We start from the raw sequence: 65987 nt of genomic DNA, 5'->3' as shown, positions 1-65987 counted from the left end.
GCTAGTACATATGTGCTATTTTTTTTTTATGCGCTGTAACATGTATGTGATAATTTGTGATTTGTTTTCTTATCTACTTAAAAGCCAGATGCTTTATTTGCTTTAATGTGCTTTAACATATTTGCATTTTTTTAAAAGCTGTTTTACTTATGTTGAGCTTATTTACATTTGTTTGTCGGAAAAAAGCTTTAACTGTGTTATAGTTTACCCCTTTTTCCCCGTTAAATAAATCTTCTTATATCTAAATCTTCTCTGATATTTTATCATAGTCACCGAGTTACAGTGGCGCGAGACCAGTCAAAGAACCCATTATCCTTTTCACCTCCATACACTTGAAGCAACACACAATCTAAATGATATTTATGTTTTCTCATTTTATACCTGAAAAGTATGCTTGTCCGCGGACACACAGAATGAAAAATGCACTTGTCCGCCGGCAAAAAATCACGAGTCGGATAAGTTGGACATAGGAATCCCACATCCCTGCAGGGGGGTAGATCAAAGAACTTCGAGCATCAGCAGTCCATAAAAAAGCACAGACGAACACCGTTTTCGTTTGGTTAGTTTTAATCCATTCAAGTTCGTATTTATCCAGCACTGTTTCCTATACCAGATAGGAATTAAACCGCAAATTTAAGCCCACCTCATAATCAATACAATTTTAAAGCTATAAAAATCAATTTCAAACTTTGATACTGTTAAACATTGTCAAAGAGATATCTATGGAACTAATACATTTAATAAGTAAGGTCTTACTGCAATTTCTGGTACTTTAAAACAGTTGGAAACATAAAACATGTTCATTTTGAAGACTTTTTTTGAGTACATTCTAATGAATTCTAGCCACATAATGTGACATTTCGATTGAAATTTTTAGTACACAAAACATTTTATCAATACAGGATATTATGACTGTCAAAAGTTTTACGCTAACATTGCATACTCATATAAAAACATGAAAAAGACAAGGAAATTAACTACATACATCGTCTTTCTGTCAGCCATGTTGGCACTGAGTTAGGGTCGCTGAACAGAGTTAGGATTATCCGGGTACATGGCGTGAAGCTGGAGGAGAAGTTGAGCACACAATGTTCTGATGTAGTTGTAATATTTTATTGTCCAAAAAGGGCCGTAACCCCAAAAGAAATAATCGATTGGGATGGGTTTAGCCGCTGCCAAAGTTATAATTGTACTTCTGACAATCTTAAGATCTTTAATTTATTCCTAATCACATCATTAATTTGCATGCAACTGTTCCATGTGTTTGTTTAATAAAGTTTCATTTTGTACAGGTGACATGACATTTATAATAGACAATTCTCTGCTATATCCTAGCTGTTAATGACTGGCATTGAGGTACAAAATAGATGCCATAAATCAGAAAATTAATCAACCAAAACCCACCCCACCAGACGTCTCAATGCTTTGACAATTTAAACACTGTATGCCTTCCGAATTGTCGACATCTGGGGCATAATAATAACCAAGCTGAAAATGAAATTCACATTTAATTCGACTGTAATAGTTTTGATGCCATCAGATGAATCCTCCGTGTTAAATTAATTGATATACGTAATAACTGACCGCTGATACTATCAACGGACAAATTATCACGGCTAATGACAAATTAATTGTTTCTAACCTTATAAAGGAGGGTTTCAAAACTAAAGTTTGGTTTGTAGTTCTTTTTAGAAAGTATAAACGAATGATAACTGATATACATCGAAATGGACATGTGCTTTTTATTTACTTGAGTCTTTATTATGTTATGAATTCCAGGTGTGCAGTGCTGTACGTTGTACTCTACATTTTGATTTATATGTCTGTTTAATTAGCATATAAAATTCTGTCACATCAATGAGAACAATCGCAGCGAAAGCTTTTAAAATCTAAATGGCACAGCATTATTTGTAGTTGTATTTTCTCTGACTTTGTACGAAACACAATTAAAAAATTACTTTCAGCAGTCTATGTAGATAAAACACTGATATCAGAGGAACATTTAGTGACTGATGTCTGCCAGTTTTGTCCTGGCGTTTTGTCACTCCCTCCAAAATGATATAGGACTGTGCTTTCGTTGCCTCGTTTGTCGCTTCTGCCACAATCGTTAGATGTGTTTGTTATTGTTGTTCCGTAGCAGGGAATTTGTTTTCATCATCTTGCCTGTGGTCCTACGACTTACTTTTAAGTAGGGTAAAATAACAGGGTAAGCTGACACTTAATTGTTGTGTGTTTAGACGGGTATAAACCGGATTGGGACTATCGATGCTTGGATTGCAATAAGTCCCAATGTGGTTTATACCCATCGAAACGGACAAAGATAGCACTCAATTCTTATATTTACATTTTCTACACTAGCTCGCAGCTACAATTAGTGGCTAACCTAACCCTATGAGTATCTGAAAGACAAGATAATTGCCAGGATATTAATATTTTCAATATCTATATAGAAAGGCCAAAGAGACCCGTCCATGTTAAATTGTAATTAGCCGTACTGCTGTTCCTGATTCTTTTAATACATCCTAAAAGATTATTTTGAACGATGACATTTGTTTTTCAATACTTTTTTTGTAATTGATCTAATCTTTCGGAAAGGGCCGTCCTTTATGTTATTGCACCAATATTGTTAATATGTATATAAACGTTTTCAATATTAAACATATAGTCTTAGGACTGTTATAACTGTGATTCATTACGGGTTTCTTCATAGATTTTATTTATAGCATGTCTTATTAACACTGGATCTGTATGGTCCGTATAGATAAGTGACTTTGTGGCCATAGTCATCCTACATATTATGGCTAGACAGTAGAAGAAGAGGACCATGCTTGTCTTATATACGACCGAGTGTTTAATGATGTATAACTGATATGGTAATTAATATTTTCCTGGGAGGGAAATCTGTAAAATATGTAAAGAAAATTACTCCACCACGTTGCTCCAGTCCCAAAGGCTTCCCTTGTTCCAGGTTTAAAACACCCATACTCAGGACTCTGATTAGAAAAATAGTAAATTTTAGTTGCAGGAGCGGGGGCTGGGAGTTCAAAGTGATAAGATACTTTGATGTATTAAAACTCTAACATATTAATCATTAGATTTCCAAACGTCTTTACTCTATGGTTTGATGAAAATGAAATATTGCTAACATAATTATGTTATTAATGAATTTACTTAAAGGATCTAAAACGACATGTATAGTTTGTATTTATCACATAATAAGGCATCTTATTAGATACAGGGGCCTCCGTAGTAGAGTGGTTAAGGTCGCTGACCTTGAATTACTGGCCCCTCACCGATGTGGGCTTTGAATTCTTCATGCGAGGAAGCCATCCAGCTGGCTTACGGAAGGTCGATGGTTCTACCCGTGTGCCCGTCCGTGATGAAATAATGCACGGAGGGGAACCTGTGGTCTTCCACAACCATCAAAGCTGGAAAGTCGCCGTATTACCTAAATTGTGTCGGTGCGACGTTAAACCCAACAAAATAAACAACTGAACTAACGAAACAAACTAAACTTATCTAACTTATTAGATTCATGGGACTATATACTGCTTATCATGTTAACACTTTCAAAATTACAAATGCCTGTTCATGTACAATACAGTAAAGACATACTTTTTCATGAGATACATTTATATTATACATGTCATGAAAGGGTTTCATCGAAATCGTATGGCTATATACATGGTATTGAAGTCTGGTTAAAATATTGAGAAATGTGGATGGTAACAAAAAACAAAATATACGGGATGACGATGAACGTCCTACAACCCTAAAAGCTGATCAGAAGAAAAAGTGGCCGACCTAATTAAACAGGTATCTTATGAATGTCCTTGTAACTGCAATATTATTCAGAGTTTAGACAGTGCAGTAAAAGAAATGTCCTGATATTTATCATGGACACATTTCAGAACATTGTCTTCCAAATCAGTGTTTCTACGTACATAATATAAGTCATCGAGCAATTTAATACACTTGTGTATTAGCAGTTTTCGAAGTAGAGTTCTCAGTCTCTCAAATTTAATCAATTCTATAACAAACGCATTCTTGAAAATTGATTTCAAAAATAATTAAATTGTTTACTCACTCTGCGTAAAAAATAGTTACATTTTAATAAATTTAACATTGGTAATATTAGCGATCCGTATAAAGACCCTTGCAGTATAAATATATTATTGGTAAGAATTGTACACATAAACTTTGCGTTTGATAGTGTGTTCTGTCCGTCCAACTCTACCGAAATTAATCAATCTTTGTCGTATTCATATTTTTTTTATTCATCTTTGATCAGTGTTGGTCCATTCTATGTATTTTTAAGTGCAAGTCGATCTGCCTTAGAAAGAAATACATTATTTGCTCAGCGCGATACTATTGTAACTTGTTCTTTATATATAGTTACGAGACCTTGAGATGTAGTGGTGATGTTGTTTGTGGCCGAACATTCGTCTAAAGATCAACGGTCCTAAATATCTTTAAAAAGGTAAATGAAACGGTTTTAAGTTTCTTTTCCGAAAATGAAAGAAGGGTAAAAATAAAGTTATATGAAACATAAGACTTAGTTAGCTTTAAATTATTTTCAGCAATACTTACATTTTATTGTCATATTACGATATATTACATATTATATATACTAATATATCAAACAAACTCTAAAGGCTGAAACTTGTACAACAGATTATTTGTCCTCTTTTCTTCATACACCTGTCACTGACCTTGCTTGCGCTGTATATAGTCTTTAAACGCACATATGGTTGCAACAAAACTTCTTATACCATTCATTAAACAGTTATAAAGAAGTTTTTGTAACGAACTATAATGTTAAGTGCAAACAGTATTAATTACTCCATAGACTGTGATAGTTCATTTATATATTAATCCCTGTTACTTAGTTATTCGTACGAGTATGTTAAGATACTGTGACACACACAGAAGTAGGACGTAGTACTACAAACATTCCTTGCTAACCAGGGCACTTTAAAGATATGCTATACCCATCTTCGCTAAAATATTAAATATTAATTTTTAGAATAAAATTACTGACAAATATAATTTAACTCGTTAAATCATATAAACTAACTCATGATGTAAAACTGTAATCATAATTTAATGTTACCTAGCAACAGTCGTTTGTTAAAAAAAACCTTCCAGTTTTAAAGGTGGATAATCAGATTTTGGCCATGTAACGGATTTGTTCGAAACTTTAGCATCTGATCATTTACACTCATTTATGTTCACTTAACACTTAATACAAATTAGATTTTCACTGGAGGTATTTTTAAAATTTCATTTTCCTATCCTGGTTGCCCAACCAAGATAGAGTTATTTTATCATAAGTATAAATTTGATAAACATACTTTGCCTAAGGAAATGTATAAATATTTGACATATTGTAATATATTTGTAAAATATTTGCATTAAAAATTATGTATTTAGATGGAATTCATTAGAAACGCAAGTTTGAAAAATTATTATTACCTCCCTTTGCCTATCTTGGTTGCGCAACCAAGATAGATTGGAAATAAATGAATTCAGAAGCTACACACAGCTTTAAAACTTGCATTTTGGTTCAGATTGTTCAATAGTTGATATGTCTATCAAATGCAAATGTAGACATTGTATCGAAATAAAAAGATAATACCCAGCTTTTTATATACTTTCATATTAAAGGGGAGTAATTACAAAATTTTATAAAAATAATAAAATATACATTTCAAATAGGAATCTAACTCTATGTAATCGGTCTTTTTGTTCCTTAAATAATTCTCTACCAGAATATACAAAAAGTAAAAAAAGTCATTAAATGTTGATTAAATGTGATTGACCACCTTTAAGTAATATGATTACATATTCCTATTGTGTTTGCTTACATATGTTTGTATTTTACTAACACATAGGTGTTTATTCTATGTTTAAGTAAATACTATTTAATAGTTGTTCATTATTTGGGCATAATATATCCTTAAAGGGAAAGATCTCTGCCTTTATAGTCATTATACATATTGCATATTAGCCTACATAGTGCGATTCTTGTGGGTGTGTGAATTTTTTTATCAGAAAGGGGTCAGTTTACCGAACGAAAACTCTGACAGGTCAACTTTTAATCGTGACTGAGATAAATTGCAGAGTATAAAATATAAACAGTATTTATTGCAGCCTTAGTTTTACACAAGATGTTACATTGACAATAATTTTGTTAATTTTCAAAGGCTTTTGGACATTTAAAAACTCCGACGGAAAATGGCTTGTGAGTAAAAGCAAACATATCTGTATCTATTTAAACCGTTATGTACTAGTACATGGTTAAAATGAGAAGCATTGTATTTCATCAGCACACAATCATATTTTTAATGAAAATGGTTTGTAAATGTAGTAAATAATTTATTTAAATTGAACCCGCTCTAACGTCTCAAACTCGACTTTGCTCGCACGGTAACATACTTATTGGAAGTGTATTCAGACAAGTGAATGTTGAAGAAATAAATTGTGGTTAATCCGTTTTTTAAATTTGAGTATGAAATACGAGTGTGACAAAGTGGTTGGTGGGGGTGGGGTGGGGTGGTTTCTCAAAGCTTACTCACGAAACAATATATAGAAGAAACATATTTTAAAGTATAGGAGTTGAATCTATATGTGCAAAATATACATTCTAACATAAAACTGCTGTTTTTGAGTGTAAACTTGATTTAACAGAGAGATTCTCACCCTCACGCACTATAACAAACCTATTACATATGCGCCTTCAGGGATAAAGCATACGTATCACTCCCCCGCCCTCACCCTCTCCCTCACGAATAATTCAAAAGGAAATGGCATCAACGTGAACAAACGTTGACATTCACGCGCATTTATTGGATATTTAATTAAGTTGATGAACAATGTATTCACATTTTCAAAAGTTTTTTACATATTTTATGCTAGATTTTAGCGTCAGCCCATTTTTGTTTTGTGATAAAACGTCTGCAGAATGCCTCGGGATACGTTGGTACCCTCGCCCTACCGGTCTCGTTCACAAACCAATCCCTCAGGATTCTGCATATGTTATTACACGAAAAAACATGCGTGATCCCTGCAATATAACTTTATTTCAGGGCGAGGGCGATATATTTTATTGATCTTCGATTGTATGTTAGTGGTGGGGATATACTTTTGCACGGATATTCCAAGTGCTCTGCAAACACAGATTGAGTCGCCGCCAAGCGACAACTGCACAGACGAGGGCTCTGCAAACAGCACGTGCTGTATTGATTGCCTTGGACTAGGAGCTACCCAATACAATTTATTATACACAGTGTACTCATGGACGTAAGTATTTTGTAGTGTAAGAATATTGCGAGTAGCATTACGTAGTTAGAACAAAAAGAACTACTTTAGATTATTTCTGATGATTCTATTTTTTTTGCAAACAGACACTTGACTCTTTTAAACTACATCAATACAATATAGATCAATTCTCTTTCTGGGAGATTATTTTTTAACACTGGGCAGTATTTCTTCTTCTGATCGATGGAATCTCTAAGAAGTCAAACACAATAAAAGTGAAAATACACTTTTGCTTAACGGATTTTTTCATACTCCTCAGTATAAGTAAACAAAAAGGAGATATTTTCTTGCCATCCCTAGAGTCGCCGTTTGGTCAGTTTTTCTGTGAACTACTTTAAACCGAAGCTTTGAGCAGGTAGCAAAAACTTGTGAAATAATTATACTCTAATCGACTAGAAGTATACGTCTTTCTAGACATAAAATATAAATATTTCTTACATATATTTGCTTATATCGTCACCTCTGCAGAAAGTAGTTAATTGCACTGACATAAAGAAGCAGGTAACCATGTTTGGCTGATGTTACGATTTATATATCGTAAATGTTTACATGTAGCTCTGGCTGTGTTTGTTTTATTTATTTTAGTATATCAAATAATGGTATGGTACAACACAAATTAAGAATTTCAAATATCACATATACAATGACTAGGAATTAAAACAAATTGAAAGACAACTAAAAATCATTACTAACATAAAATACCAATAATTGCAAAATGTACCAGGACATGTATTCATATACCCATGATGTCACAAAAAAGGGGAGTGCGAATCCCCTGATTTCCATTGTGGTCCTGGATGAATGATGACATGTCCTAGCAGGGCACAACAACTTTGTAGTAATGGTGGTAACTTGAGTAAATTTATCGGTAGTTTAAAATGAGTATCACAGCAAAGGAATCACTGTATAAATAAAAAAAATGACAAATGTATCTACAAGCTATGTAAAATATGCTTTTAACTGAAACCTGGAACTGATGCATGTTTTCAGAATTCTTAACATCATGTGGCAATTTATTCCACAAAGAACAACCATTGTGCTGTGTGCTTCCAGGAAATCTACAATTACCTTTTAATTCTTATACAGGTGGTCATCTGATGTTTTCTCCTTTCCTACTTTTTGTAAAAAATCTGAAAATATTATTATACACATTTAGTTATTTTCATCAACTACATTTTGTTGTTCTGTTATGGAACTATTTGGTTGTTTTTTTTTCTGCAGAAGCTCTGTGATGATACTTCCGGTTGGTTTTGTTATTGACCGCATGGGCAACAGACGTAAGTACTTATATCTCATTGATATTACGGACAATAAGAAAAGAATAATGGTTTGAACTTTACTGTAGTTCAGTCCAAATATGTATTTTGTAAGAAGGAAGTGTACAAATAAAACTTTCAAAAGGATTATGTTTTACAACGTTTAATAAATCTTTGTCCTGTCTATTCTGTCGGCAAAAGGAAGCATTTTGATTTTACATGATATATTACTTATAACTATTATGTAATGGTAATTGAATTATATAATATATAGTTGTTTTTAAAAGTCATCCAAATAAAGAACTACAAATCAATATGTAAAAGATCATTTTGACATATATTAAGTCATTCATAAAATTCTTTTTTCTATATGACTTTAGTTTCTGCTGTTTTATTTACCGCCATTGCTACCAGCGGTTCTCTCTTGTTTGCGATTGGTTCAGTTCCTGGCATTCGGAATACTTCAATCATGTTTCCTTTAATGATGATTGGTCGACTGTTCATTGGGGCGGGCACTGGTTCCTCCAGAAGTAAGTTCTATCTTGGCTGTCATTGACTCAGTTACAAAATGGTATTCGGAATACTTCAGTCTTGCTTTCTCCAATGATGATTGGTCGGTTGTTAAATGGGGCGGGCACTGGTTCCTCTAGTCATATTGCTTCTCGTGTCAGAGACTACATATGTATCGCATTTTTCTTGTTCTATAGGAACGGCGCGATCTGCGATGCAAAAAATGGGGTTTTTCGCTTGGACTCGTTACAGTTTTGTATAAGTCATTACTCTCAGTCAAGTGCGTAACAGTTCATGACCTATTTCAAATCTTATTACTCCGCACTCAGCGGTACACTGTTTACATGTTTTAGAAATGATTTGTAATTCTTGTTAAAGGTGTCACTAAATAACTAAGTGAAGACAGCTTAATAAAATTTTCCATTTTTTAAAGTTGTTCGAGACCGTGTGATAGCAAGTTGGTTTCCGGATAGACTTGCTCTAGCGTTTGGCATTGCTGTGTCTACCATGGGCCTTGGGAGTGTCCTAACCTTTTTGTTAACATCAAATATAGCAAGATGGATAGGCTTAGGACCGACGCTTTTTGTTGGTGAGTTAAATTGAATGAAGTATTCAGTTCCTTCAATCTTTAGAATAATAAAAGAAACGAGGACAGAGGAAAAGGTTGTTTTAGTTGATTTAGCAGTGGTACGATAAATAGTTGGACAGTTATATTGTAAATACCTAATGGTTTTTGGGTGAAAAACGAAACGAAAATGTGTGTGATGAGACCTTTCTACTGATGTATTAGTCTATGTACGCAGCAAGTGTGTTTTGATTGCCACTCTTGTGTCCTTATACAACATATCTACCATAATTGTAGACGCCTAATTTAAGTTCGAGTACATATGAATATCCGCCCTGCTTCGGAGCTGTGTTACTTTAGCGGCATGTTTATTATTTCAGGTGCTGGTGTATGTAGCACATGTTTTATATCAGCATTGTGTCTTGCTTATCTCGACTGGTATGGGACAAAGCATCACAGTGATACTAAAGTCACAATTAGACAAATTTCAGCAGCGGTATGTGTGCAACCAGTTTTCAAAAAACTGATGAAAGGTCATTAGTTTTCACGTTGCACTTGTCATTGTTTAACACTTTAATACAAAACAAGTTAGAGGACTAAAATAAGCTGATCGGTTGATTTCCATATAAGTATTCCTTTCCGTAATTCGTTAAGGAGAATCGTAAAATTTCTTTAAATGCAATATCATGTTAAGCTAAGATGTTTTACAATAAAGATTTGTTTCTGAAAGCAAATGTTTAAAAGAGATCGATTTCGTGAACTAAACGGCCATGACAAATCGAAATTTAAGTTAACGTAAGTTTTCAGATATTAATTTACTTCTTTTGTTAACTCCACACGCTCATATATTTCATATTCAAATGGGAACAAGTGAGATGCTTTTTACGGAAACATGTGAACTAGTCTTATTTATTTCACTGATATTTTATTTCAGAATATAACAACAATTCAAAAGTTGCCACGTTCATTTTGGTTGATTAGTATCATGATAGCTACATACTACAGTTTTCAACTACCGTTTACTGCTAACGGAAGGTAAGACATGCAACACGTCGTAAATGCATATTTCATGTCTGTTACAATCTGTGAAGTAAGGAAAATGACTATATTAATTTATTCAAATAGTTTTTTGCTTATTAACTTGTTTGGTTAAAATTGGGTTTATTCTAGATTTTTCATGAAGAACAAACTCATTCATGCTATAGAATGTCCCGATATGATTTTTGGGACAAGATTACCCGAGTTAGAAGTATACTTCTGAAAATCATAAAATTCTTATTTGATCATACGTTAGTTAAAGCGCTACAAAAGTAGTTTCATTCATTAACATCGCGGATGAATTATCACTGATTAAATGAAGTAGTAAAAGTGGAGAGCAGGAACTCAACATTTAGCCTATGGTTGCGACTGCATTCAAGCTGACCAGCTAGATTATATATGCAAAGTAGTCCAGCCTATGGTCGTATCACTGACTGCATTCTACCTGACCATTTAGATAATGTAAGTCCTGATTCATGTGAAGTCGCATAGAGAACAATCTAGGTCTTAAATGTATGTAATTCATTTTTTGCTTATGTTTTCGTTATAGCATCATTTGGTAACATGGAAATATTTTGGCATTCAAATTATTACAAATGAATCCAAGTTTCAAATATAACAATGTATCAGAGCGATACTTGTAATCATAAGGCGGATGTAGATATTATTGTGAGGTTGATATTTGATATTCTTTATTTCTAATGTTATGTACGTTTTGTTTTCTTTGAGGTAAGATATGTGCTCTGAAATATTTATTTAACTGGATTTTGTGACATGATATAAATTATCAGCATAACTGATATTGCTGTACCCGTAAAGTGTCCAGGCATGATCATGGAATATTGAAACTTAAAAGACAGAACTAACAAAAACGCACCCACCAGTCCTCTCAGACCTTGATTATAGCATGTCTTAAGAAGTTAAGCCGACTGAAAATTGTGTTGGGCGACCTCTTTTCCTAGAACGAATAACTACAAAATATAGGCTACTCTCTTTCTTACAGCAAGTTTATACGTGAGAAGTTTGGGTACGTGAGAACCGACTCTTCATACATAAATGGCGTCGTCTATGACGTGTCCGTAGTCATTTCTCCATTCGTCGGTCTTCTGCTTGTAAGTTAGCAAATAATTTCATCTTTTAAATAAGGAGCCTGTTTTAATGAATGTTACTTGAATTGTAGTTCTATTATTCTATTATTGTCACAGTCTTCTTGAACTATATAGATGGAAGATATCTCTGAATAAACTTGGAACTCGGTATAAAGGCTGTTAATGTGAATGCTTAAATAAATGAACGATAGAACAAACAAATAGATGTATTAATGACCATATCTGAATTGCATCTGGCTGCTATCAATTTAAAATGTAATAACATTTTATAATTACAAAACTCATTCTAGAGCTACATTCTACTGCATGTTATGCAAGGTTGATAGCCAGCACTGGTACATAATTGCAATGTTATCAACCATATTATCTGCTGCAGGATAAAATTGGGAACCGCGGTTGGGTAGCATTCCTAGCAGCCATGTTAACCATCCCCATGGGACCGATACTTCTGTATACAGACTTACCTCCACTTCCGGTCTATATATGGATAGGTGTCATGTTTACAGCTACTGTTGTAAGTTCGTAATATATTATATTTTGAACAAAGTCAGCTATAAGTTTATTTTAAACATAATTATCCTCAGTGATTTATGTACACATCATAGTTTGAACAAAAGAAACAGTAAATGATAAGTATGAAAGACTTGCAGAATTATTCTTCTTCGCGGACGAAAAACGTTCAAATGTTTTGAGCTCAGAACTGTAGTGGGACTAGACAATATTGTCTTGGAAAAATAACAAAATGCAAAGAAAACCCCCAAATAAGCAAAAATGTGATGAAAACCTTGCAGTTAATGTATTTTTAAAGTAAGATGAAAAATAGAAGGAGGAGATAGAAAGAAGCATTGAAAAATGTCTCATGGGAACTGTCATATAAAACTAAACGTAATCTCTGGCTGTCAGATATGTAGGTTAGTACATGAGAAAATCTAAACAATGTTTTCCTAATCAGAAAGGTTTGGGTTACCAAATAAACCTAATCAAAATCAATATCGAATAACAGCAAAAATCTAAAAGCTCGTCTACACTATTCAAGAAAACTTGCACAAGATATAAATCACAGCAACTTGTATAGTGTAGACAGTACATTGTGTCCCCCATTAGTGTCTTTTTGAGTGGCAGTTTCCAGATAATTTTAAACTCATCCTATTTTTCTTGGATGGTAGTGCTGTCAAATGCTTTGATAAAGGGTTTTTGATGAGGAGCACCTGCCCAGTTTGGTATTTTGTTTACATTTTTTCATTAAATGTGTATTGAGATCTAATAAAACCATCATTGCATGTTTGGCTTTGATAATTTAACAATAAACATGGCAGTGTGGACAGCAGAAAAAATGATGTTTTAATTGAATGACATTCTCAAAAGCCAAGTTTATATAATTCAGTAATAAAATTATATCTAGTACTCCAGTGGAAGAGTAACATCAGCCAGTTCGGTGTTCTCAAAAAGTGTTTTTACATTATCAACCATGTTTCTCACAAGGTTACATATTAACAAAATATGACTGTTTTATCATATTTCCTGAAATAATATCTTTTAAGTAGCTTTGTTCCTCAACTGGATATGTATCACTTCAACTAGATTTTTTCTCAATCAATGTTTTCACCAATGCTTCTTTTTTTTTAAATGTCTAAATATTTGATTTTTATAAACAGGTTGTACTGGTATCATTTCGGTCATCTTTTTTATTTACCTGTCATAATTTCCCTCCATTTAAAATGAATGTGTCTTCCAAGTTCAAGAAATATTGCAAAGCACTAATTGCTTATACAAGATATAAATTATCTAGTGATTTATGGGCCCTACAAGATTTTCTTGTAGTGTGTAGACGGGATTTAAGAAAATGTTACGACAGGCAATAGGAAATGAACACTCAAAGAAATAGTGAAGGTTTCAAGATGATAGTAAATGGACTCCAACTAGTTCGAAGTTTTCTGTGACCTGACACCAAAGTAATAAACTGACGGAGTGCGTTGCTTCTGTTGAAATTGATTTTAAACGAAGGCAAACTTTTAGAGTTGCGGATGACTGGTGTCAGTAGGTTCCACTCAGTCAGTGTTTGTATCGTTTGTCTAAGAGAGCTTCCCAAGTTACTTCTCGTTATAGATTTTCCAAAGAAAAAGTCTCGGAGGCGGTGCGTGTACATTGGTTTTTACTTTGTAATTGATCAAATTGATTGATTACTTAATACATTTAATTCACACCACGTCAGCGTATACGAGGATAGATCTTTTGAAAGAAGCGCATTTTTTCATTTGCAAGTAAGTCGATATGAAAGTGCCATCATTTAAAGGAAGCTTCTGAGATGTTTATGGTCAAATATCGCTAGTATGTGCTTGTTGAACATTTGGAGGGGAGAGTAATGTTGGCGATTCTGTTGTCTTGAGATTAGCAGGGATTCTGATTTACAGGTATTAAAAGTGACTAGCCTTTTCTCTGCCCATGAAGATATTGTTTGAAACTGTTCAAGTTGATTTTAAACGAAGATAAGATCTGCGGCTCTAATGGACTGCTCACCAATTACATAGAGACTTGTGTCGTCCAAGAACAGATTAATACAGGATTTTTTTTTTTAGGTTTAAGCTGCATTTATTGGCATGATCAGGAAAGTGCACTTTTTGACATGATATATTGTTCTTTCTGTTTTTCTTAAAGACATCACGAAACAACACTATTACGCACTTTTAGTGAGAAACAACGCAAGAAAACACTTTTAAAAGTGTTTTAAGTGTTTAGGATCGGTGTTTTAAGTGTTTAGGATCAGTTTTTATGTGTTTAAGATCAGTGTTTTAGTGTTCAGGCAAAGTAAAATGTTGTGCCGGTAATGTACATTTCCCAAATAACAAATAGTATCTTTATGTTCATTGAACATATGTTGGTAGAAACAAGCATTCAGCATACATTATGTATTGTTCATACTAGCATAAATTGTATTTGTTCATAATAAAAAGATCTATAACTGATTATGATTATATCCACCATAGGTTGCTTTATGGTCTGCTATTCCTCATGTTGTCCCCCATTCATCAGTAGGGACAGCCAATGGAATCGCATCTTGCATGCTCGATTTAACAGTTGGAAGTACCAATCTTGCCGTTGGTCGATTATTGTCAAAAGGAGAAAGGTACGGTAGTGTATGATAGCTATTTCCAACTTCAATCATCAAGTTAAGAAGTACCTTATTGCAAAACTATATTTTGATAAGACAAGATTGTTGAAAATATTGTCAATTCTCGTTAGAAATTGCACACGCTGCTTAAAAGTTCACAGTTAATGTATTTAGTAATTAATGCTAAATGATGGTACTAGGCAGTTATATGATATGTTTCGAAAATACACATTCTCTGCTATTTCTTACAGCTCAGAAAACGGGGTAAATGACAACTGGGCTTACGTTTTCCTCCTAATGTTCGGGTTCGCTACCGTGTGTGCTGTTTGTGGTGTATTTGTTAACACCATTTGCAAAGGAAAGGTACGGATCTTTTTTGCTCGTATTTTGCTAAACCTGATTATATTTAGTTGTCATTACATGTATACATAAAACTAAGTATCACTTAGTAAGGGCTAAATTGGCGGTTGTTATTAGTGAAAACGTGATATACTATATCCCTGTAAATACATTTCGTTATTATCGTAAATGTTCTTTCTCCGCACATCCATCCTAAAGTCTAGTAGTCCGTGTTGAGACGAATTTTAAAATATTAGATGATGGTTTAGCTCTGTTGATCAGTGATGAATCCCTAAAAAGATATGAAAATGAAAATGGTATTTAAACAAACAATTGATAAGTAATGAATTCCATTATTGATTACTAACGAATTTTATTAGGATACATTAAGTATGAAAAACACTGCGACGTATTCACATGTTTTTTAACACATTCATTTATTGTAAGAAACTACTTCTTGCAGACAAATAAAGTAAACAGAAAACATCTTGTTGTACGTGAAAAAAGCAAGGATATGGTGGAAAAACCAAAGGAAGTCGAAGAACAACATTCTGAAGATGTTTATTCTATATTCAAAGACATAATCATTGAAAATGAGTCATCGGATATGTGGCGAAAATATTCGAGCAGGTCAAAATCACCACACGGAGACGAAACTGCTAAAGAACAAAAATATTTCCGTATAGACCTTGACAGTGACAGTGGTATAGATATAACGATAACGTTAACGGAAAAGGAAAGTGCTATTGCAGACGAAAATAAGTTAAATCATTACATAAAATTGTTAGATGAGGTGTACAAACACGTAACAACTATCTCTGTCGAAAATGGTTATACTGACCGGAATGAAATTCACAGATCAATATGAAAGAAAAAACACGTATCAAACATACATCACTAGAGTTATCATAAATAAAAATAGTCGAGCCTCCTTCGACTAAGAGTCTTTTTTTAAAAAAAACAAAAAAAAAAAACTTAAAAATATGTCAGTCGACATATGTTACATTTTCTGTTTCAGTATATATGTAACTTATTCCCTAAGGACGTTTATATTGTCATTGACAAGTTCCTCGGTAAACATCATTGTAACTAAAGTTACAGCACACAGCTATGATTATCACACAGCAAGTTACATTACAAGTCTTTTTGGCTTTAATTACTGATGGACTGAATACAGTGTTTTCTGATTTTACTTGTTCATGAAAGCTTAAAGTAATGTTTGAACACCCTAACTTGGTGGGAGAAATTATCAAAACCTGTTTTAAAGAAGTAGTACATATAATACAGTTATGAACTCTACATTTTCGGAAAAAATATTCAAATAGTCAAGTGTATGCGACTGTTTATTGAACCATAAATTACATTTCCTTAATAATAGAAAGTCTACTACTTAAGGCCCATTCTTGGCCAGTTGAAAAATATCTAGTTACATAAAAGGTTGTGTTTGTGACTTACGACTTTATAAGATATATGTATATGTGCTGTTGGATACAAAACCTATTCTGCCGAAAGGTCGTAATGGCATATAGGGCTTTTTAGAACTATATGAATATATGATGATCGGTAACTGCAATATGGTTAGGAACAATTTAGGTGAGTAATCTGTAAAACGATATTAATGAACAGTTTTTTTTTCTTCAGTTTTCTCAAAAGTAGAATTTTACAGTTTACGTCCTTTTATTTGTAGGGCACTGTGTTATTGAAATAAACTTATTGAAGGACAATCTGGGGAGCAAGTGTCAATCTTCCCATCTTTGATCTTTTCATAATGATACTAGGTTTTCCTTAGGAATACTTTAAAGCCTCGCGTTAGCGCTTCTTTGCCCTAAGATTCCTAGCAAGATTTTCTTCAAATACTTGTTTTAGACATGTCTTAATAGCTGTTTGATCCTTCTGTTAAGTGTCTATATATTTCATTGTTTTAACAATGTTGACTTGTCTTTTATAATCCAAACTGAATTATTTTATACATATTTGATTTTGAGACTTAGTTACACTAATATCTGTTGTTCAAAGTGACCCCGGTCTAAAATTATTTTCACACACCCAGAAAATGATATATATTGACCGAACAATGACCCTGGAATATTGGTTTTTACTTTTCGTGGTGTTTACATATTATGATATTTTAATGAATCAGCTACTTGACAATTTTTTAAACAGAGCGGCATTCTAGACGATTATTTATTAGGCAGTTGGTATTGGCCAAACCCAAATGTTCTCGCCGGAACCGCCTAGATTTGCATACTCATATAACTACAACTTATGTTGTAGTCGCCAAATGCGTTATGAAGTTCTAATTTTGAGGTGTTTCTTTACACAATTTATGAAGAATATCGCCGAGTTTTTAAGTTAAATATTGTTATACCTACTTTCCTCTTCAATTTGTACCACGTTACAATATCTATCCTTGTTGGATACAATATATTGCAAAACAAAAAGATTAAAAAAAGCCGCACCAGCATGAATAGCAACATCAATAAACGTTTGACGCGATGTTTCTATATACGTCACAAAGATAGAATCATGTAATTGTTACTTTTAAGTGAGAAAATAAACATAGAGTAAAAATATTAACATATTGCCGTATACAGTACGAGATATACCTGGACGAGTACCCATTCGAAAAAAACATACAGTACTCGCCTGTCGCCTCTTCCTATATGTTTTTATCAAATGGGTACTCGTCTAAGTATAAGGGTGATTCAATAAATTCTGTCACTGTCTTCCATAGAAACCATTGTACATAACAACACTGGAATTTCACATAGAAGTGAATGGATTTTTACTCAACATGCCTGTGAAATATCGATTTAATCCAATAGCAGTTGACTAAACACTCATATATAGTGGCTATATTTCAATGCTTTAATGAAATGTGAGTACAAATAGAAATCAGGCCTTACATTAGAGCCCGGGTTTCTTTGCGGGTATCTCCGAAAGATATATTTTTTTTGTGTCGTGTCCATGGTAGTTATGTAGTGGCCTTAAAAACAGTTTTGTCTTCGGATTGAAAACTTCAAGGAGGTCTAAATAGTCTCCAAGGCCGTAATCGTCTTAGCAGACCTGTTGTTGCAAACAAATAAAGACATGGTTGTCGATAGAGGTATGGTAGAACATGGTCGATATACTATTTCCCAGGGCTCACACTATAAGCATTGCTGAAGGGACCGTCCATCATATTCTGGCTGACCGTTTGACATTAAAGAAGCTTTGTGCTAGATGAGCCCCCTATTTGTTACATTAGACCAAAAGTCCAAGCGTATAGATTGCAAAAAGAAACTACTGAAAAACATAAAAATTGTGATCACAAGCAAATTTCAGAATTGCACACTGGGGACGACGCTTTGGTTACCTTCACCGGAATTTATTACTGACTAAAATAAGTTTTTACTAGAGTTTTCATATATTTTATCACAATATCTTTTCACGTGGGCTTTTACAGCAGTAAGGCGTGATGTTGATAACTTGGAAATATTTGCAGTGGTACAATTAAGAGCTTGAATTAGCGATAATACGAGCTTTATATGGTTGTTTTTGTAATTTTGGAATCAAGAACATGGTTGGAAGTTTAATTGGCTGGTCATCTTTATGAACTTTCAAATTAGAAACTTTATTGATGTGATCAGTGACCAAAAGCTGCTCAACAGAAGTTCTCAATGTATAGGCTTTAGTACTATTTAGTTTGTTTCGCAAAACATTAATATAATGTAGGCATCAAAAGATGATATACTGTTGGCCACCTTGACTGCTGGAACAAAAACTTACTTAGAATGAAATTCTTGGATTTCCCTTTTCAGATGTCTTAATGTAAACTTGAGTTTAGGTGGAAGTAGGTACTCATTTGTTTTATAAAATTTTATACGAGAATCGACAATGTTAAAAATATTACGTTCCCAAGACGATAATGCATTTGGATCAGCATTCTTACGACGGCACCATTTAACACAAAAAGTTTCAATGGATTCTGCAATCTGACCACGACATGCGTCGAAATCAATATTTGAAAGAATTCTGTATTAAGGTCCTTTAAAGAATAAATTACGAATACGTTAGTCTTTGATAATATCAAAATTACCAGTGATGACATGACCTGCATCTGAACAACTCTAACATATTTGATCTCGTTAATTTGAGCATGATTATTTTATTGTCCTTCATGATTAACCTATCAACTATAGTTCCAGTAAGCCTGAATTTGTGGTGGCACTGATTTTTGCACGATGGGGCACCTGGGGTCTTCCTCCACCATAACAGCTGGAGGTCGCCATATGACCTATAAGGGTGTCGGTGAGACGTTAAACCCAAGGAAAACAAAAAGAAAAATAAACAAAAAAACATAATTTTCCATTTTTCGCATGAGATAATCATGCGGAATCTCGACAGAGTTCTAGTTCTAGTCGGTACTCCCGAACAATCAATTAAGATTATGACTGACAGGCGCTTGACGGGGAAACAGTGTTAATCTATAAAGGTTAGGTGCAGATGTTAGAAGATTAAGATAAAAATAGAGTGCAAAGGTTAAAAAACTAAAAACAGTAAGTTATGAGCTAAGGAATGACCGTCACCTGCCTTTGGTTAAAGCTATTGAGGCTGGGACTAGACTGAGTATGACCAGGGAGAAGTTCCAGTAACGTAGAAGGAGTTCAGGTGATACTGAGTTCGAGACTGGGGTATGAGGAAGTTCTAATTTCTAGTGGGTATGAGGTTATCATGGTCAGCATAAACAAGCTGGTGTTTAATTTTATTAAGGAATATGAGAGAGTTATTGACCCTTCGATGTTCTAGAGTTTTCCAGTGGAGATTGTTTATCATTTATGTTACACTGCTGGTGAAATCATAATTATTACAAACATACCTGGCCGCAGCTCTCTGGACACTTTCGATCTTATAGGCAAGATTATTTGCCAGGGGTGCCAAACAACTGAGCAGTACTCAACTTGTGGTCTCGCGTATATAGTGTAAGCAGTTTCTTTGACCTTTCTGTTTGATGTTTTCAACTTTTGATGTTTCTTTTGATAAATCTGAGTGAATTGTTAGCTTTTGCTGCGATGTTGTTTATGTGCTGGGTCCAGTTTAAATCCTTTGAAATAGTCACCCCTAGATATTTAGCTGAGTAAGTGGTTTTAAGTGTGGTGTTATGCAGTGTGTAGGGGGAAATAACAGGTTTTTTTCTTCCTTGTGATCCTTAGGACCTCACATTTATCTGGGTTAAACTCCATAGCCCAGTCTCGTTCCCAGCTTTCAAGTATATGTAGGTCTGTCTGTAGGTTCTGAGCGTCTGTTTCGGAGCTAATTGTCAAGTATACAGTACTATGATGTCGTATATGCAAATAGTCGTGCCTTACTTTTGATGGATTCAAGCAAGTCATTAATATAGGCAAGGAACCGATTCCGTTTCTCTAGCCACTGCCAATTTTATTTACGGCATATAGCAAATTGTCCGGATATGATACGGGATGAAAAATACTTTATCCGACCAATCGTACTTCCGGGATAAACACAACGTAACACTTTTTTTCCATACAACTTTTATGTTCAAAATAGGGATAAAATGGTAACACTTCAGCGGCAAAGTCATGAACCCTTTCATATGTAAACTTCTGTAGGAACATTATCCCTTGCTACATTTTGGTAAATGTTGAAATTGGATCTGTCGATGAATTACAGTGGTTTCGTCAAATCACCGGTTCGTCATACTTAATTTATATAGTAAGTGAGAAGTGGTTTCGTCATAAAGACTTTATATAGTTAATAGCATAATAGGTCAATACAATGGAAGATGATCGCACCTATTTAATGGCAGTTAATCTCGATGATTGCGTTAAAGTAATTCGCACATACTTAATCGATAATGTTACTCAAATTGCAAATGAGTTATTAAAAATTATTGTGTATTAAAAACGAGTTCTTGATAAATATTACGTTTCTGAAATAGACGACTCGATCTATACTTCATTTCATGAAAAAATATGAATGATTAGCGAACAATATAAAGCTGATTTTGATCTGCACTGGTCGCGAATGCAGGTACATACTTGCGATTAAGATGTTGATAATTAAGGGATGCTGTAAGAAATATGTACAATTTTGGTAATATGAATTATCGGACTTGTATTAAATTACATTAAAAATTTGGCAAACAGATATATTACATATCTAAAATATGAATGTTATAAATGTACCAATGGAAATAAATTGTGTCTATCTTCACATTTACTCTTATAATTTTGTATTTGTAGAGTAAGTATTTGTTTGCCATAATACTTATTTTACACAACTTCAATTACGGCCTTTAATTAACGCAAACTATACGTTGTTTTTAGCTTATGAACATCGTTAGCTTGTATGTTTAATTATCCCCGCGTAAGTTTTGTGAACATCGTTAGCTTGTATGTGTAATTATCCTCGCTTATTAGCTTGTATTTGGTTATGGTTTGTCATCAGTTTGGTTATGGAAGCTGGAACTTACAGGGTTGTCATGATATGTATAAAAGTGCATTGTGTATTGACTGTGATATTAATTGCTTCTTTTTCTTTTTCAGAGTTTACATGGCATATGCATTATAATGTATAAAATTGTAATGTGTATTGAATGTGCTATTGATTGCTTTTTTTTCTTTTTCAGAGTTGACATGTGTATTATAATGTATAAAATTGTATTTTGTATTTAATGTGCTTCTTATTTTCATTGTTGAATGTGTGTCTTTTGTGATGATGTAAATAAATGTAAAAATATAAAACGGTTTGTTTTTCTTCTGCAAATACATTTTGATGATATATTAATTTCTAATTAGAAACATCTACGAAATGTCGGGAATTTAATGAGCAGAATGTGCCACAATTAGCACCTCACTGACATTCTAGAAATGCAAGGAATTTAGCACATTTTAAGTACCGTATAATAATCATCGATCATCAGTTAAGCTTTGGGGACAGTTACGCTAACTTCTTAAGATAAGAATTTTAATTCTTCTACTATAAATATACATTTTGTATATCTAAATTTTACTTTTTATAGTATTTGTTTTGTTTTTTTCTTATCAAATTCATATTTTCAAAATAAATTTAAAATGTTTTAATTCTCAATAGAAATTCTTGATTTTTTATTAATTCAAATTTAACATTTTGAAAAATAAATTGTCTTGCGTCGAACTTAACATTTGTAACCAGTAATAAATACATAAGTTTCGTCCATAAGAATTAGTTTAACAAAAACTAAATCTCTATATATCTTAAACATCGATAGGCAATTATATCATTTATTTTTCTTTTCATTTTCTGTATAAATAATTAGCTTTGAAATTATCTTTACAAAATTAACAACTTGTTTGCCACACAAAGTACATCAACAATAAAACGACCAACAAACAATCATTATTACACTATAACAATAAGTATGACGAAACCACTTCTCACTTACTATATAAATTAAGTATGACGAACCGGTGGTTTGACGAAACCACTACCATCCCTGTCGATTGTGACACTTTTCGGACGGAGCCGTATTTTGTCCTTAATTTTTAGGTGTGTTGTTTTATCGAATGAGTTCTGGGGAAGTAGACAAGTTGGCATTTCAAGCCACATTGGGTGTTAACTGATTTACAAAAGAAATTTGTTGAAAGAAGTTGTTTCTTACCAGTACAGCTGTGTAGCCCACTTTGACAGAAAATGATCTCCTTAGCCAATATCAGCATGGCTTCAGGTCAAAGCATAGCTGTGAAACACAACTTATAATAAGTTTCACACAAGAGGTATTCGACAATCTTGAGAATGGCCAACAGACTGAAGTCATCGTCATGGACTTCAGTAAAGCATTTGACAAGGTTGACCAACATAAATTGATTCATAAGCTCGATACCCTGGGAGTCCACCCATTAGCATCCCAGTGGATCAAGTCATTTCTCAAGGACCATTCACAAAGAGTAGTTGTGGATGACTTCACCTCAGATGAACTTCCTGTTCTTTCCGGGGTTCCACAAGGATCTGTCCTTGGCCCTTGTCTCTTCCTAGCCTACATAAATGACCTTCATGAGTCCATCAAAAGTAAGTCACGACTTTTTGCAGATGACACTTTTGTCTATCTGACGGTTAAATCCTCCCTTGATTCTTAATCCCTACAAAATGATCTTCATTCCCTAGAAGCCTGGGAAAAGGACTGGTCATTGGAGTTCAATCCAGATAAGTGTGAGGTGTTGAGGAAAAACTCAAAAGAAAAAATCCTATCATCTACAATTATACACTCCATAGTATATCACTAAAAACTACAGAAGCTGCTAAATACCTAGGCATTACACTAAGTAAAGATCTCAGTTGGTCAAAACATTGATAACATCACATCGAAAGCAAATAATTCACTTAGATTCATCAAAAGAAATGTCAAAACAAACAACAGAAAAGCAAAAGAAAGAGCTTACAACACCTATGTCCGCCCACAGCTTGAATACTGTTCCACTGGCAGCCTTGGCAAAAATCCCTCACATACAAAATTGAACGATTACAACGATCTGCAGCTCGATACATATGTAACAACTATGGTCAAACAAGCAGTGTCACCCAAATGCTTAATGATCTCAACTGGCAGTCCCTTGGACAGTGCTGATTAAAAATTCCCTTATTATATCTTTTAATCCCCCGCCGTGGCGGAGGGATTATAGGAATGGTCTGTCTGTCCTTCCGTCCGTCTTTCCGTCCTTCCGTCCGTAACAAAATCGTGTCCGGTCCATATCTCCTAAACCCCTTGCAGGATTTTCATGAAACTTGGGTCAAATGATCAGGGATTATAGGAATGGTCTGCGTCCGTCCGTCCGTCCGTCTTTCCGTTCGTCCTTCCGTCTTTCCATCCTTCCGTCCGTAACAAAATCGTGTCCGGTCCATATCTCCTAAACCCCTTGAAGGATTTTCATGAAACTTGGGTCAAATGATCACCTCATCAAGACGATGTGCAGAACCCATGAGTCAGCCTTATCGGTTCAAGGTCAAGGTCACAACTCAAGGTCAAAGGTTTGAGCCATTTTATGTCCGCTCTATATCTCCTAAACCCCTTGAAGGAATTTTATAAAACTTGGGTCAAATGATCACCTCATCGAGACGTTGTGCAGAGCCCATGAGTCAGCCATGCCGGCTCATGGTCAAGGTCACAACTCAAGGTCAAAGGTTTGAGCCTTCCATTTTGTGTCCGCTCTATATCTCTTAAAACCCTTGAAGGAATTTTATAAAACTTGGGTCAAATGATCACCTCATCAAGACGATGTGCAGAACCCATGAGTCAGTCATGCCTGCTCAAGGTCAAGGTCACAACTTAGGGTCAAAGGTTTGAACCTTCCATTTTGTGTCCGCTCTATATCTCCTAAACCCCTTGAAGGATTTTCATCAAACTTGGGTCAAAAGATCACCTCATCAAGACGATGTGCAGAACTTATGAGTCAGCCATGTCGGCTCAAGGTCAAAGTCACAACTGAAGGTCAAAGGTTTGAGCCTTCCATTTCGTGTTCGCTCTATATCTCCTAAACCCCTTGAAGGAATTTTATAAAACTTGGGTCAAATGATTACCTCATCAGAACGATATGCAGAAATTATGGGTCAACCATGCCAGCTCAAGGTCAAGGTCACAACTAAGGGTCGAAGGTTTGAGCCTTCCATTTGGTGTCCACTCTGTATCTCCTTAACCCCTTGAAGGATTTTCATCAAACTTGGGTCAAATGATCACCTCATCAAGAACTCATGAGTCAGCCATGTCAACTCAAGGTCAAGGTCACAACTGAAGGTCAAAGGTTTCAGCTCTGTATCTCCTAAACCCCTTGAAGGATTTTCATGAAACTTTGGTCAAATGATCACCTCATCAAGACATTGTGCAGAATTCATGAGTCAGCCATGTCAGTTCAAGGTCAAGGTCACAGCTAAAATCAAAGGTTTTACCCTTTCACTATCCATAGCAGTGGCGGGGGATTTAGCTGTCTTTCAGACTGCCTTGTTTAAAATAAGGTACAGACTGTCTTATTGCAGTTGACCATCCATAACCACCTCACACCTACAAGGAACCTGAACTACTTGATCTCACAATCTCACACGCAATACTATTCAAACTCCTTTTTTCCAAGAACAATTCGTTCCTGGAATGGTCTCCCCCTACATATACAGTCCAGCCCCAGTTTAATTCTATTCACTGAGAGGCTGGCAACTGTAACCTTCTAATCTATATCTATGTTTTAATCTTAGTAATGGTAGTTCTTTTTAACTTTGCACCTAATGAGCTTGCTCATCTTTTAACAGTCTGTTCCAGACAAGTGCCTCCCAGTTATAATCAGAATTGATTGTTGGGCAGTACACAGTAAATGTAGATGTAGATAGCAGATCTATCTGTCAGAGAAGGCAGTGGCTAGAGAACCGGAATCGGTTCCCTAGACAGCAAACTTATTCGTCCGGAACCGGTTCTGTAGCCAAAGTGCCGTGCATAGGCTAGGGAATGGGAATTTTATTTCTATGCATAAAGCTGTCGAAATTCACTTTGTTTCTTTTGGTAAGTATCGTGGATGTTATTATTTATCCCCCCGCCAAAGGCGAAGGGGATATTAGAAATGCTCTCCGTGCGTGCGTGCGTCCGCAACGATCTTTGTCCGGAGCATAACTCCAAAAGTACTGGAGGGATTTCCTTCAAACTTCATACACTGATAGAACACATTGGGAGGAAGTGCAGTGTGCAAGAACAATAACTCTACCTTGCCTATTTTTTGAGTTATTTCCCTTTATCTTATTTTCTTAAAAAATTTTGTCCGGAGCATAACTCCAAAAGTACTGGAGGGATTTTCTTCAAACTTCATACACTGATAGAACACATTGGGAGGAAGTGCATGTGCAAGAACAATAACTCTACCTTGCCTATTTTTTGAGTTATTCCCCTTTATCTTATTTTCTTAAAAAAATTTGTCCGGAGCATAACTCCAGAAGTACTGGAGGCATTTTCTTCAAACTTCATACACTGATAGAACACATTGGGAGGAAGTGCAGTGTGCAAGAACAATAACTCTACCATGCCTTTTTTTTTAGTTATTCCCCTTTATCTTATTTTCTTTAAAAATGTTGTCCGTAGTATAACTCCAAAAGTACTGGAGGGATTTTCTTCAAACTTCATACACTGATAGAACACATTGGGAGGAAGTGCAATGTGCAAGAACAATAACTCTACCTTGCCTATTTTTTTAGTTATTCCCCTTTATCATATTTTCTTAAAATATTTTGTCTGGAGCATATCTTCTTCATGCATGGAGGGACTTTGATATATCTTGGCACAAATGTTCATCACCACGAGGCGGAGTGTCATGCGCAAGAACCAGGTCACCTAGGTCTAAGGTCAAGGTCACACTTAGAGGTCAAAGGATACAAGAATGAAAACCTTGTCCGGAGCATTTCCTCTTCTTGCATAGAGGGATTTTGATATAACTTGGCACAAATGTTCACCACCACGAGACGGAGTGTCATGCACAAGATCCAGGTCCCTAGGTCTAAGGTCAAGGTCACACTTAGAGGCCAAAGGTCAGATACAAGAATGACTTTGTCCAAAGCATTTCTTCTTCATGCATGGAGGGATTTTGATGTAACTTGGCACAATTATGCACCATCATGAGACGAAGTGTCATGTGCAGTTCCCTTCTTAAGAATTACTTCCCTTTGTTGTTACTTTAACTAGCTTTTATTGTAACTTTTTCATTACTAGTCCTAGGGAAAAATCGAGACCACTTTTCTGTAGTACAACATGCATGCTGCATCCAATTTTGTGATGTACTTTACTTATATTGTAACATTTTTATAATTGACCGTAGGGAAAAAACAAGACCACTTTTCTGTGGTACAACATAGATGTTACTTTCCAATTTTAGGTGTAATTTAAGGTATCTCTACCTGGTAAGGAGTTTTTTGTGGACTTAGAAAAACAAAAGACTTATAATGGTAACTAAACAACCAGAAAATTAAAATTCCATTTGCAAATACAGCTGCTAGAGTAAAGAAATTTGCTGTGACGGGCATATATTGTGACATTCTGGCACTCTTGCTCCCTGTTAGCTTTCCATTCCTTCTTTTTACAGTAGCCATATAGAAAAAACATCATAGCTATACTGTTCATGAAAATTAATAAAATTTAGCAGTAAACCACCTTACCACTGACTTATTCTTTCTTCCACTCTTTAAAACCCCTGATATGGACCACAGCTAAATGGTCCTTCAAAGCTTTCCCCAAAATTAATACTTTCAGACACTAACTTGCCAGGAGCTTTAGCCTTCAATTATGATATGCCCGGCGGGGGGATTAGCCATGTCTAACATAGCTCTTGTCTTAATCAGTTTTACCATTTCAGCAAGCCATGCCCTTGCATTTATTTGCGTTTACTGTGTCTCCAAAAGTGTACTCACCGCATACTGTCTGCCATATTAGAATGATATAAACTAGTATGAATGAAAGTGGAAATCGTTGTCGGCATCGGAACAAGCCTAAATAAACTTACAATAAAAGAAAAAATTAAAACAAATTAAGTAATTTCTGTTAATTAGTATTGATCAAATGTTTTTTTTTCAATTTGCTAATCTGACACTTGCAAACTTAAATCCAGTAAAAATAACTGATGCACCTTAAATGCCGAGGTGTTACAAACTAGTATTTATAGTGATAAAAAAATCCGCTGGAAGCTTTAATGACACATCCGTAAACATCTAATGAGGCATGTACAAAACAATTCAATTTACATTTATATAATTAAACATATTACATTTAAAACGGCAAAGTAGTTTTCACGCATTCATTCATACTAGTTTATATCATTCCAATATGGCGGGGAGTACACTTTTGGAGACGCAGTAAACGCAGATTAATGCAAGGGCATGGTAAAATTAATTAAGATAATAATATGCATGATACTTACTAAAAGAAACAAAGTAAATTTCGGCATCTTTATGCATAGAAATAAAATTCTGGTTCTCTAGCCTATGCACGCTACTTCGGCTACAGAAACGGTTCCGGACGAATAAGTTCTCTGTCTTGGGAACCGATTCTGGTTCTCTAGCCACTGCCATCAGAGAAATAACTCGTTGGAAGTGCATAGCAGACACCTAGCCTGCATTCTGGCTGCCCAATAACTTGATGCCCAGGTTTTTTTTCTAGGTGTCCATTAATTAATTTGAGATCTTTACTTAGTGTAATGCCCAGGTATTTAGCAGCTTCTGTAGTTTTTAGTGATATACTATGGAGTGTATAGTTGTAGATGATAGGTGCATCAAATTAATTAAATGTGTGATTTTTGTTTGCCTAAAATTAAAAACATGTGTAGCAAAGTGAATGTTTTAACATAATTGAAACTTCATTTACACAAGTTAGATAAATATTCGAAGATACAGCATGTGATTTTTAATGAATTTTAATGCTATATTATGTTGAAAGAAATGTTGAAAATGGTTAATGACATTTTAAATTTAATTAAAAACACAATGACATTTTAATTAAAAACACAAACTTACTTTTATGGTCATGTTTGATAAAACTTAGACATGTCATAAGCTTGTTAAAAGAGAAATTTCTAACATTTATCATTACTTTCTGTACACGATATCCTCTAATCAAATGCATCATTTCATTTTTGCCATTGTCTTTGAATATTTGTTTGTCAAAATTAGTCTCAACACATGTACCACACAACAACAACACTGGAATGTTTTTAAACAATGACATTAACTTCCTCCGTCTATAATCAACAGCATTTTTAGCTCGACTATTCGAAGAATAGTCTAGCTATTCTACTCACCCTGGCGTTGGCGTCGGCGTCACACCTTGGTTAAGTTTTTGCATGCAAGTACATACAGCTATCATTTAAAGGCATATAGCTTTGAAACTTATTTATTCTTTTTCTAGGTCAATTACCAACCTCACTGGGTCAAGTTCCATAACTCTAACATGTATTTTGAGCAAATTATGCCCCCTTTTGGACTTAGAAAATTCTGGTTGAAGTTTTACATGCAAGTTACTATCTCCAAAACTAATGCAGATATTGAATTGAAACTTCACATGTGTCTTCGGGGTTATAAAACTAGTTGACAGCACCAAGTCCCATAACTCTGACCTTCATTTTGGCCAAATTATGCCCCCTTTCAGACTTAGAAAATTTTGGTTAAAGTTTTGCGTGCAAGTACATACAGCTATTACTAAAAGGCATATAGATTTGAAACTTATTTTTAGCTCACCTGTCACAAAGTGACAAGGTGAGCTTTTGTGATCGCGCGGTGTCCGTCGTCCGTCGTCCGTCCGTGCGTCCGTGCGTCCGTGCGTCCGTGCGTCCGTAAACTTTTGCTTGTGACCACTCTAGAGGTCACATTTTTCATGGGATCTTTATGAAAGTTGGTCAGAATGTTCATCTTGATGATATCTAGGTCAAGTTCGAAACTGGGTCACGTGCCTTCAAAAACTAGGTCAGTAGTTCTAAAAATAGAAAAACCTTGTGACCTCTCTAGAGGCCATATATTTCATAAGATCTTCATGAAAATTGGTCAGAATGTTCACCTTGATGATATCTAGGTCAAGTTCGAAACTGGGTCACGTGGGTTCAAAAACTAGGTCAGTAGGTCTAAAAATAGAAAAACCTTGTGACCTCTCTAGAGGCCATATTTTTCATGAGATCTTCATGAATATTGGTCAGAATGTTTACCTTGATGATATCTAGGTCAAGTTCGAAACTGGGTCACGTAGGGTCAAAAACTAGGTCATTGTGTCTAAAAAAGAAAAAACCTTGTGACCTCTTAGAGGCGATATTTTTCATGGGATCTTCATGAAAATTGGTCAGAATGTTCACCTTGATGATATCTAGGTCAAGTTCGAAACTGGGTCACGTGGGGTTAAAAACTAGGTCAGTAGATCTAAAAATAGAAAAACCTTGTGACCTCTCTAGAGGCCATATTTCTCAATGGATCTTCATGAAAATTGGTCAGAATGTTCACCTTGATGATATCTAGGTCAAGTTTGAAACTGGGTCATGTGGGGTCAAAAACTAGGTCATTAGGTCTAAAAATAGAAAAACCTTGTGACCTCTCTAGAGGCATATTTCTCAATGGATCTTCATGAAAATTGGTCAGAATGTTCACCTTGATGATATCTAGGTCAAGTTTGAAACTGGGTCATGTGGGGTCAAAAACTAGGTCAGTAGATCTAAAATAGAAAAACCTTGTGACCTCTCTAGAGGACCATATTTCTCAATGGATCTTCATGAAAATTGGTCAGAACGTTCATCTTGATGATATCTAGGTCAAATTCGAAACTGGGTCACGTGGGGTTAAAAACTAGGTCAGTAGATCTAAAAATAGAAAAAACCTTGTGACTCTCTAGAGGCCATATTTTTCATGAGAACTTCATGAATATTGGTCAGAATGTTCACCTTGATGATATCTAGGTCAAGTTCGAAACTGGGTCATGTGGGGTCAAAAACTAGGTCATTAGGTCTAAAAATAGAAAAACCTTGTGACCTCTCTAGAGGCCATATTTCTCAATGGATCTTCATGAAAATTGGTCAGAATGTTCACCTTGATGATATCTAGGTCAAGTTCGAAACTTGGTCATGTGGGGTCAAAAACTAGGTCAGTAGATCTAAAAATAGAAAAACCTTGTGACCTCTCTAGAGGCCATATTTCTCATGGATCTTCATGAAAATTGGTGAGAATGTTCACCTTGATGATATCTAGGTCAAGTTCGAAACTGGGTCACGTGCAGTCAAAAACTAGGTCAGTAGATCTAAAAATAGAAAAAACCTTATGACCTCTCTAGAGGCGATATTTTTCAATGGATCTTCATGAAAATTGGTCAGAGTATTTACCTTGAAGATATCTAGGTCAAGTTCGAAACTGGGTCACGTGGGGTTAAAAAACTAGGTCAGTAGATCTAAAAATAGAAAAACCTTGTGACCTCTCTAGAGGCCATATTTTTCATGGGATCTTCATGAATATTGGTCAGAATGTTCACCTTGATTATATCTAAGCCAGGTTTGAAACTGGGTCATGTGGGATCAAAAACTAGGTCAGTAGGTCTAAAAATAGAAAAAACCTTGTGACCTCTCTAGAGGCCATATTTCTCAACGGATCTTCATGAAAATTGGTCAGAATGTTCAGCTTGATGATATCTAGGTCAGGTTCGTAACTGGGTCATGTGCGGTCAAAAACTAGGTCAGTAGGTCAAAAAATAGAAAAACCTTGTGACCTCTCTAGAGGCCATATTTTTCACGAGATCTTCATGAAAATTGGTGAGAATGTTCACCTTGATGATATCTAGGTCAAGTTTAAAAGTGGGTCACGTGCCTTCAAAAACTAGGTCATTAGGTCAAATAATAGAAAAACCTTGTGACCTCTCTAGAGGCTATATTTTTCAATGGATCTTCGTGAAAATTGGTCAGAATTTTTTATCTTGATGATATCTAGGTCACATGTGCTCAAAACTAGGTCACTATGTCAAATAATAGAAATAACGACGTCATACTCAGTTCAACACTGGGTCATGTGGGGATAGGTGAGCGATTCAGGACCATCATGGTCCTCTTGTTTCTTTTTCTAGATCAATTACCTACCTCACTGGGTCAAGTCCCATAACTCTGACATGTCTTTTGAGCAAATTATGCCCCCTTTTGGACTTAGAAAATCCTGGTTAAAGTTTTACATGCAAGTAACTATCTCCAAAACTACTACAGATATTAAATTGAAACTTCACATGTGTCTTCGGGGTTATAAAACTAGTTGATAGCACCAAGTCCCATAACTCTGACATGTAATTTGGGCAAATTGTGCCCCCTTTTGGACTTAGAAAATCCTGGTTAAAGTTTTGCGTACAAGTACATACAGCTATTACCAAAAGGCATATAGCTTTGAAACTTATTTATTCTTTTTCTAGGTCAATTACCAACCTCACTGGGTCAAGTTCCATAACTCTTAACATGTATTTTGAGCAAATTATGCCCCCTTTTGGACTTAGAAAATTCTGGTTAAAGTTTTACATGCAAGTTACTATCCCCAAAACTAATGCAGATATTGAATTGAAACTTAACATGTTTCTTCAGGGTTATAAAACTAGTTGATAACATCAAGTCCCATAACTCTGATATGTATTTTGGTCAAATTATGTCCCCTTTCGAACTTAAAACTCTTTTGATATTTAACATTTTGGGTAATAATTTCCTGCTTCTGTGACAATATTTCGAATAGTCGAGCTTGGCTGTCTTATGGACAGCTCTTGTTAGCTCACCTGAGCAATGCTCAGGTGACTTTTTCTGATCGCTTAATGTCCGGCGTCTGTCGTCTGTCAACATTTAGCTTGTGTATGCGATAGAGGCTGTATTTTTCAACTGATCTTCATGAAATGTGGTCAGATTACCTTGACAAAATCGAGTTTGAAAATGGGTCATCTGGGATCAAAAACTAGGTCACTAGGTCAAATCAAAGAAAAACCTTGTGTATGCGATAGAGGCTGTATTTTTCAATAAATCTTCATGAATTTTGGTCAGAATGATTACCTTGATGAAATCTAGGCAAATTCGGAAAGGGGTCATCTGGGGTCAAAAACTAGGTCACTAGGTCAAATCAAAGAAAAACCTTGTGTATGCGATAGAGGCTGTATTTTTCAATTAATCTCCATGAATTTTGGTCAGAATGATTACCTTGATGAAATCTAGGTAGAGTTCCAAAAGGGGTCATCTGGGATCAAAAACTAGGTCACATCAAAGAAAAACCTTGTGTATGTGATAGAGGCTGTATTTTTCAACCAAGCTTCATGAAATTAAGTCAGAATGATTACCTTGATGAAATCTAGGCAGAGTTCGAAAATGGGTCATCTGGGCTCAAAAACTAGGTCACTAGGTCAAATCAAAGAAAAACCTTGTGTATGCGATAGCGGCTGTATTTTTCAATTAATCTTCATGAATTTTAGTCAGAATGATAACCTTGATGAAATCTAGGCTGAGTTCGAAAATGGGTCATATGGGGTCAAAAACTAGGTCACTAGGTCAAATCAAAGAAAAACCTTGTGTATGTGCCTTGTGTATGCGATAGAGGCTGTATTTTTCAATGAATCTTCATGAATTTTGGTCAGAATGATTACCTTGATGAAATCTAGGCCGATTTCGAAAATGGGTAATCTGGGATCAAAAACTAGGTCACTAGGTCAAATCAAAGAAAAACCTTGTGTATGCGATAGAGGCTATATTTTTCAATTAATCTTCATGAATTTTGGTCAGAATGATTACCTTGATAAAATCTAGGCCGAGTTCGGAAACGGGTCATCTAGAGTCTAAAACTAGGTCTCTAGGTCAAATCAAAGAAAAACCTTGTGTATGCGATAGAGGCTGTATTTTGAATTAATCTTCATGAATTTTGGTCAGAATGATTGCCTTGATAAAATCTAGGTCAAATTTGAATATGGGTCATCTGGGATCAAAAATTAGGTCACTAGGTCAAATCAAAGGGAAAGCTTGTATATGCGATAGAGGCTGTATTTTTCAATTGATCTTTAAGAAATTAAGTCAAAATGATAACCTTATTGAAATCTAGGCCGAATTTGAAAATGGGTCATCTTGGGTCAAAAAGTAGGTCACTAGGTCAAATCAAAGAAAAACCATGTGTATGCGATAGAGGCTGTATTTTTCAATTGATCTTCATGAAATTTGGTTAGAATGATTGCATTGATGAAATATAGGTCAAGTTTGAATATGGATCATCTGGGATCAAAAATTAGGTCACTAGGTCAAATCAAAGAAACTTGTGTATGCGATAGAGGCTATATTTTTCAATTGATCTTCTGAAATTTAGTCAAAATGATGCCTTGATGAAATCTAGGTCGAAATTTGAAATGGGTCATCTTGGGTCAAAAAAAGGTCACTAGGTCACAAAAAAAACCATGTGTATGCGATAGAGGCTGTATTTTTCAATTGATCTTCATGAAATTTGGTTAGAATGATTGCATTGATGAAATATAGGTCAAGTTTGAATATGGGTCATCTGGGTCAAAAATTAGGTCACTAGGTCAAATCAAAGAAAAACTTTGTGTATGCGATAGAGGCTATATTTTTCAATTGATCTTCCTGAAATTTAGTCAGAATGATTGCCTTGATGAAATCTAGGTCAAATTTGAATATGGGTCATCTTGGGTCAAAAAAAAGGTCACTAGGTCAAATCAAAGAAAATCTGTGTATGCGATAGAGGCTGTATTTTTCAATTGTTATCCCCCGCCGATGAAATCGGGAGGGGGGTATTGAAATGGCGTTGTCCGTCCGTCAGTCCGTCAGTCAGTCCCTCCGTCCGTCCGTCCGCAGCCATTTCTCAGTAACTACTTGTTAGAGTTTCATGAAACTTAAAATAAACATGAACCAACATACTGCGATGATGCCCATCAAGTTTTTTTTTTTGATTGGTCAATTTTCCTCAGAGTTATTGCCCTTTTCCTCAGAGTTATTGCCCTTGATTTAATAAAAAATGTCTGTCTGCAGCCATTTCTCAGTAACTAACAGGTAGAATTTCATCAAATTTGAAATAGACATGAACCAAGATACTGCGCTGATGCCCGTCAAGTTTTTTTTTTGATAGGTCAATTTCCCTCAGAGTTATTGCCCTTGATTTAATGAAAAATGTCCGTCTGCAGCCATTTCTCAGTAACTAGCAGGTAGAATTTCATCAAACTTGAAATAGACATGAACCAAGATACTGCGACGATGCCCTTCAAGTTTTTTTTCGATTGGTCAATTTTCCATTTAGTTATTGCCCTTTAATTGTTTAAAAATCCACAGATCGGTACATAACAAACCAACCAATTGGAAGAATTTCATTAAACTTCTTCCATTCTTTTCCATGCACATTTATTATAAACATGTGATGTTGTGTACCTACACCTGGTCACCACCTTACATTGGTCACCCCCCTCCCTCTCCCCCCCCCCCCCCCCTTTTTTTTTTTTTTTTTTTTTTTTTTTTTCTACCAATATTTATAATCATCATGTAAACTTTTGTATCCCTCCCCCCCCCCCCCCCCCCCCACACACACCAAAACAAACCATTCATTTTCTTTTAATTTGATTTGACTAATGAAATTATTTGCTTCTTGGTAACATTCTTAACTTTTTGCAGGATATATTTTTTTGCCGTTCCTCAACTCTGACCCTTTCGGCGGGGGATTCCAATTCATCGAATTTGCTTGTTCTTCATGAAATTTGGTCAAAATGATTGCCTTGATAAAATCTACATCAAGTTTGATTATGTGTCATCTTGGGTCAAAAAGTAGGTCACTAGGTCAAATCAAAGAAAACACTTCTGTATGCATTAGAGGCTGTATTTTTCAACTGATCTTCATGAAATTTGGTCAGAATGATTGCCTTGATGAAGTCTAGGTCAAGTTCGAATGTGGTTCATCTGGGTAAAAAGTAGGTCACTAGGTTAAATCAAAGAAAAACCTTGTGTATGCGATAGAGGCTAAATTTTTTTAACTGATCTTCATGCAGTTTTGTCAGAATGATAGCCTTGATGAAATCTAGGTCAAGTTCGAATATGGGTTATCTGTGTTTAAAAACTAGGTCACTAGGTCAAATCAAGGGAAAACCTTGTGTATGCAATAGGGGCTGCATTTTACACTGGATTTTCATAAAATCTGGTCAGAATGGTTGCCTTGATGAAATCTAGGTCAAGTTGGAATATGGGTAGTCTGGGGTCAAAAACTAGGTCACTAGGTCAAAGCAAAGAAAAACCTTGTGTATGCGATAGAGGCTGTATTTTTCATTTCTTCATGAAATTTGGTCAGAATGATTGCCTTGATGAAATCTAGGTCAAGTTTGAATATGGATCATCTGGGATCAAAAACTAGGTCACTAGGTCAAATCAAAGAAAATACTTATTTATACTCAAGATTTTTGCTCCAATTTTAATGATAATTGGTCAGAATATTTTTTTCCATGAAATCACTAGGTGAAACATGTTTACACTGTTATGGTGTGTTATGGTGTGTTTCTCAGTTGAGCGACCAAGGGCCATCTTGGCCCTCTTGTTTAAGCACAGATATTGATCAGATATAGTTTAGCAACTCATTATGTAAAGTATAATACAATACTTTCATTGAAAAATACTTAATTTGTAAACAAACTGATTACCAGATGCCTAGAAAACCCCTAGAGGATAGGCTAGGTGGCCAATTACTGGACTGCTTAAGCGCAGGCTGGGCGTCTGGTTACCAGACCACTGTGGTATACACTGCCTAACTCTTTTGCACCAGACTGTTTCATTTGAACCAGAATGGTACAATTTACTCGTAAAAGACTTGTACATAGGCTTAATGAACCATGTTTGACACCAATAACAAATTGCGGTTAAACACATGTGTTCTTAACACGTACTCATTGTTTTGTTGTGAATAGTTAATTCTGAGTATGTTCTTCATGCTCAGACCAGATATACAAGCTACCTTGATTTTTGTCACACAATGAGAAGAACAGTGGACAGTTTGGAGCTGTCAGGAAAAAAAAGAGTTATTTGCATCAGTTTAAAGTAAATTTTCAACTTTCAATACCTTATTGTGATTTGTTCAAGTCAGTAACTTATTTTCATATATTTACAGTGTAAAGAGAAGTCCAGCCATGACGTAATGAGATACATTCACATTTTAAATTAACCATCAGTTTAATGATGGACATTGAAAGGGCTCCTCGAGCTGAACTTCTCAAGACTATAGAACAACAGAAAGAACTTATCCAACGTCGTGAGCAGAGACTTAGAGGTAAATAATTACACTTCAATTTGTAGTGCTTAGACTTTTAGCTGTAGCTTCTAAAAGAAAAAAACTTCATTTGTTAAAAAAATTTTTTTTTGTTATAGGCAGCACTTTAATTTATAAGTGAGAGGCTAAAAGATGGCATGGCATAGCGTTTGAAACACAGTTTAAAATGAAAAATGAGAATTTCTTTTATTAAAATCAAGTTTTTTACAGATGGAGTTTGTTGTTTGTCTGTGAAAGAGAACTCTATGCAATACTGACTAATGCCCAGTTGTATAATTAATGCTTTTTATGCTACCCCAACTAGAAAAGTCAGCAAATATTACATGAGTGAAGTTGTGCATGTAGGGTTTTGTTTGGGTTTCAGTAAGACCTACTAGGTAAGACCAGTGTTAGGGCTCTTCACTTAAAAAAATGGACTAAAAGTTTTGTGTCCATCATATCTAAAAAAGTATTTGACCAAGAGCAGTGAAACTACATTGGAATTTAATTCTGCATGTGAAGTTGTGCACTTTTGGTTTTGTTTGGTACTACACTAGGTAATACTTGCGGTCGTTGAAAAAGTCGAAAATACTGTAAAAGCGCATATTTTCGCTGAATCAGATTTCGCGAATTTGAAATTTTGAGTGTGTTTGCGATGTTTAATATTCGTGAAAAGGTAAAAATGGTATCATACTTGAATTTGAATTATACTAATGGTTTACGCAAGGATTAATTTTCGCAAGATGTAGGGCCTCGTGAAAATCAAACCCTCGCGAAATTTCTGCTTTTACAGTATGCATTAAGAGACTAAAGCTTTGACCTAGAGTCATGACATTAAGCTCTTTGTTTTCTGCCCTTGTAATATCTTACTCAGGACCTAAACTTTGGAACTCACTACCTTATGATATCAGAAATTCTGAAAACTTAAACATGTTTAAGAGTAACTACTTAAAATGGTGGTTCTCTGGTGGGCAACAAACTGCTATAGTCCCATAAATCTTTAGTATTCATTCAGTTCGCTTCAAACTATTGATCATGTTTGTGACATATCTTTGCTGTGTTATTGTTAACCTTTATATTTGATTTTTCATTGTATATATTCTTAACATTGTCTTGTAACTGTACATATGTAAATATCATGGAGGCTCACAGGGAAGACTGGGCATGCCCAACTGTGTTGCCTCTTGAAATAAAGTCATTATTATTATTATTATTATTATTATTATCATCCTATAGACATAACTTTTCCTGTCATGTTTTCTTTGCATTGAAGATAAACTAAAGTTTTATTAAGTGTTGCATTCCTAACACAATTTTTATCACTATACAGTGGAAGTAAGTCAAAGTGGAGCTACCTGTTCTTATGGTTGCACATTTACTTTAATATACTCCAAAACTCTGCCACTTCTACCCATTCTTATTGAGAGGTTAAACATTGTTGACAAAGTAACTACTGTACTTGCTGTTGCAAGGCAATGTAGTGGTTCTATAATAAGTTTGACTATGAAACCAAGGGTCATGAATTCATTCCCCTGCTCCTTCAAATAAAACTTACTGACATTCAGGTTATAGTCCCATGTATAGGTACTTTACACTTGGCATGCTCAAGAACCAAAGAAGCTTTTAGAGTGCAAACATCTTTTATATCTTGCATTATCCTCCTGCTAAAAGGTTCTTACAATCTTCTGTGGGAGTTGCTAATACGTGTTACCAGTTGCTTGTATAGGTAAGCTTACAAACACACACTCTGAAGCTGCAATACCTGTTCTGTTGTCTATAGACTGGGTCATTTTAACACTGTAGATTGTATGTAATATTTTTTATTATTTCAGATGTTATCACTGCCTATAAGGGAGTATGTAAGGAGAAGGAGGCTCTAGAGTCCAGTATCAAGGTATTGTCACAGGCAAAGTCAAGGGGACAGCTTGATGTCCCTCACAGCAAAGGTCCATCATCAGATACTGCCAGTGATAGGGGTCAAGAATCTGATAGGGAGACTGAAGATGGTAGTGCGGGAGATCAGGAATTTGTAGATCCCCTAAATGCATCAAACTCACAGGTGTGTTTTGATTTTGTACCAGTTATTGTCTTCAGACTGGTGACAGAACAGTATTCCATATCTAAAAGAAACAGAAGTCCTGGCTTAATGCCAGTCATTCCTATAAGTATAACCCTAAATAAATCCTGGATCCTGAATATTGATATGTACATTTAAATATCATAGATAAATGGCAACCCTGTCTTTGTATTGATAAAACCAGTGGTGTAACTATTTTGTAAAGATTGAAAAGAATTTAAAAAAATACCTCACATTGAAACCTGAAATAATTCCAAATGATAGTTTAGAATTAGCTTGAAATGTGGATATCTCCAGTCATATACATATATCTAGAAAATACATAGTATTACAGAGTACAGACCTTCACGCTTTATCGATAGGATGAAAATTAATGCACATTTTCAGCTGTAAAAAAGACCTTTAAATATACATTGTAGAAATATTTCTGTACTTGAAAATGTCATCAAATTTGTGATTTTCCCATAGGTGAAATTCTGTAGAGCTCTTCTGATAATAACATGGAATACAGTGACTGATATATTATGTTAGAAGCAGGCCATCTAAAATTCCTTTCACCTCTATGCATTGCAATGTGTAATTTCCTTAAGCTGATTTTCTGTTGGACTCATATTATTATTTTGATATTGTCACATTGGATATAAAATAGTGCCAAATTGCAATATTAATGATGCAATATATGTATATTTTAATCAATTTTAAGAATGCTGTTGGAAGAGATGATGCCAGTTCCAATGCAGTAGATGAGTTGCAACAGCAAGTTGAAACACTGTCTAATTCTCTACTTACTCTTACACAAGAAAAATCCAAGTCAGAGGCCAACTATATAGCAGAGAAGAAAGTTATTAAGGTAACAATTATAATTTTATAATTAAAAGTTAGAGGTCATGCTTTCTTGCATGCCAGACAGGAGTTTCTGATGTTTTCACTGGTGCTTTAAAAATCCATCTTACACTCCAGGGTATTTCACTGCAGGACTGGTGATAAACTAAAAACAGAACTATTATGTTGTTTTGTCTTTGTAACAGCATGATGTACTTCCTGTTTACAGATGTTTATTTTCTGCACTTTAAGTCGAACTTTAAGTTTTCATCCGATCTTCACCAAACTTGCTGACAATGTTTGTGGGCATAATATCTCGGCCATGTTTGTTAACCACCCAAATCGCCCCAGGCACTCTTGGATTATGGCCCTTGAATTACTTGAAAAACTGCAAATTTAGCCTTGTCCGCTCTCTTAAGTTGAATAGTTTTCATCCGATCTTCACCAAACTTGCTGACAATGTTTGTGGGCATAATATCTCTGCCATGTTTGATAAGCACCCAAATTGCCCAGGCACTCTATGATTTTGGCCCTTGAATTAGGCCAAGTTCGATGATGGGTGTATTTTGTGACAGTCTGGCACTCTTGTTGTCGTATAGTGTGCAAGAAAAAAATAATTAGTTATATCAATATTCAGAGGGCCAAGTACCTAGTAAATGGTTACCCCTCGGAGAGCTGGATATTACCATTTACACCTACAACTAGTGAAAGAATTTTGGAATTTAAGAACATGCTATGAGGGTCATTCCATATATGATGTAACCATTGCTGTAAATTCTTTATAATTTTAGATAAATATATGTTCAAATGAATACAAGTTATTTGTCCTATGATTGTTCCAGTTGCAAGAGCATTTCTTAAATTTTCTTTTGCCTAGCTAGAAAATAATTCTAGCTGCATGATATTAAAATGCTGCTGTTGGTACCCTATATAATGTGTAGACAGCTTGTTAATGATCTTCAGCAAGCTTGTTTCTCAGTTATTACTTCATGGAAGCTGAATGAAACTTCATACATGCCTTACCAACTGAATGTTATAAGTTCCATAAGACTTTTTTTCATTTTGATGAAATGATGTCTTTTTGTAGTTAATAGGCGTATCATTAGTTTCTTTTGCAATTTCTTTCTTTTGATAGCAGAATCATATAAGGAAAAGGTGCAAAGTAAAAACTTCAGGATGACAAAATGAAATCATGCTTTGAAAAAGGATGGAAAAAATAGTAGTCTAGGAAGTTGTTGTGTTGTTCTAACTGGTTTGGTCATTTTGTAGTCTGTTTTTCTTTGCTGGTGAAGGGCTTAAAAGAGGCCCCATGCAAAGCCAAATCATTTGTGTATTTATCGTCCCTGGATCTTATTTTTGTATTTTTTTTGTGGCAGACAAAAATGATATGTTTAATACTAGCTATCATACTACACTTCATATTCAGTCTTAAAAAAACAATATTACCCAGCATTCTCCACTGGATATTCAGTCCTTTCAGTACGATATTAGCAAACAATTATTAGTATTAGTATTTATTCCTAAAAATGATATGAGCCTCATCACTTCACTGTGTATTCAGTCCTTAAAATATGATCTGAATCAGTATAAATAAATGAAATATTACAAATGTTTTGAACAGTTAGTCAATTTTTGTTATCTAGCAAGAAAATGAGGAGCTGCAGAAGAAAGTGAAGGACTGTACGGTGAAAATAGAAAAATTAGAACATGACATTCAGCAACAACAACTCGAGGTAAGTATTGTAAAAAATGGCCTTACATTCTTCATTTTTGTGTCATCAGATGTGCTAGCAAGTAATTTTTATATTTTTTTTTTAACAAGGAGATAAGATGATGATGATGATTTTTATAATATTATACCAGATTGCTATAGTTAATAATTTAAATTTAATATAGTGGAAAATGTTTTGTGCCTTTAAGATGTTTTGTGAAAGGCATTGTGCACATTGTCATAAGCAGAAAGTAGACACAGATATAGCGGTGAAGAAAGAAAAGACTCAACAAAAGCGTAATTGAAAGGTTTTTAAGTATACATATACATACAGTTAATTCCTGAATGCTTTATTGAGTATTGCTAACATAGGTATGAATTATTTGAAGGTAAACAAGTTTTTAAAAATGTTTTTCAAATATTCAGTGGAAGAACCGAGTGCGTACTCAACAGATTGAGAGAGAAAAGGAGCAGACAGATCATGCTGTTATGTTACGAGAACTACAGAAACTGTTAGCTAATGAAAGACAAGCCAAGGAACAACTTGAACATCAGGTAATAAATCTTCTAGAAATTCTGTCAGGTAACTGTCAGACCATGTTGTTATGTTACGAGAACTACAGAAACTGTTAGCTAATGAAAGACAAGCCAAGGAACAACTTGAACATCAGGTAATAAATCTTCTAAAAATTCTGTCAGGTAACTGTCAGACCATGTTGTTATGTTACGAGAACTACAGAAACTGTTAGCTAATGAAAGACAAGCCAAGGAACAACTTGAACATCAGGTAATGACGCTGCTAGAACTAAAGTCTTCAATAAGGTAAGGAATCTTGTTTGTCAGACAGTTCACGCTGTCATGTTACGAGAATGGCAGAAACGTTTGACATAAAGCATGGAGATGCTCCTGAGCTTCCTTCAGCAATAAAGCTGGAAAGTTATATGATCTGCATTGTGTTGATGTGAGGTTTTGATAAAAATCCAGTAAATCAACAAAAAAAAACAAAGTTTTGATGATGCTCATTGTTTTTCAGAAGAGATACTTTCGTTTTAGACTGATAGGTACCATTTGATACATTGTTGTACTATAGATCTGTTTTGTTTACTGCAGTATGATGAGGTACAGTTCAGTTTGAAGGAGCAGGAGAGATTGATCCCAGAGATAACCAGTAAACACGAGCAACAGATTGTCTCTCTGAAAGAAGAGATCAACAGTTTGAATCAACAACTTAAACAAGCACAGCTCAAGTCTCTAGAACCTTCCCCCATGCTGCTTAGCCTTCAAAAAGAAACTGAAGATCTGAAGGTAACATACTGTAAACTTAAGAGATAAGATGAGATAATAGGATCATTATTTACATGAAGTGATTAGAGGTTATAAATTTTATATTAATGCACATTGTTTTGTTTGCTAAAATTGTTACATTTCAAGTCATTTATATCTTACATCAAAGAAGAAGTGAATTGCCTGAATAATTTTAATTTTGCCACAATGTTGTAAAATTAAGGTTCATGTAATTATGTTTACTGTAAACCTTGCAGTGAACAGATGTAATTTTGTGACTTTGTTTGTTTTGGGTTAAATGACAATTTTCAATAGTATATAAGGGCGGGTAGTTAACCTAACCAGTGTTCCTGGATTCTGTACCAGTACAAACCTGTTCTCCGCAAGTAACTACCAACTTCTTAACATAAATAAGAGGCGGAGGATGAATGATTTCAGACACAATGTCTTTTATCAAATCACCACAGAGAAAATATGCCTTGCCCGGGGATTGAACTCAAGATCCCGCGACCTGTAGATCTGCCCTCTCCATTGAGCTAAAATTATGTAACTAGTAAACCTTGCGGTGAACAGATGTAATTATGTAACTAGTAAACCTTTCAGTGAACAGATGTAATTATGTAACTAGTAAACCTTGAAGTGAACAGATGTAATTATGTTAAGAGTAAACCTTGCAGTGAACAGATGTAATTATGTAACTAGTAAACCCTGCTGTGAACAGATGTAATTATGTAAAGAGTAAACCTTGCAGTGAACAGATGTAATTATGTAAATGAGTAAACCTTTCTGTGAACAGATGTAATTATGTTAAAGAGTAAACCTTGCAGTGAACAGATGTAATTATGTTAAAGAGTAAACCTTTCAGTGAACAGATGTAATTATGTAACTAGTAAACATTGCAGTGAACAGATGTAATTATGTTAATAGTAAACCTTGCAGTGAACAGATGTAATTATGTTAATAGTAAACCTTGCAGTGAACAGATGTAATTATGTTAAGAGTAAACCTTTCAGTGAACAGATGTAATTATATAACTAGTAAACCTTGCAGTGAACAGATGTAATTATGTTAAGAGTAAAACTTTCAGTGAACAGATGTAATTATGTAACTAGTAACCCTTGCTGTGAACAGATGTAGATATATAACTAGTAAATCTTACTGTGAACAGATGTAATTATGTTATGAGTAAACCTTGCTGTGAACAGATGTAATTATATAACTAGTAACCCTTGCTGTGAACAGATGTTATTATGTTACAAGTAAACCTTGCAGTGAACAAATGTAATTATGTAAGTAGTAACCCTTGCTGTGAACAGGTGTAACTATGTTAAGAGAAAACCTTGCAATGAACAGATGTTATTATGTTAAGAGTAAACCTTGCTGTGAACATATGTAATTATGTAACTAGTATCCATTGCTGTGAACAGATGCAATTATGTTTAGAGTTAACCTTGCAATGAACAGATATAATTATGTAACTAGTAACCCTTGCTATGAACAGATATAATTATGTTAAGAGTAAACTTTGCAGTGAACAGATGTAATTATGTTTAGAGTAAAACTTTCAGTGAACAGATGTAATTATGTAACTAGTAACCCTTGCTTTGAACAGATGTAATTATGTTAATAGTAAATGTTGCAGTGAACAGAATTCTGCCTTATACATTGGTGTAACATCAGTGGTAACACAGTTTTGACCATTTCAGGCCCAGCACAATTTGATGATGCAGGAAGATGAGGACCGAGCAAAGGATGTAGAATTTAAGGCCCAGGCCTACAGTGTGCAGTGTGAAACCAGGATTGCTGAGCTAGAGTCCAAATTGTCAGAGCTATCAGAGACTGTAGGAAACTATGAAAGACTTCGGTTCCAGGACCAGCAAACTGTACAGGTATTGGTGCTTTAATTGGTATGTGTGGAATGAATAATAATAATATTGGTGCTTTAAAGATAGTATGTTTTAAATGAATCCTGGCATAGTTGTTTTCAATGGAACATTATTAAAGAGACATTCACAGACTTTCAGTGAAATAAAATTGTGGTAAGATTTGAAAAAAATCTATTATCTTTAAATAGCCTTTAGTAAAAAATTTGTTGGTAAATAAACCAAAGTATACCCTTAATGTTCAACTAAGTCACTAGGTGTTTTAAAAGGCTTACGAGGTCTTCACAGCTTTTGATGTTGCTCAAGGTGAAATATACATTTTATGTCAGATATAATTTGACCAATAGGTTTAGGTTCTAAACATAGCTTATTTGTTAGCTTTAAACAGTCATTATGCTGAACTGTCAGTGATATTGTTCTCTGCGTCTTACAGAAATTAAAGGAGAGAATATCTCAGCTTGACCAGGAGAATACAGTACTTGCTGAAGCTTCCACTGCCAAATCTGTCAAAGATGAAGATATCACAGACATTCCTACACTGGTTGAGAAAATAACTGCTCTCAAAACAAAACTGAAAGTGGCAAACTCACAGACTGACCAGCCAGTCAATATAGGAGGTATCAACATTTTCCAGTTACGCTTATGCCCCATCATAACTGGGGAGTTTTTGCCTTGTTCTTACATTAGTATTGACAAGCAGAAAATCTTGTATGTCAACCTCATCATTTGTTATTTGGCAGGCTGGATGTCATCTTTCATAGAAATAAAACAAAAATGTGTAAGTGTATTATTGAAATGACCATAAATATTGGAGCTGTGGCCCTGTTGAATTTTGTTTCAGAATACTGACTTTTATTTATTTTTAGAGGCATACAAGTCTACTGTTTGATTCATCTTTTCCGAAACATTGTATTTCCTTGATTTCTCAATACCATTGAGATTATATATCATTCTTAAGAACTCTGAGGGTGGTAATAGGATTTTTTTTATTGGGTATTTGATACCATTTTACAAAATAGGCTATTTTGAATGATTAAAATTTTTGCTTTTTTTTTGTTGATGGATTGCTATAAAACTTAAAGGTGGATAATCAGATTTTGGCCATGTAACGGATTTGTTCGAAACTTTAGCATCTGATCATTTACACTCATTTATGTTCACTTAACACTTAATACAAATTAGATTTTCACTGGAGGTATTTTTAAAATTTTATTTTCCTATCCTGGTTGCCCAACCAAGATAGCGTTATTTTATCATAAGTATAAATTTGATATACATACTTTGCCTAAAGAAATGTATAAATATTAGACATATTGTAATATATTTGTAAAATATTTGCATTAAAAATTATGTATTTAGATGGATTTCATTAGAAACGCAAGTTTGAAAAATTATTATTACCTCCCTTTGCCTGTCTTGGTTGCGCAACCAAGTTAGATTGGAAATAAATGAATTCAGAAGCTATACACAGCTTTTAAACTTGCATTTTGGTTCAGATTGTTCAATAGTTGATATGTCTATCAAATTCAAATGTAAAACTAGACATTGTATCGAAATAAAAAGAAATACCCAGCTGTTTATATACTTTCATATTAAAGGGGAGTAATTACAAAATTTTATAAAAATAATAAAATATACATTTCAAATAGGAATCTAACTCTATGTAATCGGTCTTTTTGTTCCTTAAATAATTCTCTACCAAAATATACAAAAAGTAAAAAATGTCATTAAATGTTGTTTAAATGTGATTGACCACCTTTAAGGGTATCTAAGGGTATCTTAGTTAACATAAAAGCAATATTTTCTGCTAAAACGTAAAAATTCAAAACAATTTTTTTTGAAATTGTGATTTTGTCTGATTTTTACACTGGGGAAAAATACATCATTTTTGGCCATAAAACTGACACTTAAACATATTTCAAAAATATAGGAAGAGATTATTATACCCCCACCAAACATGTTTGAGGGGGGGTATATAGGAGTCAGTTTTGTCGCGTCCCGTCGCATCCCGTCCCGTCGCGTCCCGAAATCTATTATCTCAGTTATTACCAAATGGATTTGATTCAAACTTAAAATACATGTTCCACCTTATCACCCACATCATGTGACACAAGGTGCATAACTCTTGACACCAAGTTTTCATGAATTATGTCCCCTTTTACTTAGAATTTAGGGTTAATTTTGCTGTATTTTCACTCTATCTCAGTTATTACTAAATGGATTTGATTCAAACTTAAAATAGATGTTCCACCTCATCACCCACATCATGTGACATAAGGTGCATAACTCTGACACCAATTTTTTTTATGAATTATGCCCCTTTTTACTTAGAATTTAAGGTTGATTTTGATGTATTTTCACTATATCTCAGTTACTACTGAATGGATTTGATTCAAACTTAAAATAGATGTTCCACCTCATCACCCACATCATGTGCCCACATCATGTGACACAAAGTGCATAACTCTGACACCAAGTTTTCATGAATTATGTCCCCTTTTACTTAGAATTTAAGGTTAATTTTGTTGTATTTTCACTATATCTCAGTTATTACTAAATGGATTTGATTCAAACTTAAAATAGTTGTTCCACCACACCACCTACATCATGTGACATAAGGTGCTTAACTCTGACATAAATTTTTTATGAATTATGTCCCCTTTTACTTTAAATTTAAGGTTGATTTTGAAGTATTTTCACTATATCTCAGTTATTACAAAATGGATTTGATTCAAACTTAAAGTAGATGTTCCACCTCATCACCCACATCATGTGACACAAGGTGCATAACTCTGACACCAATTTTTCATGAATTATGCCCCTTTTTACTTAGAATATAAGGTTAATTTTTATGTATTTTCACTATATCTCAGTTACTACTGAATGGATTTGATTCAGACTTAAAATAGATGTTCCACCTGATCACCCACATCATGTGACACAAGGTGCATAACTCTGACACTAATTTTTCTTGAATTGTGTCCCCTTTTACCTAGAATTTAAGGTTAATTTTGATGTATTTTCACTATATCTCATTCTGATTGGCTTAGAGCCAAAGGGAAGTAACCTTTTTTAACTTTTGTATGGAGTTTCTTCACCTTAAATTCCAGGAATTAGTCTATTTTTAGAAATCCTATTTTTAGATTTTCAATATTTTAGGTATTTTTCTAACTTTTTTATTATAAGTCCTATATAAAAAGTAAATACATTTTTCTGTGGTAACATGGGTCGGTAAGACACTTTTTTGTATTCACTTTTAGTGTATCTCTTATATTAGAGATTTAATATATTTACTAGTATTACTATACTAGTATTATACTAGTATTACTTACATGTGGAAGCCCAGGATGAAGTACTCCAAAGACTAAGTATTTTTAAGATTTCTTATGGTTGCCATTCTTCTGTGACAAGACCGTATGGTGGGGGTATGAGTCACTCCTGTGACAGTTCTAGTTTGTTTTGTTATGGATACTACCAAATTACGTCAGAATTTTCAAAATACAGATTAGGTTGATCACAGTTGTTGACACACTAAAAAATATTAGTGCTGCTGCTTTGTACATGTTTGAGGAGAAGAAACATTTCCTAATTTCATCTTATTTCAAAATACCAAGAAGCAGTATGTGTTTTGTGACAGTAAGACACTGTGTATGTGCAGTTGTTTAGTGTTCTTGGTAGTACAGATATACGTCAGCATGTTTATAAAAGTACCAAGGGCTTGGATTGAGCTATTGTGACCACTCCCTATCCATCATCCATCTATCATCCTGTGTCCATCCATTCTCACTTTCATACAGAAAGTGTCCTCTTATACCACTCAGCTGATATCAGCCAAACTTCACAGGAATGTTTCTTTGGTGATCTTCTTTGAAATTCATAATTGTTCAAATTGTTCAATCCAGCTTCACAAAGCTTATGATACAAAATGTTCAAATGACCTCAAGATTTCACACAAATGTTCCTTTGGTGATTTTTTAGTAAATTACCCATAAAAAAGAAGTAGCTAGTAGAGCGAAAAACAGAAATCTCTCCAGACAACATCTTCTAAACTGTTGGTCTGATTTTGAAACAATTTCACAGAGACACGAACTGTTGTATTTCAAGAAACCATTGAAAAACTTAAAGTGTTTATTTAGAATACACTAGTTAATCGTAGACACAGTTTTATTGTAGGAAATGAATGATTACAGAAAGGATTATGCCCCCGGGTCCTGAGTGATGCACAGGCAAGTATCATGCCGGGTCCTTTGAGCATCTTTTTAAAAATCTCCCAGGTCCGGACCTGGAGTCTGGGTCAAATGGAACCCCTTAAAAACAGGAAATAATACTGTCTTACTTTGTTTAAACTCAGCAGACCCGAAGATAGATTTACACAATCATTTTGTATTTTTAGCTCAACTGGTGTGATGTTTCCGGTCAATAACTTTTGTTTCGGTAAAGATATTTGAATAAAACTTGGTATGTATGTAGCTTATATCAAGACAAAGGCTGGGATTGATTTTGGGGTTTCTGGGATCAAGGTCAAGGTCACTGTTACTTAAAATAGAAAAAGGGTTTCCGGTCAATAACTTAACTTAGGAATGAGCTATCATGATGAAACTTGGTGTATAGAAAACTTATATAAAGTTGTAGCTTTGGATTGATTTTGGGGTTTCTGGGATCAAGGTCAAGGTCATTGTTACTAGAAATAGGGTTAGGGTTTAGGGTTAGGGTTAGGGTTGTGCTTTAAAGTGGTGCACTGTGATTCAGTATACTTTTTATACGCCCGTTTGAAAAATGGGACGTATTATGGGAACGCCCCTGGCGGGCGGATGGGCAGGCGAGCGGCGTCCACAGACCTTGTCCGGAGCATATCTTCTACATGCATGGAGGGATTTTGATGAAACTTGGCACAGTTGTTCACCACCATGAGACGGAGTGTCATTCGCAAGAACCAGGTCCCTAGGTCTAAGGTCAAGGTCACACTTAGAGGTCAAAGGTCAAATTCAAGTATGACTTTGTCCGGAGCATATCTTCTTCATGCATGGAGGGATTTTGATGAAAGTTGGCACAATTGTTTATCATCATGAGACAGAGTGTCATGCGCAAGAACCAGGTCCCTAGGTCTAAGGTCAAGGTCACACTTAGAGGTCAAAGGATACAAGAATGAAAACTTTGTCCGGAGCATATCTTCTTCATGCATAGAGGGATTTTGATGTAACTTGGCACAATTATACACCATCATGAGACGAAGTGTCTTGCGCAGTTCCCTTCTTTAGAATTACTTCCCTTTGTTGTTACTATAAATAGCTTATATTGTAACTTTTTCATTTCTAGACGTAGGGAAAAATCGAGACCACTTTTCTGTAGTACAACATGCATGTTACATCCAATTTTGAGGTGTATTTTGACCAATCTCTACCTGGTAAGGATTTCTGTGTGGACTTACAATTTTTTTTTTGTATTTTTTTTTTTTTTTTTTTTTTTTTTTTGAAAGATTAACTTCCCTTAGTTGTTACTATAAATAACTTATATTGTTACTTTTTTATAATTGACCGTAGGGAAAAACCAAGACCACTTTTCTGTGGTACAACATAGTTGTTACTTTCTAATTTTAGGTGTATTTTAAGGTATCTCTACCTGGTAAGGAGTTTTTTTGTGGACTTAGAAAAACAAAAGAATTGCAATGATTACTAAACAACCACAAAATTAAAATTACATCTGCAAATACAGGTGCTAGAGTAAAGAAATTTGCTGTGACGGGCGTATATTGTGACATTCTGGCACTCTTGTTTATTCTTATGAAAGTGTTGAAAACCTGGTTTTGTGGCATTGCCGCGTTTCTTGTTCAACTGATCTTCATGAAATTTGGTAAGAATGATAACCTTGATGAATTCTAGGCCAAGTTCGAAAATGGGTCATCTGGGGTCAAAAAGTAGGTCACTAGGTCAGATCAAAGAAAAACCTTGTGTATGCGATAGAGGCTGTATTTTCCAGTTGATATTCATAAATTTTGGTCAGAATGATTACATGTACCTTGATAAAATCTAGGCCAAGTTCAAAAATGGGTCATCTGGGCTCAAAAACTAGGCCACTAGGTCAAATCAAAGAAAAACCTTGTGTCTGCGATAGAGGCTGTATTTTTCAATTGATCTTCTTGAAATATAGTCAGAATGATTGGCTTGATAAAATCTAGGTCGAGTTCGAATATTGGTAATTTGGGATTAAAAACTAGGTCACTAGGTCAAATCAAAGAAAAACGTTGTGTCTGCGATAGAGGCTGTATTTTTCAATTGATCTTCATGAAATTAAGTCAGACTGATTGCCTTGGTGAAATCTAGTTCAGTTTTGAATACAGATTATCTTGGGTCAAAAAGTAGGTCACTAGGTCAAATCAAAGGAAAACCTTGTGTCTGCGATAGAGGCTGTACTTTTCACTTGATCTTCATGAAATTAAGTCAGAATGATTGCCTTGATACAATCTAGGTCGAGTTTGAATATGGGTCATCTGGGATGCAAAAGTAGGTCATTAGGTCAAATCAAAGAAAAACTTTGTGTATGCGATAGAGGCTATATTTTTCAGTTGATCTTCATGATGTTTGGTCAGAGTAATTGCCTTGATGAAATCAAGGTCAAGTTTGAATATGGGCCATCTAGGTCAAAAACTAGGTCACTTTAAAGTCATATCAAAGAGAATACTTGTTTAAACTCGAGATCACATTTTTGGTCCAATCCTAATGAAAATTGGCCAGAATATTTGTTTCCATGAAGTCACTAGGTCAAACATGTTTACACTGTAATGTTGTGTTTCTCAGGTGAGCGACCTAGGGCCATCTTGGCCCTGTTGTTTTGTTAAAATGTTATCATTATTTTGCTTCTTTTGGTCTATGATTTGAACTATGCTCTATTGTTATTGCAGAGTTATTGTTAGATGATTCAGACAGTGAACATCCACTGTGTAAGAAATACAGGGAAGAACTGGAGCAGGTCAAAGATGAGTTTGAGAGATACAGACTTAGAGCACAGTCTGTACTGAAAAACAAAAAGGTTCGTCTGATATCATGAAGTTATTTAGAAAAATCATTGTTTCCATTAAAATGGCTATTTTCTAGGGGTATTTAAACAGGAGCTTAAACTTAAAAGATGAAATATATGGAAATTGAATTTGTTCTTATTTAATTTCATTAATTGATGCAATCATGACATTGATGAAAATATGCCCCCATGTAAGTAGTAATGATTTAACAATTTCAAAGCCTATGAGAGCATTTATAGATAATTACAGATGGCCTATTATTTATTTAAAGAGCCAGTTAAGGGTTTTTATCTTTGTTTATTTAACTGAAGTTTGGTAGCAGATAGGCTGATTTATTAGGCAATGTTTGAATAAAAAGAAACCCGCAAAGGATTGTTTTATCAGGAGTTTTGTCTACCAGACATACAGTTTAGTTTTGACTAGTACTTGTAAAATGTCTTGTAGGAGAACACCTCATCAAAAGATGAAGATATTTTGAAAGAGCATGTGAACGAGCTGCGTGAGAAGTTACGTACCATGCATATACAACAGGAGGAGGAAATTGATCACTACAAACAGAGGGAGGAAAACCTCCGTAAAACAATGCTCATGTTACAGGAGAAACATAAACAAGAGGTCATTTCTACATGATATAGTATTACTTACAATTTATATATATTTTTTTAAGCTGTAAATTGCCTTTTGGCATCCCTAAAAGCTGGTCTGTCTTCTTTATCTTTCTTTTTCTCAAGTCATCATGTATGATGATTATAATGATAATCATATTTTGTTTTTGATAATAATAGTAAATACTTCCTGAATAAAGGCAAAAAGGTAGACAACAATTAATAGTAACAAATGAACATGAACTTTTCTATCAACATCACATACATATATTGAAGTGTAAGGGGCCATAATTTGACAGGATACTGTAGTATGCATAAAAACACACACACATTTCACCATTGCAGTCTTGTTTTATTCTGAGGTTGATATGTTGAATGTTTACAAACAGGTGACACATCTACAAGCTGAGCATCACTCACAGCTTCAGGAGTTTGAGGAGGAAATAAAGAAACAACGAGATCGTACTGTATCCATGCTGGCTGAGAAGGAACGGGAGTTAGAGGTGCTCAGGTCATCATCCTCACAGCGGATACAGTCAGACTATCTCATGAGATACAGGTTAATAGCTTTTTTAAAGTTTTTATGAAAGAAATACTGTGAAATCATTAATACTCATGGGAGACAAATTTTTTATGGATTTTGTTTTTGAGTCAATCCACAAAATTTAATCCTAAGGAAGAAGTAAAATCCCCATTTATCTAGACAGCAGGCCTGTATGTTGCGAATAGATAATTATAGACCATTGAATTACTTTCTCTAGTTTAGGAACTTATTGAGAAGTTACACTTAATATAAATCCATTTGTCTGTTAACACATACACTGGTAATTTACTATTCAAGGGCTAATCATGATATGGGCGGAGCTTCATCAGAAAGACAGAGTACAGAGGATGAGGCTGTTACAAGACTGTTAGCCACGCCTCCTTCTGGCCAAGGGGAGATGACTCTGTTATACTTTGCTCAAGAGCAAGCACGTAAAGACGTTGACATTAATGCTCTTAGAAAACAGAAACGGGAACTTGAACTTGCTTTGAGAGATTTACAAGTGTCGTCTGCAACTAAACAAGAACAGTTATATGAACAGATTGACAGGTTGAAAGAAGAAATTAGGAAATTAGACAGGAGTATAAGTAGAGAAGGTGCTAACTTGGAGTACTTGAAGAATGTCACATACAAGTTCTTGATATGTCACGATCCAGTAGGAAAACAACAAATGTTGAACGCAATTACTACAATATTACAGTTCAGTCCACAGGAAAAAACTACTGTACAAGCACAGAATAGAGGCTGGTGGGGTAGTTCAGCATAGAGGCTGGTGGGGTAGTTCAGAATAGAGGCTGGTGGGGACTTCAAAAAAGAGGCTGGTGGGGAAGTTCAGCATAAATATATGTGTCTTTGCGGCCCCAGATTCATTAGTTACCAGAATGTCTCTAAACAGTATTCTGAAGGTCTTTGTTTCAAATAAATGACTCTGAAAAGTTTGCAAATTTCTCTTTTAGATGGTTTAACATTTCTGTTCTAAACATATTTGCTGAAATTTAATGGGAATGTTACATATAAAAATTATTGAGCCAGTTTTTAGCTTCAGAATTAGTGAAAGTCTGACTTATTTAGAATGTTTAATGTTTCATGTTCTGAATTTTTGGTGCTGAATGCAGAATTGGCTTCCAAAATTAGATTTATTTATCTATATATTTATGTTGTAGACCAGTGGAAGTTTGCTGGGTGCAATACCTGGGGTAATTACTTGTGTGCTTAATTGAAACAAATTTTGTACTTTCTGTATCATCTCTTTATAGATGGTTTGGAAAAAGGTTTTCCTATTTATATGTTCAACTATAGTTTTGTAGTAAATTCATAGCATAAGTTATATAATAAGGTTGTTAATCATGTTCATAGTAAGCACATTAGAAAGGGACCAAATTCATACTCTATGTATACTGTCAAACCTGTGTGAAAGACCACCTCCAAGTGAAGGTTACAACTATAAAACCTGCAATAAAGGCCACTATATTATGTTCCCATTCAACCATAAAATTGTGTGAATTTAGCTGTGTAGAGGGCAGAGGGGACAACTATTTAGTATGATGGCCTTTTACTTTCCCCCAGAGTGGTATTTAGACAGGTTTGACTGTATAATAAAGTTAGTATTGCTTTTAGTGATTATGATTACCATATGGAGGAGATATGGTAATTTGGAGAAGTTTAGAATTAAAGATGTGATAATTTATATATCTACTATACAAATGAAATTTTTGTGGTATGAAATCAGATGGAAGTCCTATATTATTGCATAATTTTTATAATTTATGCATGGACAGAGTTTATTACGGACAGAGTTTATGACAAGGGTTGACTGTTATAACAAACTTTGGTACCACGATATTATGTTTTGGTCTGTACTACGGTATGTACTCGTACTGCAGTATTTTCTCATGTGAGTGTACTAAAATATATCTAACTTTTGTTAAGAAAATTGTCCTCATTTTTAGCTCACCTGTCACAAAGTGACAAGGTGAGCTTTTGTGATCGTGCCGTGTCCGTCGTCTGTCGTCCGTCCGTACGTCCGTGCGTACGTAAACTTTTGCTTGTGACCACTCTAGAGGTCACATTTTTCTTCGAATCTTTATGAAAGTTGGTCAGAATGTTCATCTTGATGATATTTAGGTCAAGTTCGAAACTGGGTCACGTGCCATCAAAAACTAGGTCAGTAGGTCTAAAAATAGAAAAACCTTGTGACCTCTCTAGAGGCCATATATTTCATAAGGTCTTCATGAAAATTGGTCAGAATGTTCACCTTGATGATATCTAGGTCAAGTTTGAAACTGGGTCACGTGCCATCAAAAACTAGGTCAGTAGGTCTAAAAATAGAAAAAACTTGTGACCTCTCTAGAGGCCATATATTTCACAAGATCTTCATGAAAATTGGTCAGAACTTTCATCTTGATGATATCTAGGTCAAGTTCGAAACTGGGTCACGTGCCTTCAAAAACTAGGTCAGTAGGTCTAAAAATAGAAAAACCTTGTGACCTCTCTAGAGGCCATATATTTCATAAGATCTTCATGAAAATTGGTCAGAACGTTCATATTGATGATATCTAGGTCAAGTTCGAAACTGGGTCACGTACCTTCAAAAACTAGGTCAGTAGGTTAAATAATAGAAAAACCTTGTGACCTCTCTAAAGGCCATATTTTTCATGGAATCTGTATGAAGGTTGGTCTGAATGTTCATCTTGATGATATCAAGGTCAAGTTTGAAACTGGGTCACATGCGGTCAAAAACTAGGTCAGAAGGTCTAAAAATAGAAAAACCTTGTGACCTCTCTAGAGGCCATATATTTCATGAGATCTTCATGAAAATTGGTCAGAACTTTCATCTTGATGATATCTAGGTCAAGTTCGAAACCGGGTCAGGTGGCGACAAAAACTAGGTCAGTAGGTCAAATAATAGAAAAACCTTTTGACCTCTCTAGAGGCCATATTTTTCATGGGATCTGTATGAAAGTTAGTCTGAATGTTCACCTTGATGATATCTAGGTCAAGTTCGAAAGTGGGTCACGTGCCATCAAAAACTAGGTCAGTAGGTCAAATAATAGAAAAACCTTGTGACCTCTCTAAAGGCCATATTTTTCATGGGATCTGTATGAAAGTTAGTCTGAATGTTCACCTTGATGATATCTAGGTCAAGTTCGAAACTGGGTCACGTGCCATCAAAAACTAGGTCAGTAGGTCAAATAATAGAAAAACCTTGTGACCTCTCTAAAGGCCATATTTTTCATGGGATCTGTATGAAAATTGGTCTGAATGTTCATCTTGATGATATCTAGGTCAAGTTCGAAACTGGGTCACGTGCCATCAAAAACTAGGTCAGTAGGTCTAAAAATAGAAAAACCTTGTGACCTCTCTAGAGGCCATATATTTCACAAGATCTTCATGAAAATTGGTCAGAACTTTCATCTTGATGATATCTAGGTCAAATTTGAAACTGGGTCACGTGCCATCAAAAACTAGGTCAGTAGGTCAAATAATAGAAAAACCTTGTGACCTCTCTAAAGGCCATATTTTTCATTGGATCTGTATGAAAGTTGGTCTGAATGTTCATCTTGATGATATCTAGGTCAAGTTTGAAACTGGGTCATGTGCGGTCAAAAACTAGGTCAGTAGGTCTAAAAATAGAAAAACCTTGTGACCTCTCTAGAGGCCATATATTTCATGAGATCTTCATGAAAATTGGTCAGAATGTTCACCTTGATAATATGTAGGTCAAGTTTGAAAGTGGGTCTTGTGCCGTCAAAAACTAGGTCAGTAGGTCTAAAAATAGAAAAACCTTGTGACCTCTCTAGAGGCCATATTTTTCATGGGATCTGTATGAAAGTTAGTCTGAATGTTAATCTTGATGATTTCTAGGTCAAGTTCGAAAGTGGGTCACATGCCATCAAAAACTAGGTCAGTAGGTCAAATAATAGAAAAACCTTGTGACCTCTCCAAAGGCCATATTTTTCATGGGATCTGTATGAAAATTGGTCTGAATGTTCATCTTGATGATATCTAGGTCAAGTTCGAAACAGGGTCATGTGCGGTCAAAAAATAGAAAAACCTTGTGACCTCTCTAGAGGCCATACTTGTGAATGGATCTCCATAAAAATTGGTCAGAATGTTCACCTTGATGATATCTAGGTCAAGTTTGAAACTGGGTCACGTGCCTTAAAAAACTAGGTCAGTAGGTCAAATAATAAAAAAACCTTGTGACCTCTCTAGAGGCCATACTTTTCATGGGATCTGTATGAAAGTTGGTCTGAATGTTCATCTTGATGATATCTAGGTCAAGTTTGAAACTGGGTCAAAAACTAGGTCAGTAGGTCTAAAATTATTAAAATCTAGGTCACTAGGTCAAATAATAAAAAACTAGGTCACTAAGTCAAAGAATAGAAAAAACGACGTCATACTCAAAACTGGGTCATGTGGGAAGAGGTGAGCAATTCAGGACCATCATGGTCCTCTTGTTTAAGTTTTGTCAGCTCGATGTTGGCAGCAAACAATAGATTTCATCCTGTGTCAGTTATGAATGACCGAAATGACATGTGAACTCCTTAAATTATTATATTGAAAAACTGAGATTGTTTATGAAAGTATTATCAAAATTTAAGTTTGAAATTACATATTTTCTTATCTTTGCCTCATACTGATATACTAGTAACAATAATATCGGAAAATATACTTGTGTAAAGGATCAGGTAACAGTTTGTCCTGAAATGAACCAACAATGGTAATTACTAGCACTCTAATACTACAAATCCACAGGCTGCAGAAAATAAATGAGCCATGCCATGAGAAAACCAACATAGTGGCTTTGCGACCAGCTCTCGCTTTCAAAGTCTATAACAGTTAGAGAAACAGTTAGCGAACAGCATGGATCCTGACCAGACTGCGCGGATGCGCAGGCTGGTCTGGATCCATGCTGGTCGCAAAGCCACTATGTTGGTTTTCCCATGACATGGCTCATATGCATTGTATCAGCTTATGTTTGCTTTTTCTACATTTATATCTTGGAAAACAAAGTATAGTGAGGGATGATGGTTGGTCATGCTTTAAGTCTGTTGTTTCATTACCAAAAAAAGCTTCTGGAGTGATCTGCTTACACAGTTTATAAGGGGTTCCAGTGAAACTTAATATAGATGATAACCATGAAGTGTTGTTGTGTGAGACTAATTATTTCTTGGGTGGATAGTCGGAGGTTGGGGTACCATAGGGGGAGGAGCAGGGGCCATGGGCACCCATGCACCTTGTGATTGCGTAAAGTTTGTGGAGCAAACTTCTTCCACAGTTATAAAGAGATGCCAATGAAACTACATAGAGGCAATTACCATAAAGTGTAGCTAGGCTTTATGTATTTTTATTGGTTGGGCGAAGGTGGGGGTCACTGAGGCACCTATGAAACTTGTTTATTGTCTCTTTTTGAAAACATTTTTGTCAATGTTTTGTCAGAGGTTTCACACTTCTGTGGCTTGCAGTTTAGTTAAAGTATTCTCGGCTTTTATTTTGTTCTTAGCCAGTGTAATTTTTAGGGTGTCAACACCTGAACTTGACAAAAATGTCTTCTTTTATCTGACAAAGCCGTATTTTGGGGGTATTAATCATATTCATTGATAGCTCTAGTTATTCCTGTACTGTTTGTTTCTCCATTTGTGGTAAATTTGGTCCTTTATATGTTGGTATACTTCAAAATACTGTGTATTTAAATTGTTTATGATTGAACATGTTGAATATAGAATCATGGTTTTGTATTCAGATCTGCATTTTATAACCCAAGCAAGTATAATGTTGTAGAAGGTGAGCAGTATTGGTAATTTTATTGTTTTGTATTTAATCCACTTGGATTCTTGTTTTATTTCAAGATTCTGGTATAAGTTATACAGTATGAATACTGAAACTGTTTGTTGTTTTTGTATAGTGCAATATTTTTGCTACATATAGTGACTTTTGATGCTGTTCAGTGCAAAAAAGGAGATGAGACATGTTGTTTTCTTTATAGTGTTTAGTACAATTATCAAACCTGTTTTACCACCATAGGGAACAATATTTTTATAAGAAAATGGCAATCATATTTTATCATCTTTCGAACATTATGTTAAGTCAAGCTGATTAGGAACAATTATTTTCTTATAGGTAATGCTGCATAATTATACCCCACAACAAACAAAGTTTGAGGGGTATATAGCAGTGGGTTTGTTGGTCGGTCGGTCGGTTGGTCTGTTGGTTTTCATGGTTTCTGGACAATGACCCATGAAAGGCTTAACAGATTTAAATAATTTTTGGTACACAGGTGAAATATAATAAAATACAGGTCATGTTTGACTTTTTCAAGAAACCACCATTTTTTTGACAAAGTTATGGCCCCTTTCAACTTAAAATTTGCCAAACTCATGGTGTTTAGACAGCAACTCGTGATAGGCCTGACAGATTTAATTAATTTTTGGTACACAGGTGTACCATCATAAAATACAGGTCAAGTTCGACTTTGGCTACAAACCACCAGTTTTCTGACCTAGTTTTGGCCGCTTTCCAACTTACAATTTGCCATACTTCTGGGAAAAGGCCATATTGTGGGGGTATAATTTGTCACTCCTGTGATAGTTCTAGTTTAAATTAAATTTCAGGGGTAATTTATAGTAATTAATACTTGTTTGAATTCTTTACAAAAACAAGTCTTCAAGTTTTTGAAACAGCTGTAAAAGAATACTTGCAGGAATTGATTTAACATACCAGTTTTGCATTAGAGACAAGATATGCATGCTACAGAATACATAGATCTATGTAAACAATATAAATTCCCTATAGAGAAATGCTACTGTGAACTACATACATTCAGTTGATTGAAATCTCATGATCTTTTGGAAATGTTATATTTAATGAATATGTTCTATTGAGATAAAAATAAATTATTTAAATAATGTTTTCTTGATTTAATTGCGACAGTATTGTAAATTTGTAAAATTATACTTTTAATGTCCCTATTCTACATAATGTTTATAGCCTGGATGTTCACATGTCTGTCTGTGCATCTGTCTGTCTACATTAAAAAAAAATTGTGCTATCCTTGCATTCATTCCAAAGTTCAAATAACCATTGCCACATAAATAAAATTTACAATTAGTATTCATTTAAGGGAAAATTTTATAGTATGTGCATGTTTCCATCACAATATACTATCACTTTTTATACGCCTGTCTCTGAAAGAGTGGGGCGTATTATGTGAACACGTGTGGCAGGCGGGCGGGCGTTTGGCATCCAAAAGCATGTCCACTCTCTTAAGTCAAACAGTTTTCATTCGATCTTCACCAAACTTGCTGACAATGTTTATGGGCATAATATCTCGGCCAAGTTTGATAACCACCAAAACTGCGAACGACAAGAAGAAGATAACCACCCAAATCGCCGCAGGCACTCTTGGATTATGGCCCTTGAATTACTCAAAATCTGCGAAATTTGCTTTGTCCAGTCAATTTCATCCCACATGGAACCTCACAAACACCTTGATTCTTTCTTACTCTTTTTTTTTTGGTTAACAAGGCATACATCATCAACTTTATTACCTTAATGATACGTAACTGAATATTTAGACGGGCGTATTTTGTGACAGTCTGGCACTCTTGTTATTAATTCAAAGAGCTGTATAATGCTGTGAAGCTGGTCTGTCTGTGAGTCTGTTAGCAATTCAGGTTCTCCTGAGTAACTTAAGAATGCTTTGGACTATGATCCTCCAACTTCATAGTCACATTTCACATGGACAAAATAAGACCCTTATCTATTTTGAGATTAGTGTGGCAAAGGTTGAGGTTACAGTGATCGTATGTACAAAAATCTGTCCACTTAATGTTTTGAGATAACCTTGATCTGTCATCCTTCAACTTGGCAGGAACATTGCCCATAGACAGTTAACAACCTCTACTGACTCCAAGGTCAGTGGGTCAAAGATAAAGATCACAGTGTTTATGATAATACATTGACCTGTGTTTCTAAAACTTCACAGGTTCATTGCCCATGGGCAGAAAATGAGTCTTACTGTGTAATAGTCAATTGGTCAGAGGTCAAGGTCACAGTTATCATTAGTGTAAAAGCACATTCACCATGGACCCCAACTGATTTTGAAGTTTTTTAGTCATTAAACATTATTGCATGATATTAAACCATAGACCTTGAAATATACCAGTATCATAACGATAAATATTTTATACCATGACTAGAGTGAAAAAAGAGCAATGTGGTTAGTATCTAATAAAAAGAGTTAATTCGTTTACAAGAAAAAGATGTAATATTTATCAAAGCCCGTCCACTTAGCTCAATAGAGAGAGCGCAGATGGCGGGGTGGTGAGTTCGATCCCCTTTCGAGACGTATGGTCTCCGTGACGATTTGATAAAAACATTGTGTCTGAAATCATTCGTCATCCACCGCTGATTCATGTGGAGAAGTTGACAGTTACTTGCGGAGAATAGGTTTGTACTAGTACAGAATCTAGGAACACTGGTTAGGTGAATCTGCCTGAAATACTGTTGGAAAACGGCGCTATGCGACCTCCTGACTTTAATACGCTTGGAAATAAGTATGTAAAATCTAGTACGTGTTGGTCAGAATTTTATACTGTACACTGTATGTCACCAATAGTTCACGGAGCTACTTCAGTATAGGAATATAGTGCGACGGGCGTACTCGTTTTAATGCGAGCTGTCGTGTTATGGACATGTTGCAGTTTGACCAGTTTGATGTTTAGGATTCATTACAATTTTTAAATCTTGGGGTAACCTGGGACTTCAAAAAGTATTTGGTGGCATCGATGATTTCTATATTTACCGTCTGATGTGACTAATTCTGTGTGGTTGCGCATATCTAGACCTACATAGTCAGCTGACCTGTTGTCCTATATCCATACTTGAGTCTAATACTGCTTCGAGATCTCACACTTATCTCACAATCACAGTACGTCAGTAAACTGTAGTTACGCTTGGATATGAGCAGTTTATCGACACATAATCACGCCTGGTAAACAACAGAGCTACCTCTTTCAGAGGTATACGGTAAATCGCTCTGTCGCAACTTCCGAGCTAGTGCACGTCGCGATAAAAGAACATCAACAAAGGTGAGTGTTATCATATTTTTTTTGCATTTTTACAAGCATTGTATCGAATATCAAAAACCGGGGAATGGTAGGCGATGTAAATATGATTTAACTTTACAGAGAACTTAAAGTTTGCTAATTTATTCTTAATTTGTGGTCGTGGTGATGTTTACCAGCAAGCTGATTTAGCAGTGAATTTGGCCGTTTCGTCATGAAAGTACTTTCATTGTCAAATATTTGCATTTTAACTAATATTAAGAAGCAAATCGAGTAGGCGTGAGATGGCTGTAAAGTATACAATCCATTTGGATATAAAATATGTACCGATAATGGTTTGGGAGTAAAAATATTCACTTTTTATTGTGAGAGACAGCTCTGTCGTGAAGGAGATAGTCATGTCGCCAAGGAGATAGCTCTCTGTTGCATTTACAGTTACGAGATACAATTCAATTATCACATTTTTATATTTATACAGCATTTGTATAATACATATTGCTTATATTTTCTTATATTTATTTTACTTGTTTTGTATTTAGTGCCGTTTTAACCAGTTCTTCTGGATTCAGCACTAGTAAGTATCTATCAAGTTCTCCGTATTATTCATTGTGTCAGAGGTGGAAGACAAATGATTTCAGACACACTGTGAAATAGTCAGGGGGATCAGACTCAAAGCCCATGATCAATAGAACTGCACTTTCACTATTGACCTAAGCGGGCGGGCTATATTTTCTTAGAACCGGCATTTTTCTATAAGATAAATAAATTCAGTTAGAAAAAATGTAATACGTGAAATTATCTTGTAAAAAGCAAGGGTTGTCTGTATTTTTTAAAACGCCAACTTTAGTGTAAATGGCGCTGAAACTTGTTTACACTACGTATTACACTTGTAAAATCATATTTGAATATAATGATACCATAATTACTTTTCGTTGAGGACACGACCAGTTTGTTTGTACGTACCGGTAAATAAAATGTGTACTTTGTACAAATATTAGAGTCGCTGTGACTTCATCATTGTACGAGAACATTCAAATGCACTTATGAATCTAAACAGTCATGCTGATTTACCAGCTAAATCAAAATAGGACAACTTTACGTAGAAGCTAATCATCATGATGTGCATTTAGTGTGTTAACAATATACGCATTAAATTAGCAACCTCAATTACACATACAATAACTGACAAAATTACTAAAGTGATCGAATTCAAAATTTAAGAATTTTCTGTATAATTGAAATTCTAATATTCGCGGCTATTTTCATTTCTATCAATCTATCTTTTATCTGAATCAGTCAGACGCGTTTGTCGATAAGGGCTGGACTTCAGATATTGTGTAAAACTATCTTTCTTTAGAATTGAAATTTTGTCATATTATGACGTAAGAGCATTAATTAGCATCATAAAAATGCGAAATTAAGAAAAAAACATGTCAGAGCCGGTAATCGCATTTCCTTATTCATGTACTGTGAAATCATTTAAATTCGCTAGCATGAAACTGCGCGCAAACGGCAAAAAGACGCGGGGGGGGGGGGGGGGGGGGGGGTTCGTGCGTTTTCAGTTTAAAAAGATGTCATCAAAGCAAACATTTTGATCAAATTTCATGAACATCCTGCCTAAAATGTAGCCCCTATTGGATTCAGAAAGTTTTTCTTTGATTTTACTGGGTGACCTAGTTTTTGACCTCAGATGACCCCTATTTGTACTCCTCCCAGAGTTCATCAAGACAAACATTTTGATCAAATTCCATGAATATCCAGTGTAAAATGTAGCCCCTATTGCATACAAAAGGTTTTTCTTTGATTTGACAAGGTGACCTAGTTTTTCACCCCAGATGACCCATATTTGAATTTGACCTAGATTTCATCCAGATAAACATTGTGATCGAATTTCATGAATCATCCAGTGTAAAATGCAGTCCCTATTGCATACACAATGTTTTTCTTTGATTTGTCATAGCGACTTAGTTTTTGATCCCAGACTATCCATATTCGAACTTGACCTAGATTTTATCAAGGCAACCATTCTGTCTAAATTTTATAAATATCCAGTGTAAAATGCAGCCCCTATTGCGTACACAAGGTTTATTTTTGATTTCACCAGGTGACCTATTTTTATACCCATTGCAAGATGACCCATATTTGAATTTTGCCTAGAATTTATCCAGACAAACACTCTGATAAAAATTCATGAAGATCTGATGTAAAATGCAGTCCCTATTGTATACACAATGTTATTCTATGATCTGACCTAGTGACCTAGTTTTTTACCCAAGATGACCCATATTCAAAGTGACCTAGATTTCAACAAGGCAATCATTCTGACAAAATTTCATGAAAATCAATTGAAAAATACAGCCTCTATCGCATATGCAAAACTTTCCTTTGATTTGACCGGATGACCTAGTTTTTGATTCCAGATGACCCATATTCAAACTTGACATAGATTTTATCCAGACAAACATTATGATCCAATTTCATGAAGATAGAGTGTAAAAATCTTTGATTTGACCTAGTTTTTGACCCCACATAATACATTTTCTAACTTGACCTAGATTTAAACAAAGCAATCATTTTGACCACATTTCATGAAGATCAGTTGAAAAATACAGCCTCTATTGCATACACAAGCTAAATATTGACAGACAGACGACAGACGACGGACATCGAGCTATCACAATAACTCACCTGAACGCAGGTGAGCTTAAACGTCAACAGAATATACAACTATTCAAAATTTACAATTATAGCCTGATGAAAAATCTTTATCAAAACAATACTTGGCAAATTCATACATATAATTATATTTACATTCGCCCTATTCTTTTCCATTGAAAATTAAGACGTTCAGTTCGAATGAACAGCAAAAGGAAAGGCGCGAAAGTTACGTCACCGCTAGCGCGATTCACGGATTTGCCAATCCTATTCTGTCGTTCATTTCGCATTAACACCGTAAAAAATCATTTAATTTCTTACGTATATCTGGACAGTGGAACAGTGACTTTATATTATTTCAAATTATTTACCCAACGTAAATATTGTAAACTTTTCAATATAACATTGAAATTATGAACACAGAGCTCTGTTAATGCAACACAGGGCTATCTCCTTGGCGTATATTTTATTTCCAAATGCATTGTATACGTTACAGCTATCTCACGCCTACTCGGTTTGCTTCTTAATATTAGTTAAAATGCAAATATTTGACAATGAAAGTACTTTCATGACGAAACGGCCAAATTCACTGTTAAATCAGCTAGCTGGTAAACATCACCACGACCACAAATTAAGAATAAATTAGCAAACTTTAAGTTCTCTGTAAAGTTGAATCATATTTACATCGCCTACCATTCCCCGATTTTTGATATTCGATACAATGCTTGTAAAAATGCAAAAAATATGATGACACTCACCTTTGTTAATGTTCTTTTATCGCGACGTGCATTAGCTCGGAAGTTGCGACAGAGCGATTTACCGTATACCTCTGAAAGAGGTAGCTCTGTTGTTTACCAGGCGTGATAATGCCGAGATTCATCAGCCAGGCATTCCTCAATACCATACCTTGTAACAGCTTCAAAATTTCCTTCTGGTATTTTTATCTACGCTAGTTACATTTAAATATCTCTGGTCACGAATCGGCGTTGGGATATTGAAATGTAGTTCGTCCATCTGTCAGACGGTGACCGTCTCTTCGTTTGTAATTATTTTACCCCTGTTTTTTTCGGTTAACATGGATGAGCAGACGTGCAAACTTTTGTACCGCAGAAGAGGAATTTCTAAAAATGGACTGGGCCAACATTCAATTTGAGCAGTACCACTTATTATTCAGAGTGGTGTTCACTAAAAATTTACTGATTGAATAGCGAACAGTGCAGACCATGATAGAATGAGATATGCGTTTAATCACAAATCGTAATCAGTGTATTTCTCTTTAAATTATGTGTTTCTAGTTTCTGTTCATGCAACCACCGAGGGGAAAAACTGACAT

General features: G+C 35.0%; 2 protein-coding genes across 5 annotated transcripts; both read left to right on the top strand.

The window, feature by feature from the left end:
* Positions 1-6119: 6119 nt before the first annotated feature.
* On the top strand, positions 6120-16114 carry LOC123523601 (major facilitator superfamily domain-containing protein 1-like). Its single transcript, XM_045301264.2, has 12 exons — positions 6120-6244; positions 7089-7302; positions 8542-8597; positions 8957-9106; positions 9520-9675; positions 10032-10147; positions 10586-10686; positions 11693-11801; positions 12175-12312; positions 14783-14922; positions 15159-15270; positions 15710-16114. The coding sequence occupies exons 1-12, from the start codon at positions 6238-6240 to the stop codon at positions 16112-16114; spliced, it is 1704 nt and encodes a 567-aa protein (XP_045157199.2). The 5' UTR covers positions 6120-6237.
* Positions 16115-20716: 4602 nt separating this feature from the next.
* Positions 20717-59843, top strand: LOC123525187 (GRIP and coiled-coil domain-containing protein 1-like). 4 transcript variants are annotated; one of them, XM_053538101.1, is made up of 14 exons: positions 20729-20907; positions 22729-22773; positions 36853-37011; positions 38823-39049; positions 39771-39917; positions 41533-41622; positions 42027-42155; positions 42711-42905; positions 44591-44773; positions 45201-45384; positions 51666-51793; positions 52227-52397; positions 52777-52946; positions 53229-59843. In XM_053538101.1, exons 3-14 carry the CDS (start codon positions 36918-36920, stop codon positions 53695-53697), a joined length of 2187 nt encoding a protein of 728 aa, XP_053394076.1. In that variant the 5' UTR covers positions 20729-20907; positions 22729-22773; positions 36853-36917; the 3' UTR covers positions 53698-59843. The 4 variants fall into 4 exon arrangements, with proteins under 4 accessions (XP_053394078.1, XP_053394076.1, XP_045159966.2 ...); XM_053538103.1 differs by lacking the exon at positions 22729-22773 and having other exon boundaries at positions 20717-20803; XM_045304031.2 differs by lacking the exon at positions 22729-22773 and having other exon boundaries at positions 20734-20753.
* Positions 59844-65987: the final 6144 nt, after the last annotated feature.

This window comes from Mercenaria mercenaria, chromosome 3 (genome assembly GCF_021730395.1).
Source record: "Mercenaria mercenaria strain notata chromosome 3, MADL_Memer_1, whole genome shotgun sequence".
In the NCBI taxonomy this organism is placed as follows: Eukaryota; Metazoa; Mollusca; class Bivalvia; order Venerida; family Veneridae; genus Mercenaria; species Mercenaria mercenaria.
This window is presented reverse-complemented; position numbering and strand designations above follow the sequence as displayed.

Coding starts and splice junctions, on each gene's coding strand:
- LOC123525187 (XM_053538103.1), top strand. CDS start 36,918: ATGATGGACATTGAAAGGGCTCCTCGAGCTGAACTTCTCAAGACTATA. Junction 37,012..38,822: donor TCGTGAGCAGAGACTTAGAG/GTAAATAATTAC, acceptor TTATTATTTCAG/ATGTTATCACTGCCTATAAG. Junction 42,156..42,710: donor AGGAACAACTTGAACATCAG/GTAATAAATCTT, acceptor TGTTTACTGCAG/TATGATGAGGTACAGTTCAG.
- LOC123523601 (XM_045301264.2), top strand. Junction 10,148..10,585: donor TTAGACAAATTTCAGCAGCG/GTATGTGTGCAA, acceptor ATTTTATTTCAG/AATATAACAACAATTCAAAA. Junction 10,687..11,692: donor CCGTTTACTGCTAACGGAAG/GTAAGACATGCA, acceptor TCTTTCTTACAG/CAAGTTTATACGTGAGAAGT.